This window comes from Hordeum vulgare, chromosome 2H (assembly GCF_904849725.1).
Source record: "Hordeum vulgare subsp. vulgare chromosome 2H, MorexV3_pseudomolecules_assembly, whole genome shotgun sequence".
Lineage (NCBI taxonomy): Eukaryota > Viridiplantae > Streptophyta > Magnoliopsida > Poales > Poaceae > Hordeum > Hordeum vulgare.
This window is the reverse complement of record NC_058519.1, coordinates 19,844,677-19,916,765: the sequence shown is the minus strand read 5'-3', so window position 1 is coordinate 19,916,765 and position 72,089 is coordinate 19,844,677. Positions and strand designations below refer to the sequence as shown.

The 72,089-nt window shown below is 43.6% G+C and overlaps 4 protein-coding genes across 5 annotated transcripts in view; all 4 read right to left on the bottom strand.

The window, feature by feature from the left end:
- Nucleotides 1–20,627: 20,627 nt before the first annotated feature.
- On the bottom strand, nt 20,628–22,115 carry LOC123429274 (acyl transferase 15-like). The gene has a single exon (XM_045113330.1). The coding sequence runs from the start codon at nt 22,033–22,035 to the stop codon at nt 20,761–20,763; it is 1,275 nt and encodes a 424-aa protein (XP_044969265.1). The 5' UTR covers nt 22,036–22,115; the 3' UTR covers nt 20,628–20,760.
- A 6,156-nt stretch (nt 22,116–28,271) lies between these two features.
- LOC123429273 (ent-kaurenoic acid oxidase 1-like) lies at nt 28,272–30,304 on the bottom strand. Its single transcript, XM_045113329.1, has 5 exons — nt 29,703–30,304; nt 29,457–29,606; nt 28,840–29,364; nt 28,618–28,736; nt 28,272–28,538 (listed from the first exon to the last, which is right to left on the bottom strand). Exons 1-5 carry the CDS (start codon nt 30,279–30,281, stop codon nt 28,436–28,438), a joined length of 1,476 nt encoding a protein of 491 aa, XP_044969264.1. The 5' UTR covers nt 30,282–30,304; the 3' UTR covers nt 28,272–28,435.
- A 9,804-nt stretch (nt 30,305–40,108) lies between these two features.
- LOC123429272 lies at nt 40,109–42,398 on the bottom strand. The gene is made up of 3 exons (XM_045113327.1): nt 41,962–42,398; nt 40,887–41,798; nt 40,109–40,630 (listed from the first exon to the last, which is right to left on the bottom strand). The coding sequence occupies exons 1-3, from the start codon at nt 41,998–42,000 to the stop codon at nt 40,109–40,111; spliced, it is 1,473 nt and encodes a 490-aa protein (XP_044969262.1). The 5' UTR covers nt 42,001–42,398.
- A 27,070-nt stretch (nt 42,399–69,468) lies between these two features.
- LOC123424534 overlaps nt 69,469–72,089 on the bottom strand; it is an 8,805-nt gene continuing 6,184 nt past the window's right edge. For both annotated transcript variants that reach the window (XM_045108163.1, XM_045108164.1), the window contains 2 exons: nt 71,794–71,916; nt 69,469–70,230 (listed from right to left, as the gene is read on the bottom strand). In XM_045108163.1, coding sequence (XP_044964098.1) covers nt 69,892–70,230; nt 71,794–71,916 — 462 coding nt within the window. In that variant the 3' untranslated portion in view covers nt 69,469–69,891. The remainder of the gene's footprint in view (nt 70,231–71,793; nt 71,917–72,089) is intronic.

Genomic DNA, 72,089 nt, shown 5'->3' with positions numbered 1-72,089 from the left:
ATTGCCATAGATGACGTCACGACTTTGCGCGGTTCTATCAATCGCTCGACAATAATTCGTTCACCCACCGTCTACTTGCTTTCATGAGAGAAGCTGCTACAGCGACAACAGACCTTCCCTGGTACGGCGCGAGGAATCCTGCTGCTGCAGCTACGCCTTTAGGGACTTCCTTGGCAAATATGCAAAGGATTCCCCGTGGCCTTGGAGCCTTGAGTTGGTGTTCCCTCGAAGCGGAAAGGATGATGTAGCATAGCGGCGGTAAGTATTTCCCTCAGTTTTGAGAACCAAGGTATCGATCCAGCGAAGGAGTATCACAAGTGCCTGCTCAAACACAAAGAGCTTGCTCCCAACGCTTTGAAGGGGTTGTCAATCCCTTATAGATTGTTTGCCAAGTGAGAACTAAAAGTAACAAAGTAACAAAGCAAAGTAAAAGTGGAGGTGTAAACGATAGGTGTGAATAGACCCCGGGGCCGTAGTATTCACTAGTGGCTTCTCTCATGAAAGCAAGTAGACGGTGGGTGAACAAATTACTGTCAAGAAATTGATAGAACCGCGCAAAGTCATGACGGCGTCTATGGCAATGATTATATCTATAGGCATCACGTCCAAAACAAGTAGACCGATACTTTCTCCATCTACTACTACTACTCCACACGTCGACCGCTATCCAACATGCATCTAGTGTATTAAGTCCAAAAGAACAGAGTAACGCCTTAAGCAAGATGACATGATGTAGATGGACAATCTCATATCAACGATAGAGCCCACCTTGTTACCCTTGATGGCAACTACACGATGTGTGCCTTGCTGCCCCTACTGTCACTGGGAAAGGTCACCACACGGTAAGAACCCAAACCAAGCATGCCCTGATTTTTAGGGAATATATAGGCCAAAGACCTAGGGCAGGGGGGCGCCAGGGAGGCCACAAGCTTGGTTGCCGCGGCCTCCCCCCTGGCCGCGGCAACAGGGCTTGTGGGCTCCCTGTGGGCATACTTGCTTGGCCCTTAAGCCTCCTAATCTTCTTCCGTTCTGAAAAAAAATCATTTTGGGGATTTTATTCTGTTTGGACTCCGTTCCAAAATCAGATATGAAAAGAGCCAAAAACACAGAAAACAGGAACTGGCACTTGGCACTGAGTTAATAAGTTAGTCCCAAAAAAGATATAAAAGGTAAACAAAACATCCAAAGTTGACAAGATAACAGCGTGAAACCATCAAAAATTATAGATACGTTTGAGACGTATCAGGCATCCCCAAGCTTAACTCGTGCTCGTCCTCGAGTAGGGAAATGATAAAGAACGAATTTTTGATGCTTTCATGCTACCTAGCATAGATGTCCTTTGTAACTACTCTTATGTGATGTGAATGTTCAAATCCATTAGATTCAAAACAATAGTTTGCTATTGACGTGGAAACAATAATACTTCAAGCAAACTAGCAAGGTAATAATGAACTTTCGAAACAACAAGGCCAAAAGAAAGTTATCCCTACAAAATCATATAGTCTGGCTATGCTCTATCATCATTGCACAATGAATTTAAATCATGCACAACCCCGGTATTGGCCAAGTAATTGTTTTCACACCTTTACTTTCTCAAACTTTTTTCAACTCTCACGCAATACATGAGCGTGAGCCATGGTTTTAGCACTATAAGTGGTGTGAAGTGTGGAGGTTTCAAGACAAACAAGGAGAAGATGATCACATTAACTAGGCATATCAATAAGCTGTGGAGATGCTCATCAATAGATATCAATGTGAATGAGTAGGGATTGCCATACAAATGATGCACTAGAGCTAAGAGTATGTGAAAGCTCTTAAAGAAAACTAGTGGGTGTGCATCCAACTTGCTTGCTCACGAAGACCTAAGGCAATTTTGAGGAAGCCTATCATTGGAATATACAAGCCAAGTTATATAATGAAAATTTCCCACTAGCTATATGGTGGTGACAAAACGAGAGACTCTCAATCATGAAGATCATGGTGCTTAATATGCACAAGTGTGGAAAAGTGGTAGCATTGTCCCTTCTCTCTTTTTCTCTCATTTTTTTTTGAATAGGCTCTTTGGCCTCTTTTTTTTTGGTGGGCATATTTGGCCTCTTTTATTTCCTCACATGGGACAATGCTCCATCAATGATGATCATCACACTTTCAACTCAAAACTTAGAGCAACGATGACTCTATATGGAATGCCTTTGGTAGTGTACCGTGACAATGATCTAGCATGGCATAGACATAAATGGAAACATCATGCTAGCTATCTTACGATCATGCAATGGAAATGTAGACGTGGTGGCACATGTCATGGTGGTAGTTGCATGGAAATATATCTCGTAATGACTTTGAAAAAGCCATAGTAGGTAGGTATGGTGGCTGTTTTGAGGGAGGCTAATGGTGGGTTTTGTGCACCGGCGAAAGTTGCACGACACTAAAGAAGATAGTGACGGTGAAAGGTAAAAGTACATCTAAACCATGGACTCAACATTAGTCATGAAGAACTCATATACTTGTTGCAAAAGTTTTATTAGTAATCGAAACAAAGCATTCAACGCATACTCCTAGGGGAAGGGTTGGTAGGTATAAACCACCGCGCGATCCCGACCGCCACACAAAGGATGATAATCAATAGACTAATCATGCTCAGACTTCATCACATAGCGGTTCACCATACGTGCATGTTACGGTAATCACTAACTTCAACACAAGTATTTCTAGATCCACAACACCTTACTATCATAACTTCAATATTTCCATAACCACAACTCAAAACTAGTTGAGATGAATCAAACTTCTCTAACTATTCAATGCACATGAAGGTGGAAGTTTTCGTATCCCTTTGGATAACTACCCCTCTGAGACTACTTTCATAGCATAGATCAACTACCAAGCCACGCACCGTCGTTCTCTAAAAGATATAAGTGAAGCACATAGAGAAAAATCAACTAGCTCAAAAGATATAAGTGAAGCACATGTGAGCTGAATTGTCTAACCAATGGATATAAGTGAAGCTCAACAAAATCACGGTGAGTGCATGTCTCTCTATCTAGGTGTGCAGCAAGGATAATTGTAAAACAACAAAAATAAAAGACTCCTACGATACAAGACGCTCCAAGCAAAACACATAAGAACTTCACCCAAAACTTGAAAACTTCACAACACGAAACTTAAAGAGAAACTCGTGATAACATTAGTATAAGAAAGCAAACCATCACTTCCTTAGGTACTGTAGCAAACTTGAATTATACTTATGTTGATGTTGGGTTACTGTATTTTCAATCTTCCATGGCTAATACCCCCCGATACTATCCATAGTTTCATCAAAATAAGCAACCAACACAACAAAAACAGAATCTATTAACAGCATACCAGTCTGTAGAAATATGTATTCTTCGTATACTTCTGATACTTCAAAATTTCTGAAACATTACGAAAGTCTGAAGAATTTGCATAGCAATCAGCAGCAAAAAGAATCAACTCAAAATCTCTTACAGAAAAAAAATAAAAATTCTTTTCGTGAGCAGAAAGTTTCTGTCTTTTCCAGCATGACCAAACGATCATCCCCAAGACTAATCATAATGGTTTTCCTTGGCACAAACGCAAAAAGAAACACAAAAAAACACAATCATAAAAGAATTATGAAAGTGTGAAAAAAACAAAACAGAAAGAAAAAGGATAGATTCGTTGGGTTGCCTCCCAACAAGCGCTATTGTTTAACGCCCTTAGCTATTATGAGTTACTTTCATGTTACCCAATTACCTCTCGTTATGTGGAGATTGCTATTGTCTCTTTCTTCTTCCTTGCATATGGCAACTATTGGTTGTCTTGACAATCTGATTTCCTATAAAATGCCTATGCATAGGAAGTATGTTAGACTTAGATGTGATTTTAACATGCTTTATGATGCTCTCGTGGTGCTTCAATTCTTGTCTTTTGTGTGAGAATCATTGATTTCTCAATGCCTAGCTAAGGGCGTTAAACAATAGCGCTTGTTGGGAGGCAACCCAACGAATCTATCATTTTTCTTTCAGTTTTGTGTTTTCCACACTTTCATAATTCTGCATGATTGTGTTTTTTTGGTTTCTTTTTGCGTTTGTGCCAAGCAAAACCATTATGATTAGTCTTGGGGATGATCGTTTGGTCATGCTGGAAAAGACAGAAACTTTCTGCTCACGAAAAGAATTTTCATTTTTTTCTGTAAGAGCTTTTGAGTTGATTCGTTTTGCTGCTCATTGCTACGCAAATTCTTCAGACTGTCATAATGTTTCAGAATTGTTGAAGGACCAGAAGTATACGAAGTATACAGATTGCTACAGACTGGTCTGCTGTTAATAGATTCTGTTTTTGTTGTGTTGGTTGCTTATTTTGATGAAACAATGTATAGTATCGGGGGGTATTAGCCATGGAAGATTGAAAATACAGTAACCCAACATCAGCATAAGTAGAATTTAAGTTTGCTACAGTACCTAAGGAAGTGGTGGTTTGCTTTCTTATACTAATGTTATCACGAGTTTCTGTTTAAGTTTCGTGTTGTGAAGTTTTCAAGTTTTGGGTGAAGTTCTTATGGACAAAAAGATAAAGAGTGGAAAGAGCTCATGCTTGGGGATGCCCAAGGCATCCCAAGATGATTCAAGGATGCCGTAAAATCCTAAGCTTGGGGATGCCCCGGGAAGGCATCCCCTCTTTCGTCTTCAATCCATCGGTAACGTTACTTGGAGCTATATTTTTATTCACCACATGTTATGTGTTTTGCTTGGAGCGTCTTGTATCGTAGGAGTCTTTTATTTTTGTTGTGTCACAATCATCCTTGCTGCACACCTAGAGAGAGAGACATGCACTCACCGTGATTTTGTCGAGCTTCCCTTATATCCTTTGGTAGACAATTCAGCTCACATGTGCTTCACTTATATCTTTTGAGCTAGTTGCTTTTGTTCTATGTGCTTCACTTATATCTTTTAGAGCACGGCGGTGCGTGGCTTGGTAGTTGATCTATTCTATGAAAGTAGTCTCAAAAGGGGTAGTTATCCAAAGGGATACGAAAACTTCCACCTTCATGTGCATTGAATATTTAGAGAAGTTTGATTCATCTCAACTAGTTTTGAGTAGTGGTTATGGTAATATTGAAGTTATATTAGTAAGGTGTTGTGGATCTAGAAATACTTGTGTTCAAGTTAGTGATTCCCGTAGCATGCACGTATGGTGAACCGCTATGTGATGAAGTCTGAGCATGATTAGTCTATTGATTGTCATCCTTTGAGTGGCGGTCGGGATCGCGCGATGGTTTATACCTACCAACCCTTCCCCTAGGAGTATGCGTTGAATGCTTTGTTTTGATTACTAATAAAACTTTTGCAACAAGTATATGAGTTCTTCATGACTAATGTTGAGTCCATGGTTTAGATGCACTTTCACCTTCTACCATCACTATCTTCTTTAGTGTCGTGCAACTTGCGCCGGTGCACAAAACCCACCATTAGCCTCCCTCAAAACAGCCACCATACCTACCTACTATGGCTTTTTCAAAGTCATTCTGAGATATATTGCCATGCAACTACCACCATGACATGTGCCACCACGTCTACATTGCCATTGCATGATCGTAAGATAGCTAGCATGATGTTTCCATTAAATGTCTATGCCATGCTAGATCATTGTCACAGTACACTACCGAAGGCATTCCTTTGTGCAGGTACTTGTGATATTCCTTCACTGGATCGATACCTTGGTTCCCAAAACTGAGGGAAATACTTACCGCTGCTGTGCTACATCACCCTTTCCGCTTCGAGGGAACACCAACGCAAGGCTCCAAGGCCACGCGGGAATCCTTTGCATATTTGCCAAGGAAGTCCCTAAAGGCGTAGCCGTAGCAGAAGGATTCCTGGTGCCGTTGCTGAGGAGTAAGACAAGAATAGTCTCCCGTCAGCACGCTTGTTTCTGGCGCCATTGGAAGATCTTTTGTTGCACCAGCAGGCGACACGAGAAATCCTTGCCTTCTCCCATTTGTTGCCCATTGACGACAAAAACCTCATTCTCCTCATCATCCAAGCCAATGGATTGGTGAGAGTTTGAGCCATCATTTCACTTCTTTCCGGCTTTGAGATCGGCCACAACTTGTGTTCACTTTGGCTTGCCATTCAATATGATCCAACAATGGCTAAACGCTAATGGCTTCTTCCCGATCTCGTGATACAAAGTGGCCGCCTCCGCTGCCTAAAAAACAACATACACATGAGCACAAGAATGCAAACACAAGAAGCAGATTGAAATGACAATAAGATGAGGCAATTGAGCTTACGTGAGTTGCCACTCCCATCCCACTTTGACGGCGTTTTCTCATTTATGCGTAGTAGCCCACATACTTGTTCACTTCTCCTTGAATAATCCCCCATCAATGTTGGAGAGATGCCACATTGTGAGTGGTCACGATAACATGCGGGTCCACGTAATCCTTTCGTTCGTGATACTACTTCAAAATCTTCTCCCAATACATGTTCCCCTTTTGCTCGATGCTGCATATTGGATTCATTGTTGTGGCCAACCAAGAATGGACCAACAAGAAGTCATCATATCTTAAGAAAGCCGGACCTCCTGCCTTTGCCGTCTTACTCTTCTTCTTGCTTGCATTGGGATCGGATGTTGTCCCAACCTCGAATTGGATGGTGGGCTCCAATTTGTAATCCATATCATCCAAATTTTGATTGTCATTGACCATGCTTGCCAAATACGCCTCCTGGGATCATGATTTGCAAGAACTCATCATGTACGAACTAGTGAATGCAAACATTGAACATTTGATTGGACAGGAGGAAACAGAACATACCTGGTCTGGCCTTGTCATTCCGTCGAACATGTCGAGTGCACGCAGGGCAGTGGCGGTGCCCGTGCTCGTCCGCTCCCGAACGAGCTGCGGAGAATGACAATCATCGACCAACGAATTTCGAGTGGACAGAAAGCCTTCTTGAATGGCCCAGTCGGCTGTTGAATCCTCCTCCATCGCAAAGTTTCCGGACGACACAATCCGCGTTGACGCTAGGATGGCCGGGATGCGGGGAGTCGTCCACGCCGGGGGAGACATCTCCTCGACCATGTCAACACGTATCTATGACGCCAACACCACCTCCCTCTCTCGTTGTCGATGACACTGCAGCTTCCGGGTGATGTTCTCCGTATTGCAAGAGTTAGTGGAGGTAGGGACGCCAACGGATGAGGCAGACCGCGTCTTTGTCGCGGCGGTCGGGGACGGTATGGAAGACATCACGACGTTGGATCAGAAACAGTGGTGATCATGGGGACCAAGAGTGGCGGGCGACGAGGGTTCGGGCACATGAAATGTTGGAGGGTGGCGGGAGGAGGAGGAAGGGTTTGAAGGATTTAGTGCAATTTGAGGTAGGGTCGGGCTGTCGGGTACAACATGACGGGCGTGCCCGAACGCCCCATATGTGCCTCATATTTTGACCAGATATGAGGGATACCGGTCAGACCGGATGTTTAAGTCCCATTTAAGAAGCCCGTCTAAGTCAAATTTTTGTGATCTATTAGTGACTGATACGTCTCCAACGTATCTACAATTTTTTATGGTTCCATGCTATTATCTTGTCAACTTTGGATGTTTTGTATGCATTATATATCTTTTTTGCGACTAACCTATTAACTCAGTGCCAAGTGCCAGTTCCTATTTTTCCGTGTTTTTTACCCTTTTCAGAAAAGAATATCAAACGGGGTCCAAATGGAATAAAATCTTTGGAATGATTTTTTCCGGAACAGGAGATACGTAGGGAACTTGACAACCAAGGCAAAGGCTCCCGGGGGAGGCCACAAGCCCCCTAGCCGCGGCATGGGGGGCGCCTACCAGGCTTGTGGGCCCCCCGTGGCTCCTTTGCCCTACACTTCCACCGATAAATTCCCTAAAAATCTGAAACCACGAGAGAAGGCCACGCAAATACTTTTCCGCCGCCGCAAGCTTCTGTCTCCACAAGATCCCATCTGGGGACCGTTCTGGTGCCCTGTCGGAGGGGGGATTCAGACACGGAGGGCTTCTTCATCAACACCATTACCTCTCCGATGATGCGTGAGTAGTTCACCACAAACCTTCGGGTCCATAGCTAGTAGCTAGATGGCTTCTTCTCTCTCTTGGATCTTCAATACAAAGTTCTCCATGATCTTCATGGAGATCTATCCGATGTAATCCTCTTTTGCGGTGTGTTTGTCGAGATCCGATGAATTGTGGATTTATGATCAGATTATCTATGATTATTATTTGAGTTTCCTCTGATCTCTTATATGCATGATTTCGTATCCTTGTAATTCTCTTCGAGTTGTGGGTTTCGTTTGGCCAACTTGATCTATAATTCCTGCAATGGGAGAAGTGCTTGGTTTTGGGTTCAGACCATGCGGTGTCCTCACCCAGTGACAGAAGGGGTAGAGAGGCACGCATCGTGTTGTTGCCATCAAGGGTAAAAAGATGGGGTTTATATCTATTGCATGAATTTATCCCTCTACATCATGTCATCTTGCTTAAGGCGTTAGTCTGTTTGTTATGAACTCAATACACTAGATGCATGCTGGATAGAGGTCGATGTGTGGAGTAATAGTAGTAGATGCAGAAAGTATCGGTCTACTTGTCTTGAACGTGATGCCTATATGTATGATCATTGCCTTAGATATCATCATGAATTTGCGCGGTTCTATAAATTGCTCGACGGTAATTCGTTCACCCACCGTAATATTTGCTATCATGAGAGAAGCCTCTAGTGAACACTATGGCCCCCGGGTCTACTTCACATCATATTTTTAGCTCTACACTTTTACTTTGTTGCACTTTCCACCTTCAGATCTCACCTTGCAATTAATCGTGAAGGGATTGACAACCCCTTTATAGCGTTGGGTGCAAGTTTGTTTGTTTTTGCGTAGGTACATTGATGACTTGCCTTGATACTCCTACTAGATTGATACCTTGGTTCTCAAAACTAAGGGAAATACTTATTGCTACTGTGCTGCATCACCCTTTCCTCTTCAAGGAAAAAACCAACGCAAGCTCAAGAGGTAGCAAGAAGAATTTCTGGCACTGTTGCCGGGGAGTATCAAGTCAAGAATAGTCTCCCTTCAACGTGTCAATTTCTGGCACCGGGGATTTTTCTAAGTGAAGCTTATCTGAGTAACTGTCACAAACTCATCTCTTGCATTTACTTTTTTGCCTCTCGTTTTCCTCTCCCCCACTTTTGAAAAACAAATTACAAAAATATTTGGCTTTTTCGTTTGCCTTTCCTTTGCTTGTGTGCTATGTGCCTTCAATATGCTTGCATCTTCGCTTGCTGAAAGTCTATTGATATGGATCCTCATTCACTTGCTAATCTCTTTAAGAGATCCAACTATGTTGAACCAATTGCTAGTGAGTTGAGTGCACTTGACTTTCTCTATGGAGTATTGCTTGAGATGCGTGAATCTGAAAATCGTGACGAGGAAATTTATGAAGTGATTCACAAGGGCTCCTTGAATGAAAAGCATGATTGCAATGGTTTCACTATGAATTCTATTAATGTCAATCATGCTAAAAATATGCAAAACCCTAAGCTTGGGGATGCTAGTTTTGCTATGTCCACTACTTGTTGCAATGAGCATGATTGGGGCTATGATTTTTCTTATGATCTTGAAAATGTGTTTAAGCCTCATGATGATTATGACATTTGCAATAATATTGAAAGTGGGTTTGGAGAAGTCATGACATTAGCTGATGATAATCCCACTATTTTTGAAGAGCGTCAACTTTGCATGCATGTGGATCATGAAAATAATATCCTATGTGATAGCTATATTGTTGAATTTTATTATGATCCCACATGCAATTGTTATAAGAGAGGAAAATATTGTGGTAGAAACTTTCATGTTACTAAATTACCTCTCGTGTTGTTGAGATTGATATTGTCTCTTTCTTCTTCCTTGCATATGGTAGTTATTGATTGTCTTGATAATTTGTTTCCTTATCAAATGCCTATGCATAGGTAGTATGTTAGACTTAGATGTGATTTTCACATGCTTTATGATGCTCTCGTTGTGCTTCAATTCTTGTCTTTTGTGTGAGCATCATTGAATTATCAATGCCTAGCTAAGGGCGTTAAAAAATAGCGCTTGTTGGGAGGCAACCCAATGAATAAATTCATCTTTGCTTTTTTGCTTTCTGTTTTGTTGTGTCCATACCATCATAATTCTGTTATGATTGTGTTTTTTGTGTTTATTTTTGTGTTTGATCCAAGTAAAATCTTTATGACTAGTTTTGGTGATGGTTGTTTGATCTTGCTGAAAAAGACAGAAACTTTGCGCTCACGAAATTATTTTTCATTCCTATCCAGAAAGAGCTTTTGAGTTGATTCTTTTTGCTGCTGGTTGATATGCCAATTTCCCTAATTTTCGTAAATTTACAGAATTTCTGAGATACCATAAGTATATGAAGTATACACATTGCTACAGACTGGTCTGTTTTTGACAGATTCTGTTTTTGTTGTGTTGATTGCTTATTTTGATGAAACTATGGATAGTATTGGGGGTACTAGCCATGGAAAAGTGAGAATACAGTAATATAACACCAATATAAATAGAAATCAAATTTGCTACAGTACCTAAAGAGTTGGTAGTTTGTTTACTTGTGCTAATGATATCACGAGTTTCTGTTTAAGTTTTGTGTTGTGAAGTTTTCAAGTTTTGGGTGATGTTCTCATGTACAATGGGATAAAGAGTGGAAAGAGCTCAAGCTTGGGGATTCCCAAGGCATCCCAAGCCAAATTCAAGGACACCAAAAAGCCTAAGCTTGGGCCTCTTTCGTCTTCAATCCATCGGTAACATTACTTGGAGCTATATTTTTATTCACCACATGATATGTGTTTTGCTTGCAGCGTCGTGTATTATAGGAGTATTTTATTTTTGTTGTGTCACAATCATCCTTGCTGCACACCTTTTTGAGAGAGACATGCACTCATCGTGAATTTGCTAGAATACTCATTGAGCTTCGCTTATATATTTTGAGTTAGGCAATTTAGCTCGCATGTGCTACACTTATATCTTTTGAGCTAGATAACTTTGCTCTAGTGCTTCACTTAGATCTTTTTAGAGCACGGCGGTGTCATATTTTGGAGAAATAAGAACTCTCGATCTGCACTTATATCTTTTTGAGAGTGCTCTCTCTGAGTAACTTGGTAATTGGCTTGTGCTATGAAAGTAGTCCTAAAGATGATAGGCATCCAAAGAGGATATAATAAAAACTTCCATATTTATGTGCATTGATTAGTAAAGAGAAGTTTGATTCCTCTCAATTAGTTTTGAGATATGGATATAGTAATATTAGAGTTATGTTAGTAGGGCGTTGTGAATCTAGAAATACTTGTGTTGAAGTTAGTGATTCCCGTAGCATGCACGTATGGTGAACCGCTATGTTAGGAAGTCGGAGCATAATTGATTTATTGATTGTCATCCTTTGTGTGTCGGTCGGGATCGCGTGATGGTTAACACCTACCAACACTTCCCCTAGGAGTATGCGTTAAGCACTTTGTTTTGATTACTAATAAAACTTTCGCAATAAGTATATGAGTTCTTCATGACTAATGTGAGTCCATGGTATAGATGCACTTTTACCTTCCACCGTTTCTAGCCTCTCTAGTGCCGCGCAACTTTCATCGGTGCACAAAACCACCATATACCTTCCTCAAAACAACCACCATACCCACCTATTATGGCCTTTTCATAGACATTCCGAGATATATTGCCATGCAACTCCCACCGTTCCGTCTCATGACTTGTGCCGTCACTTTCATATTGCCATTGCATGATCGTAAGATAGCTAGCGAGATGTTTCAACGTCATACGCTAAGCTAGATCGTTGCACATCCCGGTACACTGCCAGAGGCATTTCCTATAGAGTCATCATTGCTCTAAGTATTGAGTTGTGAGTAAATAAAAGTGTGATGATCATCATTATTAGAGCATTGTCCCATGTGAGGAAATAAAAAAAGAGGCCAAAGATGCCCACCAAAAAAAGAGAGGCCAAAGAGCCCAAACAAAAAAAGAGAGAAAAAGAGAGAAGGGACAATGCTACTATCTTTTTCCACACTTGTGCTTCACAATAGCACCATGTTCTTCATGATAGAGAGTCTCTTGTTTTGACACTTCCATATACTACTGGGAATCTTCATTATATAACTTGGCTTGTATATTCCAATGATGGGCTTCCTCAAAATTGTCCTAGGTCTTCGTGAGCAAGCAAGTTGGATGCACACCCACTAGTTCTCTTTTTGAGCTTTCACACACTTATAGCTCTAAGTGCATCCGTTGCATGGTAATCCCTACTCATTCACATTGATATCTATTGGTGGGCATCTCCATAGCCCTTTGATACGCCGAGTCGATGTGACCATCTCCTCCTTTTTGCCTCACAACCTCCACCACACTTTATTCCACCTATAGTGTTATATCCATGGCTCACGCTCATATATTGCGTGAGAGTTGAAAAAGGTTTGAGAAAGTATGAGTGCGAAAACAATTACTTGGTCAATACCGGGGTTGTGCTTGATTTAAATTCGTTGTGTGGGGATGATGGAGCATAGCCAGACTATATGATTTTGTAGGGATAACTTTCTTTGGCCTTGTTATTTCGAAAGTTCATGATTACCTTGCTAGTTTGCTTGAAGTATTATTGTTTTCATGTCAATAGCAAACTATTGTTTTGAATCTTATGGATCTGAACATTCATGTCACATGAAAGAAGTTGCAAAGGACAAATATGTTAGGTAACATTCCACATCAAAAATTCAATCTTTATCACTTCCCTACTCGAGGACGAGCAGGAGTTAAGCTTGGGGATGCTTGATACGTCTCCAACGTATCTACAATTTTTCATGGTTCCATGCTATTATCTTGTCAACTTTGGATGTTTTGTATGCATTTTATATCTTTTTTGGGACTAACCTATTAACTCAGTGCCAAGTGCCAGTTCCTGTTTTTTTCCGTGATTTTGACCCTTTTCAGTGAAAAATATCAAACGGGGTCCAAACGGAATAAAATCTTTTCCGGAACAGAAGATACGCAAGGAACTTGAGAACCAAGGCAAAGGCTCCCGGGCCACAAGCCCCCTAGCCGCAGCCTAGGGGGTGCCTACCAGGCTTGTTGCCCCCCCCCCCGTGGCTCCATTGCCCTTCCTCTTCCGCCTATAAATTCCCTAATAATCTAAAACCACGAGAGAGAGCCACGAAAATACTTTTCCGCCGCCGCAAGCTTCTGTCTCCGCAAGATCCCATCTGGGGACCGTTCTGGTGCCCTGTCGGAGGGGGGATTCGGACACGAAGGGCTTCTTCATCAACACCATTGCCTCTCCGATGATGCGTGAGTAGTTCACGAAGGGCTTCTTCTCTCTCTTGGATCTTCAATACAAAGTTCTCCATGATCTTCATGGAGATCTATCCGATGTAATCCTCTTTTGCGGTGTGTTTATCGAGATCCAATGAATTGTGGATTTATGATCAGATTATCTATGATTATTATTTGAGTTTCCTCTGATCTCTTATATGCATGATTTCTTATCCTTGTAATTCTCTTCGAGTTGTGGGTTTCATTTGGCCAACTTGATCTATAATTCTTGCAATGGGAGAAGTGCTTGGTTTTGGGTTCATACCGTGCGGTGTCCTCACCCAGTGACAGAAGGGGTAGCGAGGCACGCATCATGTTGTTGCCATCAAGGGTAGAAAGATGGGGTTTATATCTATTGCATGAATATATCCCTCTACATCATGTCATCTTGCTTAAGACGTTACTCTGTTTGTTATGAACTTAATACACTAGATGCATGTTGGATAGCGGTCGATGTGTGGAGTAATAGTAGTAGATGCAGAAAGTATCGATCTACTTGTCTCGGACGTGATGCCTATATGTATGATTATTGCCTTAGATATCATCATGACTTTGCGCGGTTCTATCAATTGATCGACAGTAATTCGTTCACCCATCATAATATTTGCTATCATGAGAGAATCCTCTAGTGAACACTATGGCCCCCGGGTCTACTTCACATCATATTTTCAGCGCTACACTTTTACTTTGTTGCACTTTCCACCTTCAGATCTCACCTTGCAATTAATCACGAAGGGATTGACAACCCCTTTGTAGCATTGGGTGCAAGTTTGTTTGTTTTTGCGCAGGTACATTGGTGACTTGCCTTGATACTCCTACTGGATTGATACCTTGGTTCTCAAAACTGAGGGAAATACTTACTGCTACTGTGTTGCATCACCCTTTCCTCTTCAATGGAAAAACCAACGCAAGTTCAAGATGTAGCAGTGACCACGCGGGCTGCCCGGATGTTTGAGACGGATTTGAAGAGTCCGATTGTAGATGCTCATAACCACCCATCCATGGCAGACCAGCAAGCTGTGTGCCAACTAATCCATTGGTTTCATCTTAATGATCGATGCACGTAACATAGCAAGCACAAGTGAAATGATGTGGAGGTCACCTAGAGGGGGGAATGGGCGCTTTAAAATAATTACGGTTTAGGTTTGAATAAATGCGGAATAAAACTAACAATTAATTAGTCAAGCACAAAACCTAAAACAACTAGGCTCATCTATGTGCACCAACAACTTATGTTAAGCAAGATAAAATATTAAGTGACAACAAGATATATAACAAGAAACAATATGGCTATCACAAATTAAAGTGCATATTTAAGGGTTCGGGTAAGAGATAACAGAGGCACGCGGAGACAACGATGTATCCCGAAGTTCACACCCTTGCGGATGCTAATCTGTGTTTGGAGCGGTGTGGAGGCACAATGCTCCCCAAGAAGCCACTAAGGCCACCTTAATCTCCTCACGCCCTCGCACAATGGAAGATGTCGTGATTACAACAAGGAACCCTTGAGGCCAGTCACCGAACCCGTACAAACAAGGTTGGAGCAATCTCCACAACTTAATTGGAGGCTCCCAAAAACACCACGAAGCTTCACCACAATGGAATATGGCTTCTGTTGGGGATCGTAGTAATTTCAAAAAAAAATCTACGCCATACAAGGATCTATCTATGGAGAAACCAGCAACGAGAGAGGTTGTAGAGCATCTTCATACCTTTGAAGATCGCTAAGCGGAAGCGTTACTATGAACGCGGTTGATGGAGTCATGCTCGCTACGATTCATATCGCGGTGGATTCCGATCTATGTGCCGAACTACGGCACCTTCGCGTTCAACACACGTACAGCCCGGTGACGTCTCCCACGCCTTGATCCAGCAAGCATGAGGGAGAGGTTGAGGGAGAACTCCGGCAGCACGACGGCGTGGTGGCGGTGGAGCTACGAGGTTCTCCGGCAGAGCTTCACCAAGCTATGTGGAGGACGAGGAGAGAGAGGGGTAGGGCCACGCCGAGAGGGAGAGTTTTCGTGTCTCAAATCAGCCCCAATACCTCGGGTATTTATAGGAGGGAGGGAGAGAGGGTGCACACCCCTTAGGGTTCCCACCCTAGGGGTGGCGGCAGCCCTAGATGGCCAGGAGGGCGGTGGCCACGGCAGGGAGAGGAGGGTGGCGCCCTAGGTGGGCCTTGGGCCCCTCCTACGCCTAGGGTTTGCCCCCCTTCCTCCCTTGATGCGCCTTGGGCCTACGTGGGAGGCTCACCAGCCCACTCTGGGTTGGTTTCCTTCCACATTTTGGCCCATGCCAGCCTTTGGTGCTGGTGGCCCCTTCAGGTGGACCCCCGGAACCCTTTCGGTGGTCCTGGTACGTTACCGGTGACACCCGAAACATTTCCGGTGTCCAAAATCTCACTTCCTATGTATAAATCTTTACCTCTGAACCATTCTGTAGCTCCTCGTGACATCCGGGATCTCATTCGGGATTCCGAACAATCTTCAGTAACCACATACACTATTTCCCTATAACCCAGGCGTCATCGAACCTTAAGTGTGTAGACCCTACGGGTTCGGGAGACATGCAGACATGACCGAGACATCTCTACGGCCAATAACCAACAGCGGGGTCTGGATATCCATGTTGGTTCCCACATGTTCCACGATGATCTCATCGGATGAACCACGATGTCAAGGATTCAATCAATCCCGTATGCAATTCCCTTTGTCTATCAGTATGATACTTGCCCGAGATTCGATCGTCGGTATCCCTATACCTTGTTCAATCTCGTTACCGGCAAGTCTCTTTACTCGTTCCGTAACACATCATCCCGTGGCTAACCCCTTAGTCACACTGAGCTCAATATGATGATGGATTACCGAGTGGGACCAGAGATACCTCTCCGTCACACGGAGTGACAAATCCCGGTCTCGATTCATACAACTCAACAGACACTTTCAGAGATACCCGTAGTGTACCTTTATAATCACCCAGTTACGTTGTGACGTTTGGTACACCCAAAGCACTCCTACGGTATCCGGGAGTTGCACAATCTCACGGTCTAAGGAAATGATACTTGACATTCGAAAAGCTTTAGCAGACGAACAACACGATCTAGTGCTATTCTTAGGATTGGGTCTTGTCCATCACATCATTCCCCAATGATGTGATCCCGTTATCAATGACATCCAATGTCCATGATCAATAAACCATGATCATCTATTGATCAACGAGCTAGCCAACTAGAGGCTCACTAGGGACACGTTGTGATCTATATATTCACACATGTATTACGGTTTCTGGTTAATACAATTATAACATGAATAATAGACAATTATCATGAACTGGAAATATAATAATAACTACTTTATTATTGCCTCTAGGGCATATTTCCAACAGCTTCGAGGTAACCTCAAATGCTCGGGGCAATCTCCACAACCTAATTGAAGACCCCCACGCTTGCTCGGAGCTTTACACCATAATGATTGAGCTCCGAGGCACCACCAAGCTTCTATCATGCCAAAGCACCCAAGAAAAACAAGTATTAGGGTACCAAGCACCCTAGAGTAATAAGTTTCTCAAACTTCACATCCACGTATCACCGTGGAGAACTCAAACCTATGCACCAAGTGCAATGGCAAGGGCACACGGAGTGCCCAAGTCCTTTTCTCCCAAATCCCTCCACACCAACTAATGCTATGGAATAAAATGAGAGGAAGAACGAACAAGAACACGAAGAACTCCATGATCTAGATCCAAGGGATTCCCCTCACAATGAGGAGAAAGTGATTGGTGGAAATATGGATCTAGATCTCCTCTCTCTTTTCCCTCAAGAACTAGCAAGAATCATTGCACGGATTGAGAGTTAGATAGCTCAAAGAAGGTCAACAATGGGGGAAAATACGAGCTCAAAAGTTGGGGAACCATTAGGGAAGAAGACCCCCGTAAATGGATCCCCATAAATATGTCTGTTATGTGCAGAATTACACAAGGTGGTACAACCGGTGATGTGGACCATACAACCGGCATGACCGGTTCAACCGTCATGACCGGTTCAACCGCCCAACCACCGAACCACAACAGAAACGTGGTCGGTGGTTCCACTCAACTCGAGCGCTGGAAACGGCAAAGTCCCAAGTGGTATAACCGCCTCAAACACCGATACTACGGGGCTATATAATATAGCGGTACAATCGGTCCACGGTCCACCTCCGCCCAACAACCGGAGCTCAACAGAACCGTGTCCGGTTGAAGCCTGGTGCTCGGCCGGTTCAACCGACCAGGGTTGTCACCCTGGGTCACCCAGTTGTGTGCGGCACAACAGCCCCGGGGCAGCGGTACAATCGCTCGGGACCAATCAGTGGTAGCATCCCCAGGGTATCACCCCTGGAGTGATGGTTAGACCGATGGCACTAGCGAGTGGTACAACCGTATCAAGAAAACAGGTAAGACCAGAACTGCCAAAACTTCTGCAAATGAGCTCTGAATTGAGCAAACTCAAACTTGTTGGATTAAGGCCGACAAGAGCTATCCAACAACGACAAGAAGATGCAGTTATGAAAATGCCAATGATATAGAGATATGAGACCTCTATGAATGAAGAACCGGCAAAAACTCCAACATCGAAAACATCATAGAAGATGCACATGAACTCCATTTTCGATGAACTTGTGCTTGTCATAAAGATGAACATAAGCTCTAAAACTCACAAAGAGAAACACCAAACAACAACCAAAAAATATGATGCAAGGATGCAAATGGTTTGAGCTCTCAACGGACGATATGATCAAGCTACTCACTTGAGAGTCCCCCTTGACAGTACGACAATCTATCCTAAAATAGAAAAACTTATCAAGGGCAAACATATACCTTGCACATAGTCCACTTGAGCTAGATGATGACAATCTTGACTTCCTCAAGATGGACCACCTTTCTTGATTGTGTTGGCTTGATGAAGACTAGTTGATTGCTCCCCCATACTCACTATGGGTGAGCCACTCTTGAGCATATCTCCACAAGTCCATTGCCACCACAATGGATGGGAAGCTTCAAGCATGATACCTTCGTGATGCTCCACTTGAACTTGCACACCGCAAACTTGATGACGATCACCACTTGATGTCATCCTTCATGGGTTGAATGAGATCTTCCTATTGACACAAGCCCATGGAAACACACCTAACCCTACATAGAACTCTAACCAAGACCATGGGTTAGTACACAAAAGTGTAATGGACAATGCTTACCATACCATGGGATCACTTGATCCCTCTCGGTACATCTTGTACGCTTTGTGTGTTGATCAACTTGATTTTCTCTTTGACTTAGTCTTGATCAACCTTGTGTCTTTATGGCCATTCTTTGGATAATACCTTGAATACCACCTTGGTCATCATATAAACTCCTTGAAACCAAAATATGGACTTCAAAAAGTGCATATGGACAAATCCTTCGAATATAACTTAAGGCAACCATTAGTCCATAGGGATTGCCATCAATTACCAAAACCACATATGAAGAAATATGCTTTAACAACAAGAATGCCACATGGATGACATGCTTAATTGGTTGTCTACCCAAAATAATGAATTATAGGCGTATCAACATGTATAGTTTACGTTTGAAAAGGAGGATAAACCCCGACCTCTGCATCTGGTCGATGCATGCAACCACCTTATTAGTTATTCACAAAAGGCCTTATAAAATAATACATCAGTAATTCTGAAGCCACCATCTTGGCAACAGGTGTCGCAACTCCTATCCATTTGATGAAGGGGTGTTGAAATCTAAGCCGAATACCAAACAGACATCACACCAAAGCCTAACATTTAAAACCGGAGGCCCCAACCAAGCTACAATGCCGGGTCTAAGACACACACCGGTCCGGCGCACTCTTAGAGACGATCACCGCTGCCTTCCACTTGTTCATCGTCATAACATGAACTACCACATCAACCTTGTCAAGCCTATCATCGTCGCCACCACGACGACAGACAACACCACCATCCTGCGCTGTCCATCAAGACATATCTCCTAACGAGACTCTAATGCACCATGCCGCCAAGACCCATCGTCGTCGATGCGGTAGATACGACGTTGCACTACCTCTTGATCCAGATAGCCGCCAACGTCATCCCAACGGTGTCCACCATCCACATAACCCCAGAAGGAAACGATGTCGAAGGTGCCGTCACCGCCCACCGCGGGTTAGGCTTCCATGTGAGAGATAATTGGCGTGATGGACGTAGCGGCAGATGTGACAAACGTCTCCATAGAGAAGAAAACGACGCCCTTGGACATCATCGCCGTCGCGGCCAAAAGGTCGGCTAGGATTTCTCCCGATCTGAAACCCCAGCTTCAGCATCAACCACATCGAGGATCGACAGTTTTACGACTCAAATCCATACAGAGAAGCACACCGAGCAGTGAACGAAGGCTAGAAGCCGCCTCGATACGGATCAAGCACCTACAGGAGAGTCCGACCGCCGGGCACCCGCAGTGCCCGAAACAACCGGAAGGATCGAACGGGATCCAAGAGCTCGCCCCAGATCCACGCGTAGGCACGGAGCTCTCCCGAGCGGCCGGACGAATCAGGCAGATCCCCATCCAGACACCCATGTGAGTGTGGCAAGCTCCCCGTCATCGCCTTCCTTGGCAGCGTCCAAGGCTTGCCCGGTGCCAGCCTTTCGCAGCGGCGAGGAAGATAACGGGCGCGGGGAGCCTAGCGACAGCGTGAGCTGGCCCTGTATCGCGCCCTAGCCCCACATCCTCCTATCCCAAATCAACATGTATAGTTGGATGATTAAGAGGACAGGACATTTCCTGCTCATCAGGTTTCAAGTCCTAAACTTGACACCGATGTTCGTATTCTTCTGAATTTATTTTAAATCTTTTGATAATGAGTAGTGGAGGAGACGTTTTCGTTTGTGATGGCTTTGCTAGTGTTCAATTGACGTGCTAGCTCGGTCTCTTAATAAAGTTGCTCATAATGAGATATGATGTGTGTGCCTTCGTTCATCATAATAAATATATGTGTGTATGTATAAGCGTATGTGTTTGTATCTAATTAAAAATATATACTCCCAGTGTTTACATTATTTCTATATTTATTCTAATATTTCCGGCGATATGCTTTCAGTGAAAGAAAACGTTTCCTTCGTAAATCTCAAGATGATGTGTTGGTTTAATCTTTCAAAAATGTTTATAGGGATAAGATATGCGTGTGAACATTTATAAGGATAAATGTATGCACGTATATATGAACTAAAAAACAGCATGCAAATCCAAGATAGGATACCGTGCCCATCTATGACTCCACTGTCCCAAGTGACCATATTCAAACCAAACTAAAGCATGAGATGAAAATGAAACACTGGCATCAGTGCCAGGGCATCAGTTGGACCTGATCGAGGCTAGCTCTCCGAGGAAGGCGGCGACGTGCTCCTCCCTGACGCAGGCGGCCATGACACTAGACCCGAGGGCGTCGTTCCCCGGGCAAGGCACGCAGTTTGGCGCCCTCACCCTGCCCCGGGCGTAGGTGGTCACCCGCGCCGGCGGCCCTCCGCCGAAGTCGGCCCCGTCCAGCCCGAGGTTCCGCCAGCTCGTGACGATGAGCACGTTGTACCCGGCGACGGCCAAGCTGGGCACGCCGGCACCCTTCTTGCCTCCGGCGTCGAACTGCTCCGGTATCTGGCTCTTGGCGCGCTGGATCATCCCCACCAGGTCCGCGAGGTCGCCGCCGGCCACCGCGCCGCCCGCCGCCACCACGACCCGCCCGGTCACGCAGTTGCCGTAGTACCCGCGCCTGGCCCCGACGTACCTCCGCGCGTTCACCGCGAAGTAGAGCGCCACGGGCTCCTCCGTGCTCGAGGACAGCCCGACCGCGCGGGTGCGGCACTGCCAGAGCAGCGCGGCCACCGCCTCGAACGTCGTGCACGGCGGCCTTGATGCCCCCCTTGCGTTGGAGCAGTCCTTTATCCGGTCGATCAGGTCCCATGGCACGGTGACGTCGAGCACGGCCATGTCGGCCGGCTGGAGCGTCATCATCAGCTCCACGAAGCCGTCGGCGGGCGGAGGCACCGCCGCGAGCGCTTCGTCCCGCCTTACCGGAGCCACGGACGGCGCCGGCAGCCCGCGCGCGAGCTCGCCGACGGCCTGCAGGAACTGGCCGATCCCGGCCGCGTCGGCGACGGCGTGGTTCCAGGTTACCCCGACGACGAACCCGCCGCACGAGAACTCTGTCACCTGCATCATGAGCAGAGGGTCGCCGAAACCGCCGTGCTCGGCAGGGTAGTAGACGGCCAGCTCCTCCAGCAGCGTGGCGGCCGGCGACCGGCCGAAGAACTCGGCGTCCTGCAGAGCGCAGTCCGCGGCCGCGGCCACGAACGGGACGCCCTCGCCGGTGCACCTGATGTGGAACTCTCCCTCGTCGGCTCCGGCGGCGAGGCGGCCGGAGATTGGGAGGTAGTGGGCTAGAGCTCGGGACAGGGCCTTCTCGATGGTCGCGGCCGGTTGGTGGATTGGGCGGTCAAACACCATGAACACCGCGGCTGGCACGGACATGACGTTCTTGTCGAAAGGCGAGAGGCTGATGTCGACGGTGGTCGTCACCGGCTCCGGTGGCCTCACGACCACCGGCGAGGATTTCCTCACCGCCACCACGCCCATTTCCCGTGTAGCTGGCTGGGCTTGCTGCTGGTGGCTCTCGTTATGTGAACAATTGCACGTACAGTAGAGAAGGAGGTGATCACTCCAGTGAGTCGAGGCAGACCATAAAAAATGTTTGTCATCATCCGTGACCTACTGGACACCATTATTAGCTGTAATAATAATATAATTAAGATTCTGCCTTTTCTTTGCTGGGCAGGTTTCGAGAGTCGTGTTTGGAGAAAAGCAATCACACACTGGTGTGTAGCTCATCCTAGCACTAGGTTCAGCTGCAGCAATCCTCATCATATCATATAGGAGGACATTATCCCTTGTTTCAGGCTTTAGCGCATATGTATGATCATCTGCATGGATTGGTAACTGTTTCACAGATAAATGAAAAGATTGGAACCTCTCCATGTAAACTGTTCTACAGATGAATGAAAGATTGACGCCGATGTGCGCCAATTTTTTAAAATTATCTTTTACAGTTTCTAGAGTCAGAGTAAATGGATCCTGCTATTTCTGGAGATGCTTCCCTGGGGCAATAATGCTGAAAGGAAATCGCTTGAATACCATGAGCCACTGAATAACGGCTCCAAATTTCAATATTCTCATTGCAAGGTTCAACGAGATCAATGCAATCAGATTCTACTGCGGCTTCAGAAACCTAAGATCCATTCTTTTATACTCCTAGCTGCTAGAAGCTTATTATGAAAATAAGCTACAAACTGAAAACAACTCGTTTTAGAAAAGTCAGCTCTTTCCTTAACAATAAAAAAGGCTGAGATGGAACGGCTTCCCGCAGCTTATTCACTTAAAGCGAAAGGGTATAACATTGTGTTCCTATTTTTTGCTCTTATTACATGCAAAATGCCACCGACCCGACCCGAGGCTCCTCCCTCACTCCACCCGACCCAGGCTCCTCCCTCTCCTCTGTCGCTCACTGCTTCTAGGGTTCCCCCCCCCCCCCACTGCCTCCGCCGCCGCCGAGGCCATCTCCGGCAACCCTTCCCTCGGCCCTAACCCGACGCCTCCTCCCTTCCCGCGGGCTCCACCCCCCCTCGGCCCAAGGCCAACGCTTCCTTCATCCCCACTGGCTCAACCCCTCCCTCCTCGCGGGCTCCTGGCCCGGTCCGGCCCCTCCGGCGACCCACTCCGACGGACGGTGCCCCACCCTCAATCCCCCTCCCACTGTCCGGCTCTGATTTTTTGGAAGTGGTTTTTTCCTATGAGCAGCTCCTCTGATTTGATGTGTTGTATAGATGTATTGATTTTATTATGATGATATGGCACACAAAATTTTCATATAGATGTATTGATTGTATTGTGTTAATATGGCAAAAATGATTTTGATATAGGTGTGTTCATATGGCAGAAATGTACATATTGTTTGTACCGTATATAATTATTCCAATTCTTTTGCATTGACATGATGAGAAATAGATGAAAGCACAATGGATAATGTGGGTCATAGGTATGATTATAACACGTTTTGGTGTTTGTGTGACACCCTCGATTTGATCGTACGCTAATCATATACACAAATGCGTACGACCAAGCTCAAGGACTCATGAGAAGATATCACAACACAACTCTAGACACAAATAAAAACATACAAGCTTAATATTACTTACAAGCCAGGGGCCTTGAAGGCAAGAATACAGAAGCTCGAGAAACACACGAGTCAGCGGAAGCAACAAATATCTTAGTACAGATATAAAATGAGGATAATGCCTTAGAGAAGGCTAGCACAAAAGATACACCGATCGAACGAGGCGATGCCTCCTACCTGGGAACCTCCTAAACTACTCTTGGTCGTCAGCGGCCTCCACGTAGTAGTAGGCACCGTCGGGGTAGTAGACGACGTCGTCGGCGGAATCCACCATCTCCTGGGCTCCATCATCTGATCGCAGCAATCATATTAAGGGGGAAAGGGGGAGTAAAGCAACGGTGAGTACTCATCCATAGTACTCGCAAGACTAACATCAGATCTATACTAAGTATGCATCACTATCAAAGGAAAGGGGTTATGTATGGACTATATGCAGCAATGTGAGAATAGAGAGAGGGGACTAGTCCTATAGAAGTCTAGCATCTTCAGCGTATTGCAGCAATAAACGAGAGTAGAACAAGTAACACAATTAAATAGTCATATTGTTACAGCAATTTTAATTAAGGTCACGCCTAGAGATTCCAGTTAAATAACAGTTGGAGTTGTATAAGATCGGGGAACAACTCCAAGTCGTCCTGTAACCGTGGACACGACTATTCGAACAGTTAATTTTCATCCCTGCATCGGTGCACCATAGTACCCAACACGCTTGATAAACTGTGGCCGAACACACTTTCCTCGGTCATGCCCGGCCTCGGAACATCAACACGTCGCAACCCTACCTAGGCTCAACAGAGAGGCCAACCCGTCGCTCTAAATCCTAACCGCGCAGGGGTCATGGGCCCATCACCCATTGCGCTCATGCACGATGCGTGGCCGGCAGATGTCAGTCTTGGCACCTCTTATACAAGAACGATGCTTATTCGGGTCACTCGGGTGCGCGTCGCTCCATTGCTGATGTTTGAAGAGCTTCGGCCGATACCACGACGTCGAGTACCCATAACTTCTCCCACGTGAAGGTTAGTGTGAAAAGGTCTCCCGACCAACTCAGATCAAATAGCCAAATTTCATTAGCATTTTAATTAACATTGCAGTGACGGTCAACAATCCACGATATGTGGTCCCGTCGCCCCGTCTCGAGGATGTGTGGCAAGGGCCCACAATTCGCCCCGTCCACGCCTTGTCACATTCACGTGGGAATCCACCTACAACACACCTTTCATGTTCCCAGTAGAAAGGTCAAGTAATTGTGTGGCTGGAACGTCAGAGGGATCCAAGGTATCACCCTCGATGGATTCCGCGCGATGTAATTGTCAAGGTGGCCAAGGAGGAATCACCCTCGATGGACCACGCTTGATGGGTTGTACAAAAGAGTCGTTGCCGAAGGTGGTGAAGGAGGAATCACCCTTCGAGAACCACTGTCGATCAACTACACTACAACGCTAACACCAGAGTACGTAACGAGGCGTCATCTGCGGTACTCGATCAACTCGTACAACTAAGGGGGTGTGAGTGATGTGACGGGTCTTGGCTTGTCGATCAGATGACCGAGACTTGATGAAAAGCGGGGGCAACTGGACTAAGGGGGTCAATGAGGATCACTTCTTCACCTATACTAAGCAATTAAAATGTGGTATAGTAAAGTAGTACTTCATAAAAACAGGCTATACATCAGAATAGGAGCTATCTATGACAGTAGCAATATCTAATGCAAGCATGACGGAGAAAGAATAGGAGATATAGAAATGATCAAGGGGGTTTGCTTGCCTTGTAACTCTGCGGCAAAGGGCTGGTCGTCAGGAGGGTAGTCGTACCCGAGAGCAACGTCAGTCTCGAGGTCTACCAAAGAGAAGAGGGGGAAGAAACAATAAATATAAAGCACACATACAACACAATGCATGGCATGGCAATATGTAGGGCTAGGCATGTATTAACGCATTGTTAGTCGTTATAGACGGATCGGAAAAATATATGACGATATTTCCCTTGTCTCTGGCTATTACCGGACACGCGAAAACGATGAAAAAGTTCCATATTCGCTATGCCACGGACACGTGACAAACGAACGGATAGCGTATCCGGGTTCGTCTCGTTTTGTGATCAACTTTCATGTACAAAATATTTTCATCTGGATTACAGATTATTTATATTAATTTTTAAAATTTTAATAATAATTTGAAATTAAATAGATTTATTTTAGTTCAGTAACTATTTATGGTCAAGAGTCTGAGTTGACTGGTCAAACTGACCAGTGGGACTGTGTTGTCATTCACACAGGTTAATTAAGTTTACATAATTTTAAACAAATTTAATTAAGGGGTGGGACCCACATGTCATCGACACACTAATTAAATTAATTAACAGATTTAGTTAGTATTGAAAAGATGGGGCCCACATGTCATCGTGTGCTGAATCTTAAGAGTGTGTTAAATCATTTAGTTACTCTAATTAAGTTAATTAACAATTTAATTAATTATCTTGTTTTTATTTATTTACTTAATTTTATGGGGCGTGGGCCTCCTCTGTCATTCGGTGTGAGGGGGGTAGTGGGGGGTTAATCCCACTAACCAGATCGAGCCAAGCAATGGCCATGTGGAGGCCATGGCAAGGCGATGCACAACCGGGGGCAGCGGGGCCAAGGCCAGGTTGGGGCTAGGGGGTGCGGCGACTGCGGTGTAACGGCGGTGGTGGAGCACACCGGAGGTGGCCGCCGGCGGGGGGAGGGGGGAGGTGCGGACGCGGCGCGGGGAGCGTGGGGCATCGCGCGGGGTGGCCAAAGGGGGCGAGGCTAGCGAGGAGGGGGGCGTGCACGACCGGGGGAGGGGGTGCACGACGCCGGGGCCCTTCTAGCCCGAGCAAGGGGTGGCGCGATGGTCGCGGTGGCCGGAGTGAGGTGAAGAGGAGTGGAGGGGGAGGAGCCCGAGGCTCACTTGTAGCGTAGAGGAGACAGAGGAACGAGGAAGAGGTGGGCTTAGGCGCAGGGAGAGGGGGGAGTTTTATTATTTTTCCAATTTCTTCTTTGTTGTTTTTCTTTCCGCTTTTTTTAAAATTTATTTGTGTCTTATTTATTTGGGAAGTCATCTGCGCCGGCCCAAACTTTCGGCCGGCCGCGCGCGGGCCGCACGATCCACCAGCCCCCGCGCGTCCGCACTGTTGGATCCGCGTGCAATATTTTTTTCTCCTATGCAGCTAAATTTCGATGAGATCCAGTAATTTTTTTCAACGGTTGCAACAAAAAACAAAATTTGTAGCAAAAAAATATCTACGTGATCGTAGCAAAAAAACGAAGTTGATGGTACGTGGTAGCAAAAGTGAAACGCCGTGACGTGTGTGCAACTTTTTTAGTGAACGGTTGCAGCAAAAAATGATGCCGGTTGTAGCAAAAATTAACACGGTTGTAGCAAAAATAAAAAAACATCGATTGTAACAAAAATGTGAAGAACCGGAGTTGCAACCAAACGTATATGCAGCAAATATGACGCTGATTGCAACAAATTATACGAGAAAAAAGCTGCATGAAAAACGTTTGTATCAAAAAAGAACACGGTTGCAACAAATTTGACGAAAAAATATTGCGAGCATCTGCCAGCGAGGTGCGCGGCCCACACGCGACCGGCCGAACGATTCGGCCGGCGTGCTGGGTGGAAACGAATCCCTATTTATTTTAGTTGCAAAGACACTTTTGTAAAAATATGACACATGGCCTTTTATTTCCATAGCATTTTTATACACTGCCATAAAAATGTTTGGGGGCCATTTCAATCTGTTTTGACAATACCAAAATTTAGAAGGGCAATTTATAATTGAATTGGACTCAGTTTTAGTTAGTTTTTAGGTGCCAGGTTTATTCAAAAAATGTTGGTTACAATTTTATAATAACTTAGGGAATATTTGCAACTCAGGCATGATTTTTATTTAACGGTTTGCAAAAAAATTAAATCCATTTTTGAAATAAATTTGAATTACAAAGAAATTTGCGTTAGGGCTTGATTCCAACAGTGGTTATAACTGGATTAGGAAAAACATTAGCTTCATCTTGATCATCACGGTAGCATAATTACAATGATTACTGTAGCACCAAATCTAGGATGTCATAGTTTGATAGTCGAATTTATATTCATCACTTTCAGACAAGCCGAGGCAACACAAATGTTATGCGCATCCTTTCCTGCTGCGCTGGGCTGGCCGGAGCACGTCTTGACCCTCACGTAGCTCCGCCTTTGAAGCCAGGTAATTTTGGCAGCTGGGCACGGACCACGGCAGAGTCGGGCCGAATATGTTCTCACCCTTGTAAGTGGCCTTCTCAGCATCTCTCGAAGGAAACAAACTGCTAGCCTTTGGTTGTAACAGTTTTCATTTTCAGTGAGATTTCAATGAAGTTCATTGAATTTCATTAATCTCAATAGACAGCGAAATATTATTACGTTTTGACCCAAAAAAATTAAATATTTGATTAAATTCAAGTGAATATTTTGGTCCTTTGGTCGAAATGCAAACTGAAGTTATTGAGTTTCACTGAATTTCAGTGATTTTGGTTGGTGCTGATTTTTTTAAAACTGAAATTGAAAACCATACTTGCACTGCCAAATTAGCCTTTGCGTTGGTACTTAAAATTGTCTGCTTCCTCATACAAACTGAAAAGAAACATATGTTCTCTTGATTTGATTACACAGACGATGCCACATTCTCAGCAACATCTTTTTCAAAAAACACAGACTATATGCAGCTGTCATAAAATTAACATACAACCATACAGGCATGCACTACAATGCTAGACTGGTTTATTTGGCCAGAAATGTAACTTGATCATGCGTTGGGTTTGAGCTTACGGAAGGCCATGGCTGCACCGTCCATCGGCCTTGGGTGTGGAAGATAATCGATCTCCGCATCTGGATTCAACAGCTCCCATCTGAATCAAACGATCACTTATATTGTTAACCATCTGATGGGAATTATATACATAGCATAGGACATTAGTTAGCACTCACTCGTATCCAATGGAGAGGTGATGCAGCATGATGGTGAGCTGAAGCCTAGCGAGCATGTTGCCGGCACAGATCCTGTAGCCGCCACCGAACACCTGGTACGTCCCTGGCTTGGCCGGCTCCTGCATGCATGCGTCCACGTCCATAGATTCATCCATTAGTTTCTTCATTGCCATGAGCTGATGAATGATCGGTGACAGAACCGGATATACTTAATGTGCTTACATCCCATCTGTCAGGGTTGAAGGTGAGGGGATCCTGGTAGAAGCTGGGATCGGTGTGCAGCGACCTCACCCACACCAACACCGGCCACCCCGCCGGAATCATGTACCCGCCGTACTCCACGTCCCTGTTGGCCACGCGGTGCACCATCGGCGCGATGTTGGCCATCCGGATCGTCTCCTCCACCACCTTCGCCGTGTACTTCATCCTCGGGAGGTCGTCGTGGGTGATCATCAGCGCTGAGCCGGCTTTGCTCCCGCTCACCGCCACGTTCTCCTCTCGGAGCTTGGCGAGGGCGGCGGGGGATTTGGCGAGGTGGTAGGTCGCCCACATGATGGCGCTGGCGGTGGACTCGTAGCCGGCGACGACGAGGGACACGATGTTGTCCACCACCTCCTCGTCGCTCAGCTTCTTCCCTTGCTCGTCCTCCATGTGCATCAGCCCGCTCATGAGATCTTCGCACTCCTTGTCCACCTTCTTCCTCGCCTCCAGCTCCTGCCTGAAGGCCGCGTTGAGCTTCCGACGGCACTGCACAAGCCATTAATTTAGTACTAGTACTCTACTCTGAATAAACTTGTAGACAAGAGCCAGTAAGTTGAGAAGTGAGAACATATATATACCTTGCGAGCACCATGAAATGCCGTCCCTGGAAAATCCAAGGGGAATGCCCTGAGGCCAGCAACCAAGCCGCCGAACCACTGGTCGATCTGGTACGTCAATGGCGACGGCTCCATGCTTATAAACATCTTGCAGATGTTGGCGAACGTCACCTGTCCAATGTAAGGGGTAGCAAATTGATCGTCGAGATTGACATAGAGAAAAAGGCATGCATGCTCACGGTGAACTTAACTGGCTTAATTTCTTACTTTCTTGATCTCGGTGGCGGCGACGATGGTCCCCATGTCCGCCCACGCCGCTAGCGCCGCCACGACACGCGGCTGCACGACGGTGGCGATGGTCCGTAGCGAGCTGGGACGGTTGATGGCGGCGAGGATGAACCCGCGGAGCCTGGCGTGGCTGGCGCCCTCGACGTTGACGACGGACGTGTGGCCGACGAGCTCCGGCACGGGCCACCGCACGCCGAAGCTGTCGGCAGACTGGAGCACGAACTTGTTGGCCGCCGGCGAGCACACGATGACGGCGGGGGAGCCGAAGAGGTGCGTCCGGTAGATGCCGGCCCCGGCCCCGTGCGCGCGCCTCTTGACGCCGATGAACGCGTCCGGGCGGCGCGCCATCTTGAAGTGCCAGAGCAGGGAGAGCGTCTCGCCAAGGAAGGGCAGGCCCATGTGGCCCGGCGGGAGGCGCCGCCGGCCGCCGTGCCTGAGGAAGAAGGCGGCGCGGTACGAGGCGTCGGCGGAGTGCCAGACGGCGAGGCAGAGCAGCGGGGCGGCGCCGAAGACGAGGCCCAGCCACCATGCCAACTCTCCCGCGCCCATGCCCGCCATTGCCACCGCTATCGAGCGGCTAATACAAGCTGCCACTGGATATATAGATAGCTGAAGCTCGATCGACCTGGTTGGTGATGATTTGGAGGGGACGAAAATGAAGGTATATATAGAACTTCCTTCATCTTAAAATAAGTAACTCAAAAATAACTCAACTTTATACTAAAATTAGTATAAATTTAAGTTATTTTCGAGTCACGTATTTTGAGACGGATGGAGTGTAACACTACTTTTTCTAGAATTGAAGAGCCCACATTCAATATTGAGGTCTCCAATTAACATTGTAACACCCGATTTTAACCTAATCAATAATTTCTCAAAACTCTTTCATTTAATTATTTTATTTATACCTCTATAACATTATATTCCTTGGTTTTAAAGAGTCACATTCAATTGAGGTCTTAAAACTCCAATTAAAATTGGGTCATTCGATTTTGATCGGGCCAATAATTTTTCAAAACTCTTTCGTTTAATTTTTTAAACAAATACATTATGCTTCCTAATGGGTCTGGTTTACAATTCCGACCAAACCAGCAGTTTTTGAAATCAATCAACAGCAACCGGCCTATAAAAATATATCAATCACGTTCATGAAGCCGTCGACTTACAAATTTTTCTACATATATAAGGTTGGTTAGCATATAATATAGAATCACACCAAATGACCATCAAATTACCGAATTATAAATAAATAAATAAAAACACTATGTCATCTCCCTCACACATCAAACGAAATATTTCATTAGCTTGAAAATATAAGGGGTGTTAATATTTTAGAATAGTCAAATTCTTCAACTTCGACCGAGTTAAGAGCAAAAATATCGACATCCACAATAAAAAATAAAAAAATATGATAATTCATTTAACGATGAATCTAATGACAACAACTTGATATTATGAATTTTGATATATTTATCTATAAATTTAATTAAATTTTAAAAGGTTTGATATTTTTTTAAATACATATTATATTTTAAAACAGAGAGATTTAGTTTTTTAATCTAACAAGGCAACAAAGCGCGTCTAGTCCTTTAGGATAGATGATCGAGCGAGGAGGATCCCGAGCAGCTGATCCGCTACGGTGTGGAGGCACGTGGGAACAAAATTAAGTTAGGTAGCATGGAAAGTTGGAGAGGAGAAATCGCATCGCAATTGCACGCTAGATGAATCTCTTTGGGTTTTGGATGCTTTGCACTGTGATTTTGGCTTGATGCCTACACATTAAACAGGTGATGTGTGTGGTTTGCCTTTGATTTAGCAGTGTTTTTGGCAGCACGTACTGGGTACCTAGCGAGCTAGCTAATTAGCGTGATTGTTCCGGGCGGTGGATGCCGTGTGTGCCCTCGCAGCTAGGTTCCAACCGCTCGCGCATTGACCGATATAAAATTATTCTTCGCAAAAATAGATATAAATGGATGTATCTAAAATAAGATATATGTAGATACATCCATTCTTATGACTTCCTTTATTGATTTTTAATATACTATGCTTCCCAATTTTAAAGCTTCTTAATTAATTTATTTATTTTAATATAATATGCTTCCTAATTTTAAAGCTTCTCCCGTCAATTCTTGATTTTGACTTCGTCAATCCTTTGTTGTGGTAATCAAATCTCTAACTTCGTTAAGCTATCTCGTTTTAAAACCCCTAATTCAATTCCTCAATTTGGATTGGATAATTGGGTCCTTCATGCTTCTCAATGAATGGGTGACAAAACGGAAGTGTCGTCCATGACATGTTTAGCTCCACCATAACACGTGTGTCCAACAACGTAACTAATCTTTTCATGTTTTTGTACTAATTAAAATACGTCCTCCAATCACAAGGTAAAAAGAAATCCACCCAAACACTATAATTAAAAAATGAAAAATGATAATAAACTTACGAACAATTCGTATCGATTGGTTACACCAAACATTTTCCCATAAATCTGTAAGCACGATTTTGTATAGTCTGTCCATAGGAGTAGCATATCTGGTAAAAATATGTGATTCCTTATATCCCCGTAGGCCAAACCAACTAATGCGTAAATATTTTTCGCAACTTCAAAAAAATTACTTAAAACATGTAGAACCCGAAGAATATAAGCGCCGACTGCTCTTCTAGTACTATATCACAATCAGTTGAGGTCTTCAATTAAGATTTGGTCACTTAATTTTGACCGGGTTAACAATTTCTCAATAAACTCTTCTATTTAATTATTTTAATTTACTATGCTCCTTAATCTTGGAGCTTTTTGATTTGATTGAGGCATTTGATTTGGGATTAGGATCATGATTTCGACTTGGTCAACGTTTTTTAAAATTAATCGGGAGCAACTTACTTATAACAAAACATCAACCCCGTGCACACTTGTCACCTAGAAATATAATATTGTAACACCAAAATAGTGCATGCAAACAATGACTCGAATTTTTTTTTGACGTAAATATCGGTTAATTAGCACATAACACAAAATCACACCACTAAAGACCCACCAAAACATTGCATTATTAATAAAATATAAAACTTAGGCCATCGCCTCTCACACTAGCCAAATCAAATTCTCCCTCGGTTCCAAGATATAAGGTGTATTTTTTTCTTGAATTATCATATTTATTTAACTTTGACTAAGTTTGGAGTAAAAAATATCGGCATCCACAATACTAAATAAAATATGAAAATTTATTTCATGATAAATTTTATGATTGCAACTTGATATTATGAATATTGATATAGTTATCTACAAATTTGGTCAAACTTGAAGAGCTTTGACTTTTTAAAAATCTAATACACCTATATTTTAAAAACAAATAGGTTAATTTATTTTATAAAAACACAACAACACCAACAGCGAAGCAACACACGCTTAATCCTTCTAGTATAATGAAAGCTTAATTAATTGTTATTATCACACTGATGTTGCTTTGATACCCTGCGTACCAGCAACCTGCTATGTTCCAGAAGAGCTCATGATGGACGCTTAACCAAACTCAGTTTGTACATGCTCCGTTTTTTATTTATTCCACATATTAGCTTTGATCGAAGTCAAATTTTATAAAGTTTAACCAGGTTTATAGAAAACAATATAAATATTTCAATAACAAATTCATGTGATGTGAAAATATATGCAATGATGAATCCTATAGTATTGACTTGGTGGTGTATACGTTAATATATTTTTTCTACAAACTTGTTGAAGATATATAAAATTTGACTTTAAACAAATTTAATATGTGAAGTAAATAAAAATGAAGGGAGTATATATGCACACACATGGATGTCGCCTGTCTCAGTTGTTACTTGTAGTAAGTTCGAGTAGAAACTCCACCGTCCCATAGTCTTGTTAAGACATGAATAAGAGGTCACATTTCCGTCCTCCCCCTCCTGCCGCCGGTCAGCCCCCCCCCCCCCGACACACACACACCCGTCCCCCTCCCCCTCCTCTCGGATCCGCCCTCACGCCACCTCCCCGGGAGGCGGCCGGGGCGGCACGCGAGCTCCTCTCCCGCGGGCGTCTTCCTCCTTCGGCTCCTTCCCCGTCGTCATCGACGCGCCCTCCTTTCCACACGCGCGCGCGTTACTTCTTCCCGGGGCAGGGGACGGCGGCGGTGCAGGCTGCGATACGCGCCCCGGTGATGGTGGCCGGCGGCGGGTGAGGTGGCGACACTGCTACTTGGCGGTAGGGCGGTGTGGTGGCTAGCGGGCTGGCTCCCGGCGTGGCGGCGGTGTCTTTTATGTGGTGGTGAAGAGGAGCAGCTTGGACGGGGGGGGGGGGGGAGGAGGGCATCTTCGACGGCGTGCCTGTTGCACCATGATGGCGGGAGCTTTATGGGGGGTTCCCGACCGGGCCTGTGGGCCCACCGTCCTGGTATGCTCCTGCTATTGCGTCCGGTCGGCTACTGTCGTTGACGGTGGAGGTTGAGCCCTCCCGCGTGCCGACGGTGCTGCTGCTCCTAGTCCCGACTCCTCTTGATCGTTGTGCAGGCTTCTCCTTACGGTGCCGTGGTGAGACGGCACAGGGGCCTCAAGACCGTGTTGGTGCATGGTGTAGGTCGGTTTAGTGAGGGCTTCGGAGCACCCGAGGTGCAGGTTTGGATCGGGGAAAACCCCTGTCGGCCCGGCCGACACTAACGCGGTGACGCCTTTGAGTGTCGCCGAACCTTCCTGGAGGGCGTGAGGGCTACCCTTCCTCGCGCCTCGTTGCATACCGGGGGAAACCCTTGGCAGCAGCATTGACATAGTCGCATTCCTTCTTGGAGGTGTTGATGGGTACCGACGCTTTGGAGTCGGGCGCAGCGGTCGCGATTCTTTTGCATTTTTTGTCGATCCATCGTCGACATTTGTTTCTTTTTTTTCGTTTCTTTTCGGCGTGAATGTGTTGTTTCCGTTCTAGCACCTATCGTCGGATGTTCTGGTCGGCTGCTTTATAATACAAAGCAGGGGAAACCCTTTTTCATCAAGAGGTCACCTTTCCGATGAGGTGTGCTAGGCGCGAGCAGACTATCAGAGTAGAAAGATCAACCGAGTTCTAAGCCGGTTCAGAATGTAATTTATCAGGTTTTCCAAACCCGACAGGGATCAAATATTGGGTTTCATAATTTAGTTTTTTAAATGCGGTGCCTTAGGGCCCGATACATTAAAAAGATAGAAGAGAGTTGCCTGATTAATTAACGGAAAATCGGGCAAATTTAAAAAATTCTTCATGAATGAAAAAAATCACAAATCTTGAAAAATGTTTGGCATTTTAGAAAAAGAAACACGAACTTAAAAATAAATAAATAACTGATGAAATAAAAATAAATGGAAAATGAAACAAAATAGTGGGAAAAATGACGATTTTTTTGTAAAAACATGTATATCTAAAATATTGAAAAAATTAACAATATGCTCAAATTAAAATATCACGAATTGAAAACACATTTACAGATTTGAAAAAAAATCAATGAATTAAAGAATATAAATTTGCACATTTAAAAAAATGCTTGCAATTTCAAAAAAAATTACGAAGTTGAAAAAATAAATAACTTACAAAAATTGAAATAAAAAATAAAAAGGAAAATGGAAATGAAAAAAAATGAAAAGGGTAAAAACTAAAACGATAAATGTATCTGACGAATCACTGTGTTTTTGCAATCCTGCGCGCACCTTGCGCTCGATCCGCTCACACTTTCTCTTGCATTAGAAAAGAACTCGCCATGGAAAAAAGGTGTGCCTATTAGGAGTGGAATACCGCCTAGGCTTAGTTGACTTTTATACCTTATTAAATGAGAGTGAACAAAGCAATGCCTTTAATAGAGGATAAAACGTTCTAGACTAATTTGTATTGTACTTTCTTCGTAACAATAAACAATTTTTAGAGAAGCGCACGTTTCATTTCCTATAGAATTTGAACATGAGTCTTTGTCTCATGTGTCACCCGAGAAAAGGGTTAGTTTTGAAATATACCACGGTAAATTCTCTATAAAGAGCATGATAATTTACGCACCACAAATCTAGCTTATGTACAAACACTAAGTATATTTTCGATAACTTATGTGTAAATAACATGGCAACATATACACTGCAGACCTTATAACTTAACAAACACGATGGTAACTTTTGACCCAATGATTTTTGTTGTTGTTGTTGAAATGTACCCCGACAGAAGTGGTAACTTACATACCAAAGACCTGTTAGCTTTGGTACAAACACCATGGTAATTTTGACCCTGGAAGGGAGGGAAGTTGTTGGAAACATAACTTAGGTAACATCTATGTGAAGTAGCAAAGTAAATTATACACCGCAATCTGATAACTCACATATGAACAATGTGGTAACTTTTTTGACCAGGGAAAAAAGTTGTTGAAAAAATACCCGCGGTAACTTCTATGAGAACAAACATTATAGTATGCACTGGATAACTAATTGAATGAATTGAGGTTTATTAAAGGTCATTTGATTGATCAGAAAGGAAAACCAAACTTGTAAAGAACTTTTATTATTGATTGCGGGTGCGCATTAGTATGAGCCTCGTCCTATCCCATTCTTTTTTCTTTGAATAGAGCCTTAGCGAGTTCCGTTGCAGCCAGTTTTAATTCGGACATGTACAAACGCAGTGGTAACTTTTTCACCTAGTGGGAAGAATTGTTGGAGTATACCTCCAATAAGTTATGTGCATTGTAGTACTCCCTCCGGTCCTTTTTAGTCTGCATATTAGCTTTGTCTGAAGTCAAAGTATCTCTACTTTGACCAAATTTATAGAAACATGTATCAACATTCACAATGTCAAATTAATATTGTTAGATTCATTATGAAAGCTAGTTTCATGATATGTATATTTTGTATTGTAGGTGTTGATATTTTTCAATATATATTTGGTCAAACTTTGTAAAGTTTGACTTGACCCAAATCTAATATGCGGAGTAAAAAGGACCGGAGGGAGTATATGCACCATATACCTGTACAAACAGCATGGTAAGTTTGGGCCCGGGAAAAAGCTCATGAAAACATACCCTCGATAATCATTTGCATCTCTACTTTGTAGGATGAAATAATCATTGTGCTGGTATGGTTGTGATATACGTAAGAAATTGTTTTGGATGTTGCAAGTGCAAATGATTGTGACAGATGATACCAGGGTTAATGTTTTGGATGATGTGCTTGTAATAGGAAGTGACAATAATACAATGATTGTTGTTTGGTATAATCTAAGGGGAACGCTACGCGTCCGTCGGATGATTTTTAAAAATTATCCGTCACGTAGCTAGCCGTCGGATGCCGATCTAACGCCCCGCATCCCCACCGCATGGTCAGTAGTTATTTTCTGAAACGACGCTCGAGCTGTGGAAACTTTGGATTTGTTAATTCCTGAAACAACGGTCAAATTTCAGAAACAATTTGCTTGTCGCAGATTTTTTTTTTCTTCGTCTTTCTGTAACATAGGTATTTTTACGGAAGAATTTTTGCAACAACGCTCGAGTTTCAGAAATGTTTGCAACGAAAGTCACGTTGCAGCCGGGATTCATGCTCAACGGAGAGTCGGGCGCGCGAGCAGGGACGCGTCTCCAGCGAGGCAGAGAAGCTCCCTGGCGTCCGTGCCGCACACCTCCTCGTTCGCCGCGCGAGGTGGGGATCCGGCGAGGGGTTGGATCTCGTCGGCGAGGTGGGGACCGGCGAGCTGGCGAGGACCGACGGCGGCGGCAGTTCGCCGGACTCCGGCAGGCTCGTCCTCGGTAGCAGAGGAGCCAGGACGAGGAACCTGGAGTGCTCCAGCTTCAGCCCCCGTTCCTGAAACAACGCTCCAGTTTCTGAAACAACGAGCCAGTTTCGGAAAATGGTTCGTGATCGAGGCGAGATCTAACGGACGAGCGGGCGACGGATGTATCAACCGGATCAGCCTGTGGGATGTAATCTTTTCCCATAATTTAATTGTCTGTAGTTCAATCTATTTTTCTTGACAATATTTTGAATAATTTCCATTCTAGTTTCATTTTTTGGATTTTTGGATCTAATACTATTGTTTGATCTTTCTATATGAGATCGATCGGTAGTATTTCTATATGAGATCCTAAATCGATTTACGTAGCATTTATTTTTTGCCGTTAACCTTTTTTTTCAACCTTCATTTCTTTAGAAGGCAAGAATGTGAATTATGCATTCCCCCTTTTTCAATGGTCAAATTATTCTTAAGTTGTAAACTAAATTCATATTATTTTTAAATGCATTTTCTTTTGATTCCTACACTTTTTTAACAGTTGTGTGAAATGACACATGTGGTTACTGCTGCGTGTCATTGCCTCTGATCCTACTACCCACATTACCCCCACTAACTGACTATCACACTTCTCGCTCTCTCCGCGGCTTTTATATTCCCTCTTTGTTCTCTTCTCTCTATTCCTCTGCCTTCCTTCTACAGTTACGATTCTTCTGTGTTCTTTATCTAGTTGCGTTTTCAAGCAAGAAAGGACTAGTGTGTGTTTTTTCTGGTGATTTTTTCTTGCATTCTATTTGCATTTCTTGAGTTTCTTTCTTTATCTGATCTAGTCCCCTTTGCCCTTTATTTCTAAAAAAGATGGCTGGTGATGGTTCCAACTTCCAAGTATGTGAAGCGCACTGCTCTTGCTGAAGGTGAATCGGCTTCTTCAAAGATTAAGGTACATCAAACTTTCTTGAATGTCCTTCTTATTCTTTTGATGAATGATGTTTCTGCTTCAACTTCTTACTTTCTTGCTTCATCTGCTCATTTCTTGCTCTATAAGGAAAATTTCCACGTAAATGATGAATTGTTACATTTTTTTTTTTGCAAGATGTTTGCAGTTATAACTCCTTATTTTCTTCAGTTTTGAAGGTCTTCTTGCTGTCATTGTTGTTCTACAATTTGTGTCTATTTTGTTCTGCAATTTTATTGCTATCCATAGTATGACATGCAGGTTCTAAATGCTTCCTTATTCTCTTTTTTGCTGATGAAAGCTGATGGATCAAAAGATCTCAAAAGAAAGGATGTAGTTTTAAAAAATCTGCTTGCGAAAAGGTTGCAAAAACCAAGGTAATCTCAGTTTGTTATTTGAAAATATAATTATGTCTTACGCAGTGTGCAAAAAGATTTCCATTTCATGGGCACAACAAGGTCTGCTGCCAATGCCATGGCCCATGGGGCAAAGGAAAGGGATTGAAGAGCTACCGAAATCCTCGAGTTCCAAGAAGAGAAGGAAGAGATCGAACATGGATTCATCCTCAGAGGATGCTGCTCCCACCTTGTCTGATTCTAATAGCAACCCCATGGATGATGAGAGCCAAGAAGACAATTCTTCTTGTGGTGACATGTAAACCTAACTTGGGAGACTCAGGTTCATAGGACGTTGGCTGATGCAGTGCCGCTCACGACCACATTTGAAAACCACCTGGTTTCCTTTCTCGCCCTCAGAAGGCGATGGACCGTTTGTTCGGGCTGAGACCGAGAAAAGCTGTAGCCTGGGACGCCTTCCCCAGAACCTGAGTTTAAGTGGAATGACATCACTTTTGGCCCTTTGAGGTAACTTTAGCACAAAATGAACCTCGCTAGAAATTTTAGCATGATCTGGCCCTTTACTTGAAAGGTCAAAGTAAGCTAATATCTGCTGCTATAAAAAAGGTGATAAAAAAAGATCAATGCAGATAGACCTAGGCTTTGCGGACACGTCCACCTGATCCCTAAGAAAATTAAGAGCACCCAATCCTGAAAGCAGCCGGAAACATAGCCTTCACAAACTTCAGTTGAACATCCTAAGTGCACTTTCTAACTACAGAATTATATGTACAAATAAAGGATCAAAACAGGGAGCACTCCCTTGTGATTGGTCCTCACAGTTACACCATTCTCAGTGGTGGCTCAACAGTAGAAACTTCCAAACAATACGCAGGACTAAATCTGATACACCAGTGTAGAGATTTCTAATCAGTAGTACGACGAAGACAAATTGTTATCATATCAGGGTGGGACCAAATCATTATAATGCATCTAAGAGGTGTGCTCCCCCCCCCCCCCCACCCACCCCCACACCCCCACATCCACAACACACAAAACATACAGTACAATATACTCCCTCCGTTCCTAAATATAAGTCTTTTTAGAGGTTTCACTAGAAGACTACATACGGATGTATATAGACATATTTTAAAGTGTAGATTTACTCATTTTGCTCCGTATGTAGTCCCCTAGTGGAATTTCTAAAAAGACTTATATTTAGGAACGGAGGGAGTAGCAAGCATCAGCTCTGCAGCCTGCCAGCCACAGATTGAGTTATCTAGAAACCTTTTATTCTGAAGAGAGCATCGGATTATTCAGACAGTTTACTGAATACTTAATTGGAGGGATTCCAATTAGGAGTTTAGGACCAGAAGAAAACCATCTCAGATGAAGCCAGACTCAACACCTCTGTAATATGCTCCCTCTCCTCCTGAGTCCGTGGATACTTTGACGGACTAACCTTGATCTTGGGATCCAAGTTCCCGCAGCTATTACATAACTTCCTGTCATGCAGAGATATTTCCTTCAAGTTCACGGCAGCTTTGACGATACGATTGATGTATCCGATGAAGTTAAAGTCGGGTTGGAAGCCGTAGATGGTGAGCTTAGCCAGATTTTTATGCTTGAAGCCGGAAACAGATGGTTTCCACTCCACATTTTCTTTCTCGCAATAGCCATGTGCCTTCCGTAGCTTCTTGTCAGTTAACATGTTGCACCAGTGATCCCATACTGTGATGCACAGGTCCTCCAGGAAGGGTGCAGCTTCAAGAATGAACATTGTCCAAGCAATTTCACATCCTTCAGGAAGATTGTCCAGATTCACAACCCGTAGTTTGCCGAGAAGAGGCGTGAGCAGTATCGGACGTTCTGGTAGAATCCAAATCTGAGCCAGAAAAACCAAATCAAGATATGAGTGCGTGCAAGCTGCAGACAAATTACATTCTCAGATGGCAGCCAAGACATATATACTCACTCTTTAAAGAAATATAAGAGCATTTGGATCACTACTTTAGTGATCTAAACGCTCTTATATTTCTTTACGGAGCGAGTACTTATTTAAAAAAAAATATCAGCAGCCAAGACTTGCTCAAGTTAATACAGTTACATATGGGGATGAGAGAAAGGATGGCAGTTAGTACCTTTTCGCTTTCAAAATCCAGATGCAGATCGCTTATGTTGGGGGCATTAGCAAGGAGCTGGCCTAGCTCGAGGGTTTTGTGGGAACGAGTTCCAACCTTGGTGAGATCTAGCTTTGAGAGCCGCGGGACAAAGCCGAAAGACAGGGGATCTCCGTCAGAGTTCCAATTATTATAGCTCATCCTTTCGAGTTTCGGTGCACAGCTTAGCTCGACCGTCTCAAAACGTCCATAGTCAATCGCCAACTCGACGAGTCGAGCATGCTCCACCTGCAGCACGGAACCGATCCCTGCGTCGCAGTAGGAGAGACGCAAAGACTGCAGCCACTTGCAAATGGTCAGGATGTTGGGTATGTCCGGCTCACCAAACCTCATACAGTGCAACCGCAGCCGTGTGAGGCCGGCAAATGCATGTGGACAAGCACCAAGGAAGATATTGAACTGCTTGGCAAAGCCGAGGAAATCGCCAGGGGTGCAATTCACACCAGCCTTCTCCGTCAGGATCTCAAACTCGGCCGCCTCAACCTTCTGGGTCGCCATGGCGCCGGCGACGGATGTGCCGATGGACAAACAGTTGTAACGCATCAGGTAGAATCTCACGGTCAGTTTGCGGATTGGGATTTCCTTGTCCCTCGCAACCATTATCTTCTCTGTTACATCCGCCACGGCGCAGTTGATCCGGACCATATCACGAATGCCGAAATCATACGATTCATCAAGGTGACGCCCGATGGAACCAATGTTTATGACAAGCTGCGAGAGTAAAGTGGGGAGCTTGAGCATCTGCTTGGAGAGGATGCAGGCCCTTATGGCATCGAGGGTGTCCAACCTCTCCAGTATGTTGAGCAGAATGTCACTGGGCAGCTTGCTAATCCTGTCTCCGCTGCCAGCGGGGGCTTCATCGCAAGTTGCTTTCTGCATTGCATTTAGCAGGAAGGAAAGAAACGGACCAAAAAGTCAGCCTTTATATATATATATATATATTTATATATATATATATATATATATATATATATATATATATATATATATATAGGATGAAATGAAACGAAGCCAAGGAGGAATAAGCAACACTTACATTGCGGCTGCGGCAGCGGCGGCCATTCCTGTTCTTCATGGTGATGGCTGGCCGGATGAAAAAAAGCTCCTTCCTTATTGATGTGGTGCCTAATTGTACTTGTCCTCCTCCCTCTCCTCTACTTATTTAGCTCCGCGCAACAGAGCAGACTTATCGCCTCCAAACGGCAAACGGGAGGATTTTAAAGGAGAGGGCCGGGAGAAGGATCCTGGCCCGGATTACAACTTGTCAACAGAGAGACCAATAAAAGTTACTCCTTTTCGAGTCCGCTTGGAAAACAAACCCAAATCGAGCTCCTTCCTGTCCCGATTGCACAAGGAAATCGCCTCCGGCCACCGTGAGATTATTTCGCCGGAAACACACCAGGACATAACGAGGCTTCGAACTCAGCGGCGGGGATGGTGGCTGCTGCAAGGGCGCCAAGGGGAGGGGAGGGGTGGTCGCCGGCCTTGGAGGGCGGAGAGGGTGCCGGCTGCAATTCGCGGGATCGGCTAGGGTTTCCTTTTTTTCTCTAGCTGAGGATTCCTTTATTTTCGACTCTTTTTTTCTTGAGAAGAAACGCAAACGGAAAGGCTTTTGGGCCAGTTACAATAAACAAATAGACTCGGCCCAGGGACGTTTACAGTAAAGAGCTATTACCGGGAGCTCCTTTTAGATAAGGGCGCCTACAGCGACCAGCAGTGGGCCATGGCCCATTAAGGATTGAATTTTGATTTTGAGTATGTTCTTGAAATAAATAAATAAAAGTGGGCGCATTAAGAAAGGAAAACACTTGTTTTCATCCGCTCGCTCAATTCAACCGTGGATCAAATCCAATCATGCGGTACGCGGGTGATACACACGACACTTCTCTGAAAACAACATGAACCAGTCGTGGCCTCAACCATGTCGCCCGGTACCACTCCTTCTCATTCCCGTCTGCACCTACGATGCATGCTCTCCCTCACACACCTCTGGCCAGCATGAGCTCGGCGGCACACCCATGCTGCCACCTCTAGTGCTACCAACTAGAGCGAACCGGTGTTGAAATAGGACGCCTCCGGGGCTAGGAACAGGGGAGATCCGGTGCTCCGGGGCGGTGCCGCCACGGCGTGCGGGCCGGTGAGAAACGAGGGGAAGCCTAGTGTTGTCAAGCCATTCTGAAAGCAGGCAATGGTGACGTCCGCGTGAGGCATGATGACGAGACCACGGCAACACGACACACCATGACGACAGTGGCCATGCTGCAAGACGTGCTTCACTGATCATGACAATGCTTCGATGATGTTGACGGTCATGGAGATGTTTCGACGACCACGACGATGAGATGTGTCCTGACGACGTTGATGACGGCGACCATGCTGTGAGGCATGCTTCACTGGTCGTGGCAATGCTTCAACGAATGGCGGCCGCATCATTGCTTCAACAACCACGGTGAGTGCACGCGTCGTGACGGCGATGATAATGCCGGCCACACTGCAAGGCGTTCTTCGCTGGTTGTGGCAATGCTTGGACGACGTCGACGGCCACCACGACAATATTTCGACAACTACAACGACGAGGCGTGTCATGAGTCGCGACGGCATCGGTAATCAAGGTCATTCTATGAAGCGTGCTTTACTTGTCATGCAATGCTTTGACTGCGTCGACGGACACAACAATGCTTCAGCCACCTTGGTGACGAGGCGTGTCGCAATGACATCGACGATCGTGGCCATGCAACGAGGCGTGCTTCAATGGTCGTTGCGATGGTTTACCGATGTCAATGGTCCTGGCGATGTGTGCTTCAGCGATTACGACAATGCTTCGACGACTTGGCGATGAGGCATGTTGCGACGCTTTGGCCATGCTTGGACGACCACGTCGACGAAGTGTGTTGTGACACGACCGGCCATGCTAGGCACTACCACGAGGGTAGGCAAGGTGTTGCGATGTGATTGAGCATCATAGGGGTTGCGATGGAGCATAGCCCGGCCGCCGATGCATCGCCCCTGTTGCAATGGAACAACCTCGAGCTGCCGGAGCATCGCCGGCTCGTCGAAGCATTCCTTGCGCTGCAATGGAACATCACTGGTGGTGCGATGGAGCATCGCCGGACCGTTGAAGTATCATCGAGCCTTTGATGCATGTCCGGTGCCGGAGTACAAAGTATTGCCGGTGCTTGAAGAAAATACGCGCGCAACGTCGGCCGGGGTGTTCGTGGCGTTGCATGGAGATGTACATGAGACACGTTGGGATGCAAGTGATGTCATGAATGCAGCGCTGCGTGGAGACATACATGGGGCAGGATGGGATGGAAATGATGGCGTGGTGATGGCATGGACAGGAAATCAAATGGCTTAAAACAGATTGTATCTGCAAAGATGGACGGCTGGCTAGGCGACTGATCTTCTTGAAAGATCAGCCGGCTTATGCCTAGCAGCCGCCGTTAAGAAATGTTCGTGGATTTAAAAAGTACACAATACTCGCAAAAAATAAAACAAATAAAAAGTTCAGCGAATTTCAGAAAACAATCATGCAATTTTAAAATTTTCATTGAGTTTCAAAAAAGTTGATTGAACTTAAAAGAAGTTCATCGATCTTCAGAGAAAAGTTCATAAACTTTCAAAAATGTTCATAATTTTTTTTAAAAAAATCAATGAATTGAACAAAAAACTTCACAAAACCTTAAATGTTCATCGAAATTTTAAAAAATGTTCACCATTAAATCCGTCTCGAAGAGATATTCGCAACTAGATTTCATATTGATATGCTTCGATAACTTTATTTTTGAATCAAAAGTTGTCATGATATTTATACTCAAGTTGCCTTAGTGTTATAATAAAGTTGCCACGACATGTTTTATCTAGTTCTTTTAGAATTAAAGCTACCATTGTATTTTATTTATTTTTCAAGACAGTTTTTATTAATTCATCATGGTAAATTTTAGTCATTAACCACAACAAGTTTAATTCATGCATCATGGAAATTTTTAATAATTCATCACGGCAAATTGAGTTTATAAATCATGAAAATTTTAGTATTTTGACCATGATAATACTAATATTTTGCACATGGAAAATATTTTCTTATGAACCATGGTAACTTTTAGTGCATGTATCATTTCAAACTTAATAAATTCACCATGGCAATTTTAGTTTATGGTTTATGGTAAATTTGAGCCATTGACCATGCATTTTTAAAGTAATTGGCGACATATTTTGTTTTTACTTATGAACCATGTCTAAATTATTTCATTAATCATGGCAAATTTTAGTAATTCATCATGACATGTTTAGTTTCTTAATTCCTTTTTATAACAAGTCATAATTTAATTTAAAAATATTTTTAAAAAGTAGTTGAAATATATCATGTCAGTTTGAGTCTAATCATGATGGCAATTTATGTGCAATAGACATAGCGACTTTTAACTGCAAAAAAAATTGTTGAAACATATCGATGTGAGATCTAATTTTAAAGATCTTGCCGCCATGGATTTAATGGTAAAAATGGTTTTTCAATCGGATCTTTTATTTAAGAGAAAAATAATTTTAAAACTTAAAATAGGAAAGATTAATGCTAACATCATCAGTTTTATCATTTCTGCATGCATGCGGTGACATGACCCAATATATAGTTATGGGGCGTGTGGTCGGGTGATGCTTCCATCACACGTGTGGTGATTATCGGCGTCATAAATCTCTCTCTCACTCTCTCTCTCGACATCATACACACACACACACACACATAAATATTATCCTGATCCTGGGCTGACTCGTTCGAGGAGTAGCACTTGAACTTCCCCGGGTGCTAGCAGGTTGAACTTCCGGTAAAAGTGTCCAAATGGGGCTTGCGATATAGCATTTGAAATCTATGGACACCCTTGTAACGGGCTAGGTTAAATTTTTATCAAAATATTTACGGTTTAAGAGCAGTTTTGAAAATCGTTTTTGTTCATAAAAAAACGTGAATCATATTTTCGATCATATTTCTAATTACGTAAGGCAATGGTTGTTATTGAAGTTCAGATCAGATCAGGGAATAACCTAGGTTTCGGCTTTTTCCACGGTTCCGTAACGGTAGGTTTCGGCTCCTCGCTACATCCCTTCCGCTCCTACTAAGGACGCTGCTGAACCGAGACCAGACAACTTCGATACTGCTGCTTCTATGGCCTTGACGCAGACATAAGCGCATTTATATTATGAGTTATTAGGCGAGGCTGCCCCTAGAACCATCTTATTATTTTTAGCGTAGCAGTTGCTTAAAATTGGAGAAAAACAGCCAATTCTGCCTATGTTTCAGACAATCCCATGCTTCCGTTTATCGGAACGAGGCAAATGAGATGGCGTATAGCTACTCCAAATCCACTCATTTCATATTTTTAAAGTTTTTTTCCAAATTCCGTACGGTTAAAGAGGAATTTTAAAAAGGCAGAATTTCTAAAACCGAATAGCCGGGTTAGTATTTCGGAGTTAATTTGAAAATGTCTAGTCCGATCGATGCAAATGATATGGCGTTGGAAAGCTTATGAAAATGCGCAGTTTTTTCATTTAAAAAGTTTATTCCAACTATAAACGGTTTAAAAGTAATTTAAGAAACGACATAAGTTGTTCCGAGTTTGTATTTTTCGTGTTAATTTTTCAATGAAAACGGAAATGGAAAGGCTTTTGGGCAAGTTACAATAAACAAATAGACTCAGCCGAGGGACGTTTACAGTAAAGAGCTACTACCGGGAGCTCCATTTAGATAAGGGCGCCTACAGCGACCAGTAGTGGGCCACGGCCCATGAAGGATTAAATTTTTATTTTGAGTATGTTCTTGAAATAAAAAAAACATGGGTTCATTAAGAAAGGAAAACACTTGTTTTCATCCGGCTGATCGCTCGCTCAATTCAACCGCTGGTCAAATCCAATCATGTGTCTCACTTTGTCTTCCTGGAGTCGGAGCTCCTAAGGTGGGGCCTTGCGGCGATGATGACGCGAGGCGGGTGGTAGGTTGTGGTGCTTACTCGACGCAGCTCAGTGCTTTTGTCCTACAATGCTCATCGACAGAGTCGGAACTGCCTGGTAGTTGGCGCGTGCTGTTGATTGTTTGGCAGTGGCCGGCGTGGTCCTCAGCATTTGCTTGCGGTGAGGACTATATTGATGGTCATCAATGGTGGTGGAGAAGCTCCCGGGGGTCAATCCTCCATCCGGCAGGGTGCCGGGAAGAGGTCTCCTGACGCTCCCGATCTCGGAAGCGTTGCGGCGGCGGAACAATGCAGAAATTCGCGATACCAGATTGTCTGCAAGGGTTTCCTCACAGAACACTAAATATAGGTCAAAGGAGTGCACCAAAGGAGGTGGGGCCCACCCAGGCGACCTCCTGGCGCGGCCTGGGGCCTGGCTGCGCCAGCAGGCCGCCTGGGAGGCCCCTGGCCCCCCTCTGGACCATCTTGAGTGATCCGGAAGCTTCTGTTTTGCTGCTTTTTTATATATTTTTTCTGGAATTTTCCGGGCTTCAAAAAATTGGGTAAAAGCCCCTACAAAATAGACATTAGCAGACAGAAACTGGCACTGGGTGCACTGAGTTAGTTGGTTAGTCCAAATATGTGTAACATGATATAGAAGTGTAGCAAAACATATAACAGTGTCATCCAAAAGATCATGGAAGAAGCAGAAATTATAGATACGTTTGGGACGTATCAACATCCCCAAGCTTAATTTCTGCTCGTCCTCGAATAGATAAAATATAACACAATCATTTCTGTGGTGACATGCTAACACACATATAACAACTTCAAAGTAAAGCAAGTGAGATATGCAATTCAAGTCAAGACAATAACAAGCAAGAGTCTATATCTAGTACTGAGTTTAGCAAAGTAAGAACATAAATGTGCAAGAGCTCTCGCTGTCCGTGACTCGAATGTCTCCAAATGGTGTTTGCGTGCAAGAAGTGGGAGATGGGTTCAGAGATAAAATGTATTTTTAATTAAGAACTCAATCTACTAAACCTCACACTTAGTCTCCTTTGGAATCTTATTTTGACTCATCCCCACACCACTTGTCAGGAACAAGTCAAAATGATCCTTTCCCTTTTGACTTTGAGCACTCATGCAATGGATGAGCGTAAGCAAGATATGTTGGCACTTAGAATGGAAAATAGAATAATGATGGGGAAGGAAGACAAAAAGGTGTGAAAGGCTCACATCAATCAGGACAACCATAGGCGAGAGAAAGCCAAATGATAGATATGATGTGAGGAGTAGGGATTGCCATGTAACGTATTCACATATGAGCTAAGGTAAGCTCTCCAATGAAACTAGTGGGGGTGCATCCAACTTGTTTGCTCATGAAGACCTACAGCTCATTTGAGGAGGCTCATCGTTGGAATATGCAAACCAAGTTCTATAGTGTAAGGATCCCCGCATAGTTATGTATTAATGATAATCTCTATGTAGTACCAATATAGTAATGGAGTACGAGTGTGGATCTTTCAAAGGGAATATTAGTGTTGCCCCCTTCTTTCTTTTTATTTCTCTTTTTCTTTCTTTTTCTTTTTCTCTTTTATTTTTATTTTTTGTGGCCTCTGTGGCTCTTTCTTTTTATCTCTCATTTGTCCTCTTTGGGATCTTTTTCTCTCTTAAGGGCAACACTCTATATTTTACATGAATGGAAAGAAAAATCATCACACTTTATAAGAAGTACTCGACATAAATACAAGTGAAAACTATCATGATGTATGCAAATGTATGCCTCTGCGAGTGTAGCAGGATATGCAATGATGCTAACGCGTCATGTAGCAGTAATGAGGGCAAGGACCAACTAGCATGCGGCTTTATGATCAAGCAAAAGCATGTATGACATGAATATCAAGTCATGAGATGATGGATGTTACATGGCAATGTATCTCAGAAAGGCTATGGAAATGCCTTAATAGGTAGGTGAGGAAAGATATAATGAGGCTTATGTATGACAGAGCGTATCATGTCATGGGTTTGGATGCACCGGCAGAGTTTGCACCAACTCTCAATGTGAGAAAGGGCAATGCACGGTACCGAAGAGGCTAGCAAAATATGGATGGTGGAAGTGCCAACAATCAAATACTCACATTAGTCCGAAGAACTCATACACTTATTATCGGTAACTCTCTATCTAGTTAGGAAATTCACAAAAATACAAGTACCCCGAGGGGGAATGTTTGGGGGTTTGGTTATCCTTGCGCATCCTTGACTCATTTTAACATGAGGGTACTCTATATATTTCAACCCCTCCAGAGGTTAGCGATCAATTTCGTAGCTAGAGTTTTCAACTAATTTTTAGTTTTTGAAAAACACACGGATTTCCCAAAATACGACACCTATCACTAATAGGCTCAATCTCTTGGCACCAATATTCCAAACATTACTCAAATCAATACCTCAAAACTCTTGCAAGTTACTACTATACTTAAATAGCAACCTCGATTACCTACTTATGCAAGACACACAACTCAGTGGAACAAGCCAACTCTCTAAACAAGATAAGCATGATAACTCAAGAGACTTCCAAAATCAACCTAAGTAAAAGCTCTTAAAAATATAAGCATGAAAGTTAAGAGCTAAGCATGATAGTAGCTACGAAAAGATGAAGAACACACAAAAAGAATAAGCATGAAAACCTATGTTGTGTTCTAGAATGGAATGGAGCGTGTGTCTCTCCCAAACAAGGTAGGCTAGGTTCCGACTTGTTATGAACAGCAAGAAAAACTAAAACAAACTAAAAAGCAAATAGCGGGACGCTCCAAGCATAGCATATATCATATGAAGTGATAAAAATATAGCATGGAGATGGACGACCTCATGATTGTTGATAGAGAAGGGGATGCACGGGGGCATCCCCAAGCTTAGACGCTTGAGTCTCCTTTGAATATTTCTTGCGGTGCATGGGGGCATCCCCAAGCTTGAGCGTTTGGCACTCCTTTATCTTCTTTCATCATCTCTCCCATCGCAATACTTGAAAACTCCCTTCATACAAAACTCATCATAAGCTGATTAAAGTAGTTAGTTCCCTTAATAAAATAATTCAATACCTACTGGAAATAAATATTCTCATGAAAAGCTACTGCTTATCATGAATTCCAAAAGATTTTTGCAAATAAAAAGCAAACTTAGGATTCGCAAAACATTGAAAACACAAAACATGACAGAATCTATGAAAAACAAAAACAACAGGTAGTAAATAATTTATTCAGGGCACTTCTGCAACTCAAGTCCAAAAACTCAGAACATATGCCAGAAATAAAATTATATAGATCATGCGTTCAAAAACATTCAGATCAAAAATATGATCTGGTGATTTTCGGCGAATTTTTCCGCGAGGCAGACAGAATCTGTTTCTGGACAGCATGTCACAAATTTTGAACTTTCTTGCAATCGGAGGCTATAACTTGGCACAAAGCTTAAAAATAAAGATACAATGATGTTTATATAGTATTAACACACATTAAGACCACTAAAACAGAAAGTAAAAACATATCGGGTTGCCTCCCAACAAGCGCTTTCTTTTATGCCTTTGAGCTAGGCATAATGCAAGAAGATCAACTGTTATCAACTCCAAAAGAATAGCTTGCCCGTGTAACAGACTCATAAGGTAACTTAATCTTCTTTCTAGGGAAGTGTTCCATTCCCCTTTTAAGAGGAAATTGGAATTTAATAATTCCCTCTTTCATGTCAATGATAGCACCAACGGTGCGGAGAAAAGGACGTCCCAAAATAATTGGACATGAAGGATCACATTCAATGTCCATAATAAGAAAATCAACGGGCACATAATTATCATTGAGAATAATAAGAACATCATCAATTCTCCCTAAAGGTTTCTTTATGGAAGAATCAACAAGACGAACACCAAAATAACATGGATCATAAGGTTTCCCATCAAGCATATCATACATTCTTTTGGCCATAACGGAGGCACTAGCTCCAACATCACACAAAGCAAAGCAAGAGATAGTATTCAATTTAATTTTGACCATAGGATCCCAACCATCTTCTAGCTTCCTAGGAATATAAGTCTCTAGCTTGAGCTTCTCCTCCCTAGCTTTGATAAGAGCATTGGTAATATGCTCGGTGAAGGCAATATTAAGTGTACTAGTGTGGGGGTCTTTAGCCATTCTTTGCAAAAATGTGATGACTTAGGAGAGACTACAATTGTCAAAATCAAGGTTACTACCATTAATTAAAGTGGTAGTAATGTCATCTAGGCTCATTCTTTTGGTAGTCTCTGAATTCATAGGACCTTCTTGTCCTATAGTTGAGGTATTAACATCACCATTAATAGGTCCACTTGGACTAGGAGTGCGATGGGTGCTAAAAGTTTTGAGATCCTCAACAACTTGTATAGTAGCAATGGTATTGTGTGTAGGAAGGCTCTTAATTCTCTCTTCCTCTTCCTTTTCTCTAGCCCATCTCTCTTTAAGTTTGGCTAGCATTCTTATGTTCTCATTAATTTCGACTTAGATAGCATTCATGGGTGTGGTGTTCCTTTCCTCAAGTGGGGAAGTTCTCATTTTAAGCATCTCTACATCATGAGCTATGTTGTCCACCTTCAAAGAGAGACTATCTAATTTTCTAGTTTCTCTTCTACACTCTTTTTGAAGGCTTTTTGAGAAGTGATAAAATCTTTAAGCATGCTCTCTAATTCATAAGTGGAGTTTTTGGTGCTAGGATAATTGTTGTTGTTCCCATAGTTGTTGGATGGGAACGGTCTAGGATTGCTACCAAAATTACTCCTATAGGCATTGTTATTGAAGTTGTTCCTAGAAATAAAATTAACATCCACCTGCTCTCTTTCTTGAGAAACCAAAGAATTTAAAGGAACATCATGAGGATCAATAGGAGCTTGCTTAGTAAGTAGAGTCATGATCATGTCAACCTTATCATTAAGGGAGGAAATCTCCTCAATAGAGTTACCTTCTTATCTGTTGGAGCTCTCTCGGTGTGCCATTGAGAATAATTTGTCATCATCTCATCCAATAGTTTTGTGGCAACACCAAGTGTAGTTGACAGAAAGGTTCCTCCCGCGGCCGAGTCTAACAGATTCCGCGAGATAAAGTTCAATCCTGCATAAAAAGTTTGGATAACCATCCAAGTAGTCAAACCATGAGTAGGGCAATTTTTAACAAGAGATTTCATATGTTCCCAAGCTTGAGCAACATGTTCATTATCCAATTGCCTAAAGTTCATAATGTTACTCCTCAACTGGATAATCTTAGCACGCGGGCAATACTTTCCAATAAAAACATCTTTGCACTTATCCCAAGAATCTATGCTATTCCTAGGCAAAGATTGAAGCCACACTTTAGCTCCCCCTCTCAAGGAGAAAGGAAAAAAGCTTAAGTTTAACAATATCACCATCTGCTTATTTATATTTTTGCATATCACAGAGCTCAACAAAATTTCTCAAGTATAAAGCAGCATCATCTCCAGCACCGGAGAATTGATCTTTCATAACTAGGTTCGGCAAAGCAGGTTTAATCTCATAGGACGTGGCTCCAGTGGCGGGAGCAGCAATAGGAGTGCAGATAAAATCATTGTTTTTGTGACTAGTGAAGTCACAAAACTTGGTGTTCTCAATGGAATCCATAGCAACAACAACAAGCAAGAGCAAAGCAACTATTTTTTTTGTGGTTTTTGGTATAGGACTCTAAAGCAAAAACTAGAAAGCAAACTAACAAGACTAAAAAGCAAAGGTAAAAGATAGTGTGCAACTCTCCTATCTTGAAGAGTGGAGTCCCCGGCAACGGCTCCAGAAATTCGCTTGATGACGAGTTGATGTATATACTTCTCGCCCCTCGTTGGATACCCCAAGTGGAAGGTGGAGATGTAGTCAGCAACAAATTTCCCTTACACGGAGACTGTAAAGTTTATCTAACCAGGAGGACTCCTAGGCTCAACAAGTAGGTGTCTTCCACCCTGGCGCTAGCAGAAGACGTGGACCTGCACACACAACAAATAACTTTGCTCCCAATGAGTATAGAGAGGTTGTCAATCTCTCCGGCCTTGTAGTTTACAAAGGATCAAAACACAAGCGGGAAGAAAATGGTGATTGCAACGGAAAAGTAAATAAAGCGGTAAATAGTGGAGGTGTAAGCAATGATGGTGATATGGACCGGAGTCACATGATATTCACTACTGATGTCTCTCTCCCAAAAGACGATAAACAACTATGCTAGGGTAAACAAATCACAGCTGGGCAATTGACAGAATTATGATCACACCGCAGTGCTAATTATGCTCCTTGATAGTTAGAGGTTCAATAGTAATGGGCAATACGCGAGACAAGTAGACCGTTTATTCATCAGCATGTACTTACTAATCATCCACCTTGACATATCTATCCAGAACATCTCTCCGGTATTAAGTTGCGAGCCCCACCCAAAGTGTAAACTCAAAGCAACGGACAACTGCATTAACGAACTATGCGTAAGGTAAACAATCCTTGCAACCTTGGTCACAAGCACCGTTGGTTTCTTCCTGGTGGCAACAAGCACATCCCCTAGTCTCATGTTTTTGTCACTCAAGCTAAACATCAAGGGGCCCGAACCCACAATCATGCATAATGCTTGCTCTTGGAGTTACGATCTACTACTTGGCCAAAGCAATAAAAAGCAACGGAGAACATGCATGAACCACTAAGGAACATAATATAAAAGGATAATCAAATATATAACTCATAACAATCTGAACATAATCTCATAATCCATCGGATCCCAACAAATCGAGCATAGCAATAGCAAGAGAATTACATAGATGTCTTTATCATGTAGGGCGGCTCACAAGGACTAACCATTGAAGCACAAGATTGGAGAGAAGACATCACATAGCTATTGGTCATGGACTCATGGTCCAAGGGAAACTACTCACGACACATCCGGGAGGCGACCATGGTGGTGGAGAAGCTCCCGGAGGTCAATCCTCCCTCCGGCAGGGTGTCGGAAAGAAGTCTCCTGACGCTCCCGATCTCGGAAGCGCTGCGGACGCGGAACGATGGAGAAATTCGCAATTCCAGATTGTCTGCGAGGGTTTCCTCACGGAACACTAAATATAGGACAAAGGATGGCACCGGAGAAGGTGGGGCCCACCCAGGCGACCTCCTGGCGCGGCCTGGGCCTGGTCGCGCCAGCAGGCTGCCTGGGAGGCCCCTGGCCCCCCTCTGGCCCTCCTTCAGTGATCCTGAAGCTTCTGGTTCGCTGATTTTTTTATATATTTTTCTGGATTTTTTCGGACTTCGGAAAATTGGGTAAAAGCCCCTGCAGAAAAAACATCAGCAGACAGAAACTGGCACTAGATGCACTGAGTTAGTAGGTTAGTCCAAATATGTGTAACATGATATAAAAGTGTAGCAAAACATATAACAATGTCACCCAAAAGATCATGGAACAAGCAGAAATTATAGATACGTTTGGGACGTATCAGTGCGCGTCGTGACGGCGATGATAATGTCGGCCATACTGCAAGGCGTGCTTCGCTGGTTGTGGCAGTGCTTCGACGACGTCGACGGCCACCACAACAATATTTTGACAACTACAGCGACGAGGCGTGTCGTGAGTCGCGACGGCATCGGTGACCAAGGTCATTCTGTGAAGCGTGCTTTACTTGTCATGCAATGCTTCGACTGCGTCGACGGACACAACAATGCTTCAACCACCTTGGTCGAGGCCATGTAACGAGGCGTGCTTCAATCGTGGCCATGTAACGAGGCGTGCTTCAATGGTCATGTAACGAGGCCATGTAACGAGGCGTGCTTCAATGGTCGAGGCCATGTAACGAGGCGTGCTTCAATGGTCGAGGCGGACATGTAACGAGGCGTGCTTCAATCGTGGCCATGTAACGAGGCGGACATGTAACAATCGTGGCCATGTAACGAGGCGGACATGTAACAATCGTGGCCATGTAACGAGGTGGACATGTAATAATCGTGGCCATGTAACGAGGCGGACATGTAACAATCGTGGCCATGTAACGAGGCGTGCTTCAATGGTCGAGGCGGACAAAGAAGACGCGGGGCGACCACCGGCGAGCGGGCTGACAAGAAAGACGCGGGGCGACCGTCGGCGAACGGGCTGCCAGAGCGAGGCGGGCGGCGGACGGACTTCTCCGCAAGCTAGAGCTAGCTAGCGCTATTCGAATCGATTCAGCTAGAGCTAGCTAGCTAGAGTTGTTCGAATCGATTCGGTTCAGCGAGCTACCTAGCTAGCTCCTTCGTCAGGAGAGGCCCAGACGGGCACGGCCAGCGGGCGCGGTGGCTGGGGACGGGCGGACGGGAGCAAGCCATGAAGGTTCCGATAGCAGTTGGACTCCCGCCAATGCTCTTTCGCATATATAGGGTGTCCTCGGGTTGTCTCCGAAATCCTTATTTTCACGGGTTTGGCGAAGATGTTTTCAACGTCCCTTAAAAAAATTACAGGTGGCGGCCCGGTATGGAGTCTGATCGGACAGCTTTTTTCGCACGGACCCGTATTTTGACGATTATTTTATGGGCCGGAACATTATACAGGGTCTACTAGAGATGCTCTCAGTTTGTAATTCTTCCTTTTTCTATTTACTCCACATATTAGCTTTGATTGAAGTCGAATTTTATAAAATTTGACCACGTTTGTAGAAATCAATACAAACATTTCAATAACGAATTCTTGTGATGTGAAAATATATGCAATGTTGAATCCAATAATATTGACTTGATGGTGTACGTTAATATATTTTTCTACAAACTTGTTGAAGATATATATAATTTGATTTTAAACAAACCTAATATGCGGAGTAAATAAAAATAAAGGGATCATATATGCACACACATGCTTGTCGCCTGTCCCAGGTATTACTAATAGTAAGTTCGAGGAGAAAGTCCACCGTCCCACAGTCTTGTCAAGACATGAATAAGAGGTCACCATTCCGATGTGGCGTGCTAGGCGCCAGCAGGCTGTAGTTCTAAGCCGGCTCAGAATGTAATTTATCAGATTTTTCAAACCAGACGGGGCCACGGGGATCAAATATCGGGTTTCATAGTTTATGGATTATAAGTAGTGCAAGGAGCGGTACATTGGACCTTGAAATGACATTATATCAAATTGAAAAGATATCACGCTATCTTCCTAGACGAGGACAACATGCCACTAAAATTCTTTGTCAACTATGCCACATGTGCCACATGATTAAAATTTGCATCAATATTTATCATTATGACACCAAAATGAGCAGACGCAACAACACATGTCTTTGATGATACACTGTAATGCCAAATGCAGGCACAATAGAATCTGAGGCATGTGTCAATGCATTGTTTGTTAACACGGTATCATAGAAGCATTAAAAATATAAGAACCTACTTATCCAATGCATTGTCTATTAAAGGTTGTATTTAAATTTAATGATATGGTACTCATGCATGTATATGATTGGACAATTAGTTATTTTTATCTATGATGACGTGCAAAGATTGTACTGTATTAGTTAAGATACAACATCACCCTCTCTTTTCATTAAATAGTACTCCCTCCGCTCCTAAATATAAGACATTTTAGAGATTACACTATGAACTATATACGGATGTATGTAGTCATATTTTAGGGTGTAGATTCACTTATTTTGCTTCGTATCTAGTCTATAGTGTAATCTTTAAAAAGTCTTATATTTAGGAACGGATGGAGTATGACACATAAGTAAATTACCTATGAAACCGTGCTAATAAACCCCATCGGCATAGGCCTGAGAGCTCCTAATCGATGCTTGTAGCAACGGTTTGCTTCCTGGCACACGGACCCATCCCGGCTGGGTTGTCTCATTTGTGCAGCACTGTAGCGGATCGAGACACTTGCAGAGACGCGGGTACTATAGTGGAGCGGCCACTGCAACCGCTCAAGGTATTGCAATGGTCTGGAAGAGGTTCCTGGATTTGAAACAGATGATGAATTTGAAACAAGATAGTGAATTTTTAAAATGTCCACAAAGTGGGAAAAAATCTTCATGAATTGGAAAAATAACACAAAATTTAAAAATGATTGAGATTTCCAAATAGAAACGCGAAACTGAAAAAAAAACTCATGAAAAAATAAAAATGGAAAATGTAAGAAAACAACAAAAAGTAAAAAAATAAATAAGGAAAAGTTGATGGATTTTTAAAAATAGTGAACATCTAAAATATTTAAAAATTTAAAAATGTCATCAAATGTAAAATATGTTCATGAATTGAAAACACATTTATGGATTTGAAAAAAAAATGAATTTACTAAATATTCATGAATTAAAAAAATCAAGGATTTAAAAATGTCTGCAAATTAAAGAATTAAAATTTTCTGATTTATAAAAATGTTTGCAATTTTCAACAACGTTCATGAAGTTGAATAATAAATAACTTAAGAAAATTGAAATGAAAAAAGAAAATGGAAAAGAAAATAAAAACGAAAAGGGTTAAAAAAACAAAAACGATAAATGTATGGGAGACGCTACGCGTCCGCCGACGGATACGTAAGAAGTATCCACCACCGGTATAGCCGTCCGATATAAACGTTGTCGTCCGTCCGATCCAAGATCTTCCGACCAAATAGAACCTGAAACTGCTGCTCAGTTTCAGAAACTGATAGCCTGCTGCGGTTCCAACAGACTGCGCCCACCGCAGCCACCGCGTCCAACCACCGCGAAGCCGGCCGCCGCCACCGCCTCCAACCACCGTGGCACCGACCCGGTAGCAACTGCTCCAACCACCGCGGCGCTGCCCGCAAACCACCGCGGCCACCGACAAACCTACGTCGCCCCGCAACCTCACGACGCCGCCAGCACCGGCGTGCCTGAACTCCATGGCGCACCACATCGCGCGCCAGATGGTCGGATCGGATGCCAACCTAGCTGACCGAGCCCGGCTATCTTTCTCAGCTCCAAGCGCCTTCGGGGAGCTTCCGCCGCGAGCTGGATCTTCGAGTTGTTTCACAAATCCTTCGATGGTGTTTCCTGAACCCACATCGAGCAGATCCCGTCAACGAAATTCGGTGAGACCTCCTGTTTCTGAAACTGTAGCTCTGATCCAAAGTGAAAGAATGAACACCTGTGTCTTTCTGAACCTGTTCCTGAACCTGCCTAATTTCTGAACTTGTTCCTGAACCTGCCTAGTTTCTGAACCTGTTCTTACTTTTTTTACTAGTGAAAGAATGACACTGTTGCTGAACTTAGTTGCAGAAACAAATGCCTAGTTTCTGAAATTAGTTGGAATGAACCTATTCCTCTGAATAACAGAGCAAAAATGAGCCTCTAAAGCTTCTGAACAATTGCCTAGTTTCAGAAACTGAACCTGAAAAATTTGCCTGTTTAGTTGTCCCCCTGCTCCCAATTTCAGTTACTATTGATTTGATTTTGTTGCAACACTATCATATGTGATTTTTGAGGTATGAAATGATTGTTGCACAATAATTGTGTTGCGGGTACATGTAACTGAAGGTGAAGGAAGCAATGTCCATGGAAATTTTTCTGCTCCTGATGATGAAGATTCAGAAGGTTTGTTGTTTGCTGAAGATGCTGAAGATGCAAGCCAATATGATTCAGATGATGGAGATGTTTCTTCCCAGCCGTTGCCGCCCTATGTTGGGATGGTGTTTGACACAGTTGACGATGCTCGCAAATTCTACAACGACTATGCATTCAAGTTGGGTTTTGGAACGCATATATCTACTTCAAAATTCACCCAGAAGAGAGGCCAAAAGAAAGAGGATGCAACCTTGATAAAGAGGGTCTTTGGATGTGTGTACGCTAGAAAACCCGTTAATACGGAAACCAGCAGCACGTCAGAGAGCATTGCAACTGGAACCAGCAACTCTTGTAGGCAGCCTAGTGAGGGGATGGATGTCACAAGAAAACGTCGAAAAAACAGAATGCTCCGTCATGATTGTAAGGCGCATATGATTGTTGGGCTAAGGGAGGGGAGGTGGACAGTGACTTGTTTTGTTGCGGAGCATACACATCCGATGATGGATCAGCCGGAGCGTGTTAGGTACTACCGCTCGCATCGCAGCATGCCCAGCGAGGATTGCCAACTGTTGTTGACGATGCATGATGTGAACCTCTCCAATTCAGAATGCATGAGTGTCCTTGGTAGGATCCATGGAGGTGACACTAGGATACTCCCGTATGTGAAGAGAGACGTTACAAATGAACGTGCAAAACTCCGTAGAGGGTTAACATTCCGAGACATGGATATGACAGTGAAGTATTTTGAGAGGAGGAAGGGTGAGAATCAAGAGTTTTTCTTTGCGAAACAGCAAGATCCTGCAACAAACTCTGTGACTGCCTTGTTTTGGGTTGATGGGAGAACAAGGGCGTTGTACCCGAAATACAAAGATTGTGTATTCTTCGATACAACGTTCTGCACAAACAGATACAACATGCCATTTGCTCCTATAGTTGGTGTAAACAACCACCTCCAGACAATTGCACTAGGATGTGCCCTGTTGCCGGATGAAACTATTGACACATTTAAGTGGGTGTTCCAGCAGTGGATGGTTGCGATGGATAACGAGCATCCTGCGAGCATCATGACTGACCAGGACCAAGCCATGGCAACAACCATTGATCAAGTGTTCCCGAACACTTGCCATAGGTGTTGCAAGTTTCATGTGCTTAGCAATGCACGGTCCAAGTTGGGGAGGTTGTTGAGCACGAACGAGGCTTTTGCAGATGTGTTCTACACTTGTATCAACCAATCTGAAACTGTTTTAGAATTTGAGGAAACATGGCAGCACATGTTGCATGGTTTTGAAGTTGCAGAAAACAAACACCTCAAGAATATGTGGCGAACAAGGCACACGTGGGCACCAGCATATTTCAAGAACAAATTCTTCCCGTTCACAAGCACAACAGGCAGGTCTGAGGGGCTCAACTCATATTTCAAGACCCTGATTCGACCAGCTGACTCCGTTTGGAGGTTTGTGCAGCAATATGAAATGTGTCAGGAAACTATGCTTGATCGTGAGGACAATGCTGGATTCACTGGTGAAACAACAGCTCCACCACTATACTCTCGGTAGACATACTTCTCATGATTTGCCAAAAAAATCAAAAAACAAACAAAAAACTTGTTGTTGTTGACTTATTTTTTCTTATGTTGTTGCAGCTACAACATTGAGCGCCAAGCTGCTGCGTACTACACCCGCAGTGTCTTTGGTAAGTTTCAGAAACAGGTGACAGCTTCTACTGGCTTCATTATCAACCAAGACATTGACTGCCAAGGACACGGTGCCATGTTTGAGCTGAAAGCAACCTCCTATGAGAATCCGAAGGCATATTCTGTGCGTGTTGTGATGGATGAAGGGCTGTTTGAGTGCAGTTGCCACTACTTTGAGATGAATGGGCTGATTTGTGCACACATAATAAGGGCAATGGTTCATCTCAACGTGCAAGTAATTCCGCAGCAATACTTATTGGAGAGATGGTCTGAAGCAGCCACAACAAGCATGGGTAGGACTGGCAGGTTGCTGGACTTTGGGCACCCCTCGACAAACACTCTGAAATACAATTCGTTGTGTCGAAGGTTGACATGGCTTGCCTCTAATGCATGTTGCAATGATGATGCCTACAGAATATTGGATGATGCAATTAAAGCCCTTGAGCCTGCCATAGCAGCGGCCAAGAGAGGAGCCATGCATGTTCAACAAGCTGCACAGCAGAGTGAACCTCCAACAGCAACCGCTGCGGCAACGGTACCACTAAATGGTGACATGCGACAATACCAAAGCTCCGATATGCTGCAAAACCCAGCTCGTGTGCCTAAGAAAGGGCGACCAACTGATAGAGAGAAGAGAAAGAAGACGCTTGTAGAGCAGCGAGATGATGAACAACAGAAGAAGATGAAAAATCAAGAGAAAAAAGCAACAACGTCAGGCAAGACAACAGCTCCAAAAAGGACTGTTCGCTGCAAGCACTGCAACGAATTAGGACACAACATTCAAACATGTGGCACCCTAAGAGCTGCAATGGAGGCAGCAACTGTACCCCAAAAATGCCAATTCTGCTCTGTGGTTGGACATGCAGTTCCACAATGTCAGTATTTGAGAGCTGTGCTTGCAAATGATCAAAGAGTTGGCCAAATGACGCAACTGAACCTGTAGGAAAAAAGATTGACAAAAAAATGGAGGCGACCAAACAGTAGACAATTTTTTTGTTTTATTTTCATCTTGATAAACAATAGACAGTGTTTAGAAAACAGGGTCTGATTCTTGTAGCTTCAGTTATTGTTGATCATACATTTTGTAATTGTACTATTTCATCTCGTTATACAAAGTTTGTTATATACTATTTCCTGCAACGAATGTCATGCTGCATAAAATGTGTTGCAGAAATGATTTACAAATAGAAACCCTGTTTCAGAAATGTGGCTGGAAGTAATGAAAGCGAGAAAATAAGGAAGCAAAAATACAGCGTGTCCCCTGTTCATGATCTTGTTACGGAAAAAATATTGTTTATGTTGATTTTCATTTTTTGCAGGGCGTGCATATCTTGCAGAGATGTATCCATGAGAAAAATTACTAATGTACCAAAATGTTACATAAAAAAACATGTTACACTGACTTAAAAAAGGTTTCTTTGTTGCATCATCAGGAAAAACACATCATCAGGAAACACATCATCAGGATCAGGAAACTACCCGTTTGTATTTGGGATTTTGTCATGTGTACAAATGAGGATCAGGTAACTGCAAACTAGATAATGTACCAGCTAGATAATGCACCACATCTACTAGAGAACTCCGTTGCAAAAACATGTCGCGTACACATGCACTGAAAAAAAGAAACATAAACTACTACTAGCTACGTCTTGTTGCGGTCGACCATCCACTTGAATCTAAGACTTTTTCAGCAACTTCTGGAGCTCCTCCTCCGAGCTGAGGGTGTTTTGCGGGTGTTTGAAAAGCTTTGATGCGATGTACTTGCGGAAGTTGAGCAACGAAGTTGTGTCCTGATCATACACATCAACAAAAGAAAAACACATGTTTAGATACTACTAGCAAAAAAAAGGGAAAAGCTATTGTGTCCGCAACAGAGATTACGCAACACATGTTTCACAAAAAAAAATGAGTAGCAAGAAAATAGGAAAGGCAAAGTCATACTGTGCTGAATGGCTTTAACCCTTTTGCAGTTAAATTCTCCATGTATAGAATAGCAAACAAGCCGCAATCAAATCTGCCAGGGGAAAAAAGTTGGAGAAAAATGAGATCACATATATGAAATAAAAAGTTGCCATAAATAATGTATAATCGCGGAAAACACTACGTTGTTGACTGTTGTGGGTAGCCTGATGGATTGAAGCGCTCAAACTTGTCTAGATCATGCTTCCATGGGTTTCTTTCCCTGACCAGAGTTTTGAAGTTCTCTATCTGCAAAAATGGAGGTTGGTTGCTTCCGAAACATTGATTTGAAAAAAAATCATGGCGAAAAAAGAAGAAAACAAATGCTAACCCATACCAAATTGCAACAAGGCTTCTCGAGGATGCTGACATAGTCAGAGTCTTGACTGTTGGAGTCGAAAACGTTGAATTGTTTATGCATCAAGTTTACAACGACAAGCGCCCAATGGTCTTGTTTCACAATGGTGAAGAACAACTACAAAATGAATTATACAGGGGGTCGGTTGGTGTTGTCATGGGGGACGCTGGCCAATCTGTGGTGGCCTGGTGCTGTCATGCATATCGTGGAGTTGCATAAAAGCATATGCAACTTCGGAATACTACTGCCCTGACTCCACACACTGGATGCTATCTACTGGTTTCAATGCAGAAGCAAAAAGTTTTAAAAAAAGTCGCAGCATGTCAAGGCAGAAGCACATTTTAAACATTTTTAGTTGCAGCATTTTTTATTGCATAATTGGTGTTGTTGTAGTTATTTCTGCAACGGTGGAAGAATTATTTCGCAACGGTGGTCTAGTTGTAGAAAGTTTCTGCAACATATGTCATGGTTCTGAAATTTTTAGAACTTTATTTTCTGCCCAGCAAGGTGGAAAAAATTATTGCAATGTAGACAAAGCATCGGAAAAGCAATGAACAAAAAGCCTTACTTGATCAGATTTGGCAATGTCGTTCTTCTCACAGGCCCTTTTGAAATCTTTGGTGCATGAATTTGGATTGAATGAACTTGGGTCCACACTGAGTTTTGTCTGTATACATAAGCAAAAACATCGCAACAAACAGAAAGTGAAAAAGGAGTGTGGCTATAATCTAAAACATACTATGTTGCGTTGCAAATTGTCAAGTGACAACAATATGGAACAAGATGGATAGTTAACTCACAGCAACATGCGGTGAGAATGCAAACTTCCTAGGCTTGCTTGAGTTGTACATGTGCTCAATGTTGAAACTTTCAATATAGAGTGACATCACCTCGTTGTTCACATGAGCCCGCTTTTTGAGCCCGTTGCTGAAATGTTTGAATGAAATATCGAAACCACCTACCCTTATGAATGAAGGGCTAATTTGTTACAAGAGAGGACAGAAACTTGGTTAGTAGTTGTGAAACTATTGTTCTGGTTTATTTTATCTCAGCACACAAAAAAGGAAAAATGCATGAAAAGAAACTTACAGTGGCTCGCCTCGAGGTGGGTCCTTTATCTTGTAATTGGTACAACAGTACCTCTGGTATATCGCATCATCCATTGCATCAATTTTTTTCTTCTTCATTTTCGGCAACTTTGCTGCGGTTGGTTCGGTAGGTGCAGCTCGCTTAAGTGTAGGATGCTTCTGATCATGGCCTCGCCTGTTGCTGACTTCAACCTGTGCCTCCTCTGTTATATCATCAATACAAGCTTCTGCCCAAAAAAATGAAAAAAGAAAGCGGAAAGAAATAGTGAGTAACAGTTTTGAATCATACATGTCCTGAGTTTCAAAAATAAAGCAAAGTGGATTGACATGTTGCGTAAACAAAAAAATGCAGGAATGACTTATAGAAACCTGCAGGGCCAGTTGATATTGGCGGGATCCTCGCAAGTGGAGTGACATCATAAACAGGACCGGGTGAAGTGGCAGCAGCAAAAAGGTTGTCAAACTTCGGGCTCCCCTCTCGAATCTCCATGAATGACTCAATATCAACAGCAGGTGACCTAGGAGGTGATTCAACTTGTGGCACATCCTGAAACAGCAAAGCATCGGGGCTACCACGTTCAAACAATCCAAAAGAAGGCCCATCTTCAAGAGTTCCTAGTCTCCTAATCAAATTCACGCATGGGTAGGATGTGCTGCGAGGCGACATTCGTTCAAATTTGTTTGCTTCGCTGCATATATCTTCTCCCTTTGCATTGCTAAAATCAATTCCAGAGTTGTGCTTACTCTTACTCTTGTGGGGTTGATGGGCAAAATCTGTTTTACCGACTACAACTTTTGTTTCAACGCTATTTGTGTCATTCAGTTGAGAGGCTTGCTGCACAGTTGAGGCTGTGAACGTGCATTGAGCAGTTGCTGTAGTAACTTGTACCCTGATTTCATGCTGCTTAGGCTGCTTCGGAGATGAAATATTCACAGTTGCATTTGCAGTTCCTGTAGCACTATCAAGTTGCTTCTGCTGTTGCGGAGACGAGTCGCTAGCAGTTGTATTGCATGTGGCAGGAGCAGGAGCTGCTGGTACATCAAAAGTGACATCTGGGCATTCATGTTTTGCTTCGTCACTCCTAAATCCAGCTTTCGATGCCTCAGACAACATCAGTCCCATTCGTTTGCGGTAGATGCCCTCCAACAAACTCCCAAAAGAGCTCAATGCACCTTTAAGTTCTGCAGCATGGATATCTTTGTGCTTGTTGAATATAGCACGCATGTGTGGGGGCAGCTGGAATGCATAAAAACCAAAAAACATTAGCTACAAAAGTTTTCATATTTCCCATCAAGCAAAAAAGAAAAAAGAATGCAAGAAAAAGCAGAGAGTTGCAAAAAAGAAAAAATGCAATATGGCTCACCTCTGAATCCTCAAATGTGGGTAGAGGGTGCAGCCAGTCCTCCAAAGAGCCGCAAACATCATCACCACCCTCCATGTTTTTTGGAGGTGGCTCATGCACATTCCGCGCTCTGCCATCAGCTTCGTTTGTACCACCTTCTGTTGGTTGTTCGGCGCCATCAGCATCTCTGTTAACGGGATTCTCTGTTGCGGACACACTAGCTATGTTGGGTAACTGGGCAACCTGCTCTATGTATGACAGAAACTTGGTTGTTGCGTAAGGTGTAGTGGAGCTGAACTGCATTTCAGACAAGTAAACATATTGAAAAACACTTGGAATAATATACAAAGTTGCAATTCCAAAAAAATAAAGACGAAGGTATTGTTTCAACAGTTTCAGAAAAAAACAATACTTACAGGGCGCTTCCCGAAACCATCTTCCATGGTATCAACTGCAATGACAGCGGTGAAATTCAACTCCTTCACAAAACAAGCCCGTGGCAGAGAATAGTCGATGCTATGATCAACTATGCATCCTCTTGGGATGTCAATGTGGTCCATGTAAATTACCTACAAAAAAAGAAGAGACGCATAAGCAACTGTAAAAACCGAATATGCTCCGGAAAACATAAAAGGGGTAAGTTGCGGGAATGAAGGGAAGTACCGGAAGCATTGGTAGACAACCACCAATATGGAATTTTAGTTTGCCTTCATTCCTCTTATCCTGGTATTTCTTAACTTCCCTCATCGCATCTAACAAAATATGCTCATCCCACTCAAACTCGTGGACAACACTCATGTCTTGCAAACTGTGCAGATATTCAAGAGGCACCATGTTTCCTGTACCAGGAGCTAGGACCAACGAAAGGCAAAGTAGAATCCATGTCCTATCAATGGTATCCTCATCGTCATCATCAGCGTTTGATAAGACAGAAACTGTGGTTGGTATTGGAGCCCTTTCGCCTTCCAAGTAAATTTCACGAAAATCTGATTTCCCCCTTTTCCCAAATTCGAGTGGCCTGCTTCCAGATGGTACATTAAAGATCTTCTTAACCAAATCCCTAGTGAGAGAGATTTTCTTGCGATCAGTTAACCTATGATACATAAGAAAATCAGCACTTGTTTCGGAAAATAAAATAAAAAATGAAAAGAAGCAAAAAAACAGCAAACACATACTTGAGCAGCCGCTTCTTGGTATCAATCCTCATGACTATGAAATCAACAAGCGCCTCTGGAGGAGGAGGCAAAGGAGAGATATGAAGCAAATCCCCGAAAGAGGACTTGCTTACGACATCCCTCTTTTTCCCTTTGACGGTGTTGGCTATCTCACGTAGCCGCTTTGCTGACCATCGGGTTATATAGATACCCATGCTGCAAAAACAAAAACAAAATGGGAAAACATGAGCTACATAGAGCAGGCATAACATGAGCTACATGAGCTACAAGGTCGATCAAAAAATTCAGAAACACAAGCAACAAGGTAAATTCAGAAAGCATGAGATTACATAAGTTACAAATGGATGATAGATTTCAGTAGCATAAACTGAAAATTGAGTAGCATTAATAAAATTCAGTAGCATTCATACAAAAATCAGTAGCATACACTTGAGGTGATGTAGAAACTGCAAAAAAAACTATCATCTACAAAAAGTTATTAGGTACAGAACCTATGAGCTACGGAAATTCATAAGTTTTCTGATAGGATGCTGCACCACAGAAACATTCAGATTATAAGGTGCTACGCGTCAGCCGGCGGATTCTCATGAATCGAGTGGCAAAGAATCATCATGTACTACTGCAAACATAGGTTCTGTTGCGGAAACACGGGTCATGTTGCAACATAGATTAAGTCGTCGGAGGAGAAGGAGAGCAAGACAACAGAGCTCTCATGATATGTGGTTGCGTCGCCTATGTTTTACCTAGCTTGTAAACACTTGTCGTTGGGGGGTGTTATTTTTGTTTTCTATGCTGCAGGAATTGTATTTTTACGACACGACTTCCGATGCAAAGATTTTTGCGGGGCAACGAGCTCGTTTCTGTAACTGAACCATTGCTTCAGGAATTAATTGGTCAGAGGAGGCAACCAAACCGCATGCCATCAAAATAAATCTAACAGCTGCGAACGCGTACATCGAACGTGATATCTTTCTTTCCGTAGCTCGCGTGTTAGAAGGTAATCTTCCACTACCTACCTAGATCTTTGCTCTGCTACTAGACTGATTGTTAGATAATCCTACACCACAAACCAAGCTGCATGTTAGATGCCCTACTACTAGACTGACTGCTACCCAGAACAACAGAGCTCAACACTTTGTTCATATAACTGATTGGGAAAAACATGATAAATCATTTTAAACTGGAACATGATAAATCTAGAACATGATAAATCATTTTAAACTAGAGACAAACAGAGCTCTCTGTTCTACAATCTAGAACGCTACCTAGATCCTAAACTGCAGTGATTCACCATCTGAGGATTCGCAAAAAATAGGGCTCGGCAGCAAGGTGGAGGGGCTCAGGGTCGTCTCTGCCGTCAACGCCATGTATGAAACAGAAACATGGCGCTGGCCAGATCCCTCACAGCCACCAAGGAGCTGCTCTAGGCCGACGGCGACGTGGTCGACTAGCTCGACTGCTACACGCTACAACACAAGCACCAGCTCCCGCAGCTCGTCAGGGGGCCGAGGTGCGGCGCCTGATTCCATTCCTACTCAAGCTCATGGTGGACGCGCGAGGGGAAAAGGGGACGGGCGTACCTGCTTGGGGTGGTACTGGTCGGCGTCGCTACCGAAGGAGTAGTCGTCGTCACGGTGAACCCCGGCCGCGCCGTCGCCTAGAGAGAGCCGCCACCCTCCCCCAGATCCAGTAGTCCCCCGCTCCTCTCAACAGATCGTGCAGCTTCGGACAGTTTCCTGAAACTACGCTTCAGTTTCAGGAAAACGGTCAGCTAGCTCGGGCACGATCTGGTCCGTTTCTCCGATGGGTGCGGGCACGATCTGGTCCGTCAGATGGATGACAGTTCGACGGATGAGGACACGGATGATAGATCCACCGGATCCGCCGGTGGGACGTAAGACTTTTCCTAAATGTATCTGGCAAACCACCTAGTTTTTGCAGTAGTGCTGAAAGACTCGCTCGCCACCCGATCCGCTTCCCGTGCGCACTTAACCGCTCGATCCGCTCACACTTTCTCTCGCACGTGAAAAGAACTTGCGATGGAAAAAGGTTAGCCTACTATGAGTGGAGCACCACCTAGGCTTAGTTGACTTTTATACCTTTTTTTGTGTGGGAGACTTTTATACCTTATTGAATGAGAGTGAACAAATTTGTAATGATTTGGTCCCACCTTGATATGATAACAATTTGTGTTCATGCCAATACTGATTAGAAACAACTGGTCACTAGATCTCTACACTGGTGTATCAGATTTAGTCCTGGGTATTGTTTGGAAGTTTCTACTGTTCAGCTTGAGCCACCACTGAGAATGGTGTAACTGTGAGCACCAAATTTATACATGAGCTTCAAGTAAGTACAATTGTACAACCTTATCATCAATTACAAGGGGGTGCTCCCTGTTTTGATCCTTTATTTGTACATATAATTTTATAGTTATAAAGTGCACTTAGGATGTCCAACTGAACTTTGTGAAGACTATGTTTCCTGCTGCTTTCAGGATTGGGTGCTCTTAATTTTCTTAGGGATCAGGTGGACGTGTCCGCAAAGCCTAGATCTGTCTGCATTGATCTTTTTTTATTAGCTTTTTTATAGCAGTAAAAATTAGCTTACTTTGAAGTTTCAAAAAAAGAGCGATATCATGCTAAAATTTCTAGCGAGGTTCATTTTGTGCTAAAGTTACGTGAAAGGGTCAAAACAGCGATGTCATTCCACTTAAACCCAGTAGGACCAAATCATTACAATGCATCTAACTTGTCACACTTGTCGGCCTCATGCCCCATTGCATGTACCGGCGGACGGCGCGCTTCCGGGCGGCATCGGATCTGACGCGACGAGCCCTCTAGGGGTCGTCGTTGCTACAGCCGCCGGAGTTGGCCATCTTGGACGGTGGAATGGAGCGGGTAGGCAACGGAATGGAGGCGCGCGACGGCGGATCTAAAGCTCCGGCGGTGAAGTGGAGGATTTTTCACGGTGGCGGAGGGATAGGGTTTCGACCCGCATCCAGCGGCCGAACCTACAGATATAGCGGTCGAGCGATCGCGTTTAGGGGGCACCGCAAAATATTTATGAGTCGGATCGCGTTTACAGTATCTAATAAAGCATAAAAAAAAAGCTCAAATCCGTATACAAAGGGGTGTGCTAGAGATGGTGTTATGGCATCCAGCATGTCCAACCTCCCCAGTATGTTGAGCAGAATGTCGCTGGGCAGCTTGGTGATCCTGTCTCCGCTGCTGGTGGCGGCTTCGTAGCAGTGTTGATTTAGATCACTATTTTAGTTATCTAAACACTCTTATATTAGTATACAAAGGGAGTATTTTTTTAATTAAAAACAAACAATTCTGACATTTTTTAAGGAATGTTTTCAATGCATGTAAATTTTTATCATGAAATGACATTTATGGAAGTCATGCCGAAAAAACAAAACCAACACTCCAAAATGCTTTCTCGAGGACTCTGGTGTACAAACTGCCTGCTTTATTTCTCGAGGCCTCTGGCGTACAAACTGCCTGCTTTATTTCTCGAGGACTCGGTGTACAAACTGCCTGCTTTATTTCACTAGGGCATATGCTCACACAAACATACTAGCTCAAGCATGTCAACCAAAAAACACTCTACTCTACTGCTGGGAAGAAATGGTTACTCTAGATTACACTACTGTTACATGCGCGATTTGCTGGGCAAGAAATCTGACAGCTCGTTGTCGCCTGCTACAAACTTGAACTCCAGTTCAAAGAAACGCTTTCCCAGGCCAAAACTCCTCTCGATCTCAGCCCCAACAAACTTCTACTGCATTCGAGGGCCAGAAAGGAAATCAGCTGGTCCCCTTCCAGTCAAATGAGGTTGCAAAAGCGGCACTGTATGACTGTATCAGCAGACATCCTATCAACCTGCAAAGTTAGGTTGCCTATCACCGCCAGAAGAATTGTCTTCTTGGCTCTCATCGTCCATGGGGTTGCTGCTGGAATTAGACAAGGTGGGAGCAGCATCCTCCGAGGATGAATCCACGTTCGATATCTTCCTCCTCTTCTTGGAACTCGAGGACTTCATTTCATGACGGGAGCGCTTCCGACCCTTCCGTTTGCCCCTCGGCAGACCTTGTTGCGACTCGGAACTACCCTCTTCTCCCGGATATCTTTCAGCCTGGTTTCTTGTCTTCTCTGTTTCTGTTACGTCGGCCGACGACGGGTCGCTTTCCACCTTACGTCGCTTATTCGGATTCATCTGAAACAAAAAAAAAGTCGAACCCTCATCCATCAGAGCTAGCACAACATCTGAAATAAATTCAGTAGAATGCATCTTCAGCTGTCAGACAATATATTATCCTTTTGGTATGCATGGCTACTGCAGTAAAATACAGTACTTTTCATGCATGGTCTGGTTTCGAAACAAATATTATATTTTATGTTTCTTGCACCAGACAGCTTAAGTAGTAGTGAGTAAGAAAACAAAGATAGCGTTCTGTTTTATTTTCCTGTTTGCAGCAATCATGTATTCCCTTTTTTTCCTACGGAACTAATTTACAGGGCAACATAAAATTGAACTTCTAAAATCAGACAGCTTATTTAAATGAGTTTACATGATTATTTTATCCCTAGAAGCTAAACAATTAGTTAGATGAGTTTACATGATGATTCTATCCCTGGAAGCTAAACACCTGTCTAAAACCTAGGTTTAGCAGTTGTAATCCTTATTGTAACAAAAGTTGTGATACAGGCACCGTTAAATGGGGAAAGAATCTCCCTCGTCAACTTTAAAGACCATGGGAGTGATTTAAAGTCAGTAGAGGACCCCAAAAATGCAACATACAGCACTGCATTCATGTCAAATTCTTGTGTTTTCTCCTAATCCTGCACTCTTGGAATTCTCTGTGTCATGTGGGGACATGCCCATCGCAACACACCCATCATCAAACCACAGCAGTCACACCAGGGGCACAGGACTCTCGCTCCTAGATTATCTTGTTAGTTTGCTAGACCTTTAAACTGAGTAGACATCTCTTCCTCCTAATTATCTTGTTAATTTGTTAGCCTCTTAAGTTGAGGCACTACTCCCTCTTGTAAGCTGGTTATAAAAGACCTAGCACTTCATGAGAAAGAAAAAAACAAGAAGTTATCTCCTGTCTCATCTAGCTCTCTTCTCTCATCCCTACTCTGCTTCATCGCCTACTCTGGCTATCAGAATCTTACCACAGCGGTGGAACGGCTGGCTGTTCTCCAGCCGGTTTCCACCCACTGCTTGTAGCAGTCCTTAGCCTCAGTTTGTAACATTTTCATGGTAACATTGAAATTAAGAATTTTTAGGATTATGGAAATTTTTGAAATAATTATATCTCTGTTTGCTAAGTATGTAAATTTCTCCTTAGTAACAAGGCCAAAACCAGGGTTTTACAAGTTTTGACTTCTTTTTGACCCATTTGGATCGTCCTTACAAGTTTTGACTTCTTTTTGACCCATTTGGATCGTCCCGATCGTGCCACCGTGGAGTATTAGTGTGCTATACAACATAGTGATACAACCTTGCAAAATGAAAGCAACACATTTGGTTCATCTTGTGTGAGAGATTTGAAAACGTGAACGAGAAAGAAATATGTGAGTGACTCAACAGTCTCAAAAGTCAAAACCATAAGTAAGCAAGAACAGATACACGCATGCAGGTGCACATGCACACACAAAGAAAAGGAAGCTAAAAGTTGTTGATTGTTAAGGGTGATAAAATCAGGCTGTGTATTATTCATACCGGGGAATATAAATACAAATATGGATAACTTTGAAGACAATATCTCACCTTTGAAGCCTGGTAAACAAGGTGAGCCCACTCGCTCTTTGTCCTGAGACAATCGTCGACAGCATGTAAAAAGCTGGAATATGAATAATCTTCTCCTTTGGGTTTAACTAAATCCCTCCAATGCTGAGAAGTAATATAAAAATCAGTGTGAACTTAAGAAAAATGAAGGGGAGAAAATCGATTTTACAACCTTCAACTCTTGCCTAAGTCCACTCCTTCACCTCTGAAATCGGTTCACTTTTGGATGGGGCCAAGGTTGTAAAGGGGATGGATTTCATAGTTTGGGGTTAAAAATA

Excerpts from the sequence above, each read along its gene's own strand:
- LOC123429274 (XM_045113330.1), bottom strand. The coding sequence starts at position 22,035 with ATGGGCGTGGTGGCGGTGAGGAAATCCTCGCCGGTGGTCGTGAGGCCA.
- LOC123429273 (XM_045113329.1), bottom strand. The coding sequence starts at position 30,281 with ATGGCGGGCATGGGCGCGGGAGAGTTGGCATGGTGGCTGGGCCTCGTC. Across the intron at positions 29,607-29,702 it reads CCGCCACCGAGATCAAGAAA|GTGACGTTCGCCAACATCTG; the intron begins GTAAGAAATTAA and ends TACATTGGACAG. Across the intron at positions 28,539-28,617 it reads CACCTCTCCATTGGATACGA|ATGGGAGCTGTTGAATCCAG; the intron begins GTGAGTGCTAAC and ends CGTTTGATTCAG.
- LOC123429272 (XM_045113327.1), bottom strand. The coding sequence starts at position 42,000 with ATGAAGAACAGGAATGGCCGCCGCTGCCGCAGCCGCAAT. Across the intron at positions 41,799-41,961 it reads GCCGCTGCCGCAGCCGCAAT|AAAGCAACTTGCGATGAAGC; the intron begins GTAAGTGTTGCT and ends AATGCAATGCAG. Across the intron at positions 40,631-40,886 it reads TGGATTTTGAAAGCGAAAAG|ATTTGGATTCTACCAGAACG; the intron begins GTACTAACTGCC and ends TTTCTGGCTCAG.